This window comes from Myxocyprinus asiaticus, chromosome 27, assembly GCF_019703515.2.
Source record: "Myxocyprinus asiaticus isolate MX2 ecotype Aquarium Trade chromosome 27, UBuf_Myxa_2, whole genome shotgun sequence".
NCBI lineage: Eukaryota > Metazoa > Chordata > Actinopteri > Cypriniformes > Catostomidae > Myxocyprinus > Myxocyprinus asiaticus.
Window position 1 is genome coordinate 7,648,189 of NC_059370.1, and position 72,089 is coordinate 7,720,277.

The 72,089-nt window shown below is 39.3% G+C and overlaps 1 protein-coding gene across 2 annotated transcripts; it reads left to right on the plus strand.

Moving 5' to 3' along the window:
* Positions 1-26,158: 26,158 nt before the first annotated feature.
* Positions 26,159-48,042, plus strand: LOC127418040 (SH2 domain-containing protein 4A-like). 2 transcript variants are annotated; one of them, XM_051658371.1, is made up of 7 exons: positions 26,159-26,289; positions 29,871-30,058; positions 32,720-33,110; positions 40,621-40,768; positions 41,984-42,074; positions 42,442-42,706; positions 47,454-48,042. In XM_051658371.1, the coding sequence occupies exons 3-7, from the start codon at positions 32,930-32,932 to the stop codon at positions 47,612-47,614; spliced, it is 846 nt and encodes a 281-aa protein (XP_051514331.1). In that variant the 5' UTR covers positions 26,159-26,289; positions 29,871-30,058; positions 32,720-32,929; the 3' UTR covers positions 47,615-48,042. The 2 variants fall into 2 exon arrangements, with proteins under 2 accessions (XP_051514331.1, XP_051514332.1); XM_051658372.1 differs by lacking the exon at positions 29,871-30,058 and having other exon boundaries at positions 26,171-26,289.
* The last annotated feature ends 24,047 nt before the right edge of the window (positions 48,043-72,089 follow it).

Here is a 72,089-nt window from a genome sequence, read left to right on the forward strand (position 1 = left end):
CAATTTGCCATTGATGTCATTGACTGTCATTGATGTTTGGAAACACTTGACTGGACACATTTTAGGGATGTGTTGGACAAAATGAGAGAGGTTGGGTCCTTGAGAACCACACTTCTTTGTGAATTATCAAAATAATGGTAAATATGTACAAACAAGTTTGAGGTTTGCATGTAAATGTAGAAACAGTAAGAGGATACAGACATGAACAACAAAACATGAACTATGGATCCACTGAAACTGCATCCTAAAACAAACATACATAGACAGAGAGGGAGGGTGGGATGAGCAAACAGAAGGAGAGATTAATGGGTGAATGTTGACCTTGCCAGCTGGTGGTTGAAGGGGCTACTTACACACACACACGCGCTTACACACGTCCGGATATAGGTCTCTGGAGTGCACGGACTGTCAGGTTGGCACGATGATGTAGTGGAGGAGGGGCTGTATGGGGTGAAGAGTTTATATCTAGCCCTAAACATCCCCTCCATCACCCTAAAATCCAAACACTGCACATGCAGTCCAAAAGGCTAGGATGTACCGCCAACCACCATTGCCTTATCATGAACCATAACAGGCGTAAATCATGACTGATTTCTGACCTCCATATGGTCAGTCTGCACTTTACAACATAACGGCATACTGCATCAACAAACCTGCTACAGCATTTGCTTGATCTTTATCCAGACAGCCATGAAACAATGGAAGAACTCGAAGGTAGTGTACAGATGGTCCACCCCAAATTCTGAACTATGATTGGTCATTTCCCAAGTCGGAAGTGGGCCTTCAATACAACCAGGTAGAACCATGCTGGTTTAAATCGGAGCGGGAAGCAGTGTCAAGAAATGACACTTAATCGAGTGGACTCAGAGGAAACATTGTGTAAAGTCATCCAAAATTAAATATGATTGAACGCACACTGTAGATTGCGCTGCAGGTCACATGATCCGAGAGACCCCGACACTGAAGTGTACACGTGAAGCGGGCTGAGCGATATCAAGTAATGGACCATTTCACTATAAACAGTGGTACCACTTACTGCAAACACCGTACAACAACCAGCACTGTGATCAACCATCGTGTCACCAGTGCTTGAAGTGAACAGGCCAGTAATCTCTTCTATCCCAACTGGGGTAACCAGATGTCCCGATAAAACCGGGACAGTCCCGATTTTTCGAGCAGTGTCCCGTGTCCCGACAGTTTCAGTCGGGAAGGCTTTTGTTCTGATAATGTTTTGTTCTTAGCCTAATGTTTTATGAAACTGGTCATTGCTTTTCTTCGTGCTTTTTCTGTCATGAGAAACTTGCGACGAATAATGAAAGAATCATTCATTCCCGCAGTCTCAGCTGTGCTTTTTCTGCTGTGCAACATTGTGGCGGTGGAGGCGTGGTCGAGCGTTTGTCCGGAGAGAGAGAAAACGGTAAGGGTGCATACATCTCAGCCAGATAATGACTAAAACCTCTTTCCAATTGCAGTAAGCTTGGGGAGTGCGGTATGAAAGGAACCACGCCAGCGGCAAGCAGAGAGAAAAGCTAACTGCCTGAAAAGACTGTGATGTGTTGAGCTAATGTGTGTGAAGCTGAAAAGTGATTTTGAGTTTGTCAATTAAAATGTTACCTTTGAGTGAAAGAATCCAGTTCCCTGTGTCCTCCTTTCCCTCCCCATGTGAAGTTCTTTACATTGGTGCCGAAACCCAGGATAATCAGAGGAAGTACGCCTCATGGAGTTCTCACCATTGGCTGAAGTCCTCAAGTCCCTTACCGGCCTGCACCTCACCCACCAACAGGCCCTGCTTGAACTTCGACAAGACCAAGATCGCCGCTTTCACGAGATCCTCCAAGCTCAAGCAGAGGACCGGCAGGCGATCCGGAGCCTCCTAAGCCAGGAGAAAGCCCCAGCTGTGACCCCAGACACAGCAGCCCCCATGCCCCTGCCCATGCTCATGAAGATGGGGGCGGAAGATGACCCAGAAGCCTTCCTCAACCTCTTTGAGCGAACTGCTGAGATCTGGGGTTGGCTGCGTGATCAACCAAAAGGGTGCGGGTGAAGTGTGTGCATGAGGATATTCACAACTACCCTGTAGTGTGGTAGTGGTGGTTAAGTAGTTAAGGCTCTGATTTACTGACCAGAAGGTCAGGGGCTCAAGCCCCAGCACCACCAAGATGCCACTATTGGGCCCTTGAGCAAGGCCCTTGACCCTATCTGCTCCAGGGGCACCATATCATGGCTGACCCTGCACTCTGACCTGCGGGGGGAAAAAGAATTTCACTTTATATATGCAAAATGTATAATGTGTGACAAAATAAAGGCTTCTTCTTCTTCTTCTAGTGACCCTCATTATCAAATTTCGGGGAAAAAAGTATAGAGTGGAGGAGGCGGTTAGTTCCCACCTCACCCATCCACTAATTCTGGGAACTAATTGGCCAGAGTTTGAAAATGTATTAAAAGGAATATGTGTGGATGGGTCCTGCAAGATGTGAAATGTGCGATGCTTTGGCAGGGGAGGCGGAGCCGTCTTCATCAGCTCCACATCGGGGTGACGTGAGGGAGGAGGAGGCTTCAGCCCCTCCCACCATTCGGGGGTTTCCTGAAAGGGAAGACGAGCGACGAGACCCTTAGGCATGCCCTTGACCAAGTGAAAGTCATTGATGGTCAACGTCTCCAGCCAAATGTCGCACTTTCATATCCTTATTTTGCCATAAAAAACAGTGGTTGTATCGAGTGACACAGGACACTCAAACAAAAGAGGACACAACTCAGCTGTTAATACTGCAGAGCCACCGGGAAATGTTAATCCAGGCGGCTCACTATAATCCAGTGGCGGGTCACTTAGGGGAGAGGAAAACACTAAACCGACTAATGGCCCGTTATTATTGGCCGGGCATTCGCGGAGATGTCCGAAGGTGGTGTGTGGCATGCCGTGAATGTCAGCTGGTGAATCCACCGGCCACCCCAAGAGCGCCATTGTACTCTCTTCCGCTGATCGAGGTCCCCTTCAAAAGAGTTGGCATGGACCTCGTCGGGCCATTAGAGCGGTCAGCACATGGACACCACTTTGTAGTAGTCCTGATGGACTATGCAACACAATACCCGGAAGCAGTGACTCTGCGCAACATCTCAGCACACAGTGTTGCGGAGGCACTCTTCAATATAATCTCCCGGGTGGGGATTCTGAAAGAAATCCTCACTGATCAGGGTACTACATTTATGTCACGGACACTACGCGAGCTTTACGAATTGTTGGGTATTAAGTCGATCCACACTAGCGTTTACCATCCACAAACAGATGGGTTGGTGGAGCGATTTAATAAAACCCTAAAAAATATGATTCGTATATTCGTGCACGAGGATGCTAGAAATTGGGACAAATGGCTCGATCCCCAGTTATTTGCAGTGCGAGAGGTCCCGCAAGCCTCCACAGGGTTTTCCCCATTCGAGCTGCTATACGGGCCACACTTTTGGGCAACACAGGAGAATTTGCTCCAAGCTCAGTAACGTCAAAGCTGACTGTATAACAGGGGAACTCAGCTACAGGAATTTGCACCGGGAGACAAAGTGCTTGTATTACTTCCCACATGGAGCTCCAAATTACTCGCTTGTCAAATATACCACCTCAACCTCCTGAAATTATGGAGGGAGGCGGTCCCTGTGATGTTAGCTACGGTAGTTCCGGAGAGGACGGAGCTCGAACCGGAGGTGATCACAAAACCCAATCATATCGACCTGGTCACTTGCGGTGACCACCTCTCACCATATCAAGTCACAGAGGTGGCCAAGTTACAGGAAGAATTTGCGGACGTGTTTTCTCTGCCGGGTCATACAAACCTCATACAGCACCACATTGAGACCGAGCTGGGGGTAGAGGTATGTGAAGCATCCCTACCGACTTGTTCGTCCAGAGAAAACGGTAAGGGTGCATACACCAGAGCCAGATAATGACTAACACCTGTTTCCAATTGCAGTAAGCTTGGGGAGAGCAGTATAAAATGAACCACGCCAGCGGCAAGCAGAGAGAAGAGCTACCTGTCTGAAAAGACTGTGTTGTGTTGAGCTAATGTGTGTGAAGCTGAAAAGCGATTTTGAGTTTGTCAATTAAAATGTTACCTTTGAGTGGAAGAATCCAGTTCCCTGTGTCCTCCTTTCCCTCCCCACGTGAAGTTCTTTACAAACACTTTTTGTCTTTGCTGTATGTTAGCAGAGTAAAGCACGCCACACTCGCCTCAGTGTTTACCTTTCACGCTGTTCCCAACAGACAGATCTGTTAAGTACACAGTGGAAAATGAAACTAACCATGCCAACTGGCCCGGATCGGCACGGAAAAATATGGTTTTGCAATGAGAACTGTTCAGCCCGATGGTGGAATAGCGGTTAATGTTACGTGATGCGCTGTTCTGAAAGAGACAGTAATTATATTAGCAGTGTCTATAATATTTATGCAGTTTTAAGAGACACTGCATATATAGAAATTATACTGAAAAAAAAACAATGCTATTTAGAGTCTTATACTATGTTTTGCAGTACTTACATTTAATAACAATTAATCAATTATTTCACTAAATAACATTCGACTATTGAAATTCCTGAAAATGTGCATTTTATTATTGTTATTATTAATATTATTATTATTATTATCAACAGGGACGTTGAGTTACGCTTCATGCCACCCTTGAATGTGTCTGTGCCCCACATGGGCCACCCCAGTCAAAAAAGTCTGGACATGCCACTGAAGAACTCTGTAAAAAATGTTTAATCATTATAAAAACATCTTACTTTTTGTGTATCTAGCTTGAATAATCTCAACAATTCATGTTACTTCTACTCAATTTTATGAGCTCCATTTTCTTCATTAGTAAGTACATTCAAAGTGGTCCAACAAAATGGAATGAACTGCAAGTTTTCACTGTAAGTTATAACAACCAGGCACAGCCAAATGCTCACTTTAACACATTGTACTCTTATATTATTCAATATTCTGGTGTTTAGGAATAATAGTATACAGCTTTCTTCTTACCTCAGCATGACTGGGTGGGGCAAGTTTCTGATCACACATAAGGCATTACTGACGTGAGAACGTGGATGGTCATGATGTGTCCATCTGTCTGATGTTAAAAATTTTGTGGAAGTTTAGTTATTTTATTTATTTAGCTCTCCTTGTGATAATTTCAAATGGAATATTTAAATTAATCTTAAGCACTCCAGTTAACAACCCTGCAGGATAAAAAGCAGAGAGAAAGTTTGACAGGAAGTGGCCCCCACAAGAACAGCGTTTATTAAAGCTGAATTCCTGCACCAATTTTTAGACTTTATAGCTTCTTTGATAGATACACACTTGTGACAGATAATTCTGACCACATATTACAGTTTGAAATAATAGATAGTTAATGTCTTACCTGCCTGTGTAAGACTAAAAAATGTGAAGCTTGAAGGTGTGAACATATAGGACGAATTATAGCTCTTGACTGTGAATTCGACGACAGTAGGTCGAAAGTTCTTCAGCTGAAATCAGTCTGTTTACTGGAATTCGAATCACTGCCCCAAGTGGTCTAAGCCGGAAGTGTTGCCGAACATATGAGCATGTGTGAGCTCCAGTTTAGGTGAAATGTCCATAGAGTGGTGCCAAAAGTGAGTTGTTTTTAGTTGTAAATGATGTAATACAGTCAACAAGAATGCATATTTTATTAACCATAAACCCCAAACCTAAACCTAACTGTCAGTGGAGGAAGAGGGAAAATGCAAACACTGAATCATGCTCATCATTGATTATGTAAACGTGATTACTGGTTTCCATGGGACCAGAACCTGTGTCTATGAGGTTGCTTGCACAACACGTTATCAGTAGCACCACCGAAAAAAGTAAATACTACAGCGATTAAAGTCGATTCCTTTTTTTTTTTTTTTTTTTGCATGACTAATCACAAAATGTTTCATAGTTAATCACAGATTTTGCAACATCTGAAATTTGACTCTATATATACTTTTTTCCTGTCATAATGCATTTATTTACATCTTAGTAAAGAAAACAAAATGTACCAGTGATGCTTTATAAACATTTCCCAAACAAAGTCTTCCACAGTATAAAGATAGAAATGCACTAAAATAGCACCAATTCAAGTAACATTAAACATTTCCCAAAGTCTAAATGGGAGGCATGGCTGGATTAATCATATGGGTAATTGGGCACGTGCCCAGGGGCACCATGTCCAGGGGGCACCACTCGATGGCATTTTTATTTTTTTAATTTATTAGGTTAATTAGAATCCATCGCTTATCCTTGATACATCTGAATTGTCCAGTAATCATTAGCTGACACTTGAATTGTCAACAGACCTTACTTCCACAAGAAGCTGTGCAGGCTGTGGATCAGCTCAGCTGTCCCTCATCATTGTGATAGTTAAGACTTAACATGCTTCTGTGGTAACAAACTTACAAAGGACACAAAGTACTTTATTTTTGTCACAAGTCCCATCTGGGTTTGTGTTGTAAGAGGTCCTTTCTCCATCACTTGATCATCGACACAGAATAATTTTTGTGTCTGTTTTTCTGGTGTGTACATCAGTATAATTTCCCCGCCCTATCCCAACCAGTGTTTAGAACCCACACGGAGCTGAATAAAATGTCAGAATCTAAAGTGAAATGCACTGATCCTGACGAACATTTGAAATTAATCACATGCATTAACGTGTTCATTTTGACAGCTTTAGTAAATACATTTGAACTGATGCAAAGATGTCTGATGGGAGATGGCACATGTCAGTAACTTGGCAGAATGAGGTTGATTTCAGGGTACTTGAACATTCGGTAGCAACATGACGATTTCCCAAGTGATCATGTTGCAACATCTGTTGCTAGCAGAGGTCCAGCTGTTTACAAGCTAAGCGATGAACTGTCATTTCATTTACATTCAAAGTCAAGTCTCTTTAGAAGATCAGTGCATGCTCAGATGAAGAAAAGAGATGTGACCATTGAGCAGAGATTTGTGGTAGCCCCACAAGTTCTTATAGAGCAGAGCACACAGGTGCAAAGCAGAAATCTAATCGCATTTGGTCAGACAGCAGTATATCTGATTACAGACAAATGCGTTTATAATTCATGTGCCAAAAAAATAAAAAAATGGTGCCTCCATAGTTAGTTGTAAATGACACATCCTATTGTTGAAAACAAAAGAGAAAATTACTGAATACATTGTGTGGTTTATTTTAGTCTTTTAAAATGACTCAGTATTGTTGCTTATCTTCAAGAGAACATCACAGTTCCTTTCTGTCTCTGGCCCTGTTAACATGGTAAGAAATACTGTACTGGACTACTTACAATCTGAAATCACTTACACCACAAGAGGGCGCTGTTTATTTGTGAATTATACCTCAGATACACAACTACATATTGCCCATACTATAAATTATTAATTAAGTGGCAAATATTGCTTCTAACTATAAAATGTCTTAAATTGCACATGTGTATTTCTAATCTAATTTAGATAATGCTTTTATCCAAAGCAACTTATGACATGGACAATGAAATAGCCATTTGAGCTTGTGTGCTTTGCTTAAGGGTACAATGATGATAGCTCATGTTTTGCCCCTTGTGGGGATTGAACCTACAATCTTTTGGTTGCCAGTCCACATGTCTACCCAGTTAGGCTAACCTATTAAAAACTGAATTTGTTTGGTAGGCTCAAACAAACAAACAAACAAATAAACAAACAAACAAACAAACAGACAGACAGACAGACAGAGAAAGACAGACATAAAGATAGTAGGTAGTAAATTAAGAAAGAAAGAAAGGAAGAAAGATTTTTTCAGATTTTTTCATGTTTTTAGGACAAAGGAATTTTTCATGACAGTCAGGTTGTGTTGTCACTTTTTTAACAGGGCAGGTTGTCACATGTTTTATAAATGTCATACATTTATACAATTTATCGATTACAATATTTTTTGACCAAAACAATGTTTAGATATTTTTATGTGTTACCTTTTCCATTTTTGTTGTTCAGTGAATCATTTTGTGCTTCATAATTGTTTTACTTTTAAAATGTTGCTCAAAAGCCTTTAATAGCCTGTTTAATGCAGGTGTAGATTTATGGAGAGGCATAGCTTTTGTTTTGATGGTGTTGGGGTGTCATGATTTTTTGTGTCACAAATAGTTTTTGCAACATGGGAATTTGAATCTCACAAGAAGTCTGCATTTATTTCCAAGAGTTCCAGTACCCTAGGATCGGCCAAATAATGCCGACTCACCAACAAGCATCATCTCCTTTCACACATTTTTGCATTGACTCCAGCATATTTACATTCCCTTGTGGCATGACTGAAAGTGCTTTGCGTCAGCAGCGTGGAAGACCCGGGTTTAGATTCTGCATTGAAACCAGGAAGTAATCGCGTTTGCATAATGAGTGAGAAGCACAATTGGGAGGTTGCATTTTATCCTCTAACATTTTTTCCTTTACATTATTACTCCACTGATGGTTATATTTAGGTTTGGGTTTGGTGGGTTCAGTTTATTAAATATGCATTCCTCTTCACACTACTTGGGTTGTGGATTGTGGTACTGCAGTGGTTGATTTCATTTTCAAGGAAGGACAACGGAAAAAAAAAAAATTACTTCACGCTGGTAACGATGCCAATCTCTGAACCAGTTACTACCGTGGTCTATTTGCCTGCAAGCAAAGTTATAGGCCTAATAGTTTGACTTATCTGATATGACTAGCAATCATTGTCTAATGTCATCATTGCCTAACTTTTGTAAAGTTAATTATTTTGAAAAAACTGTTTTTAATATGTCAAAACAACAGCTGAGTATATGCTACTTACCTGCTGATAAGAAATGTTTCAGATATCTGTCTTTTTCTTCTTTTCGTTATTTATTTTATTTTTTGAGGGGAGGGGGCGAGTTTTGTTGTTGTTAGTGATATTCGCTCTAAGTTGATCATCTGTATCCATGATTACGCCGGTACTTCTCAAACCAACAGATTTATCCGCACAGGAGAGCAGAGCCAAAGCCTGACTGATGTTATAACCTTAAAAATGTCCTCCGCCAGTTACTTGCAGTTCCATGCTTCAACTGCTACAGGGTCGCTTTAACATAAGCCTACATTTAAATTAGAAGCCTAATTTGTGTGCTTTCCACTTACTCAGTGTCAGTTAGCCTTCTGTTTAATGTAGTCTGGTGTAATAGATTTGAGAGACCACAAGGGGGTGATATTACATTTATATATATACATTTGTATACAACTGTACTTCATACTAAGTTATCATCACCTCTTGGTTGATGAAGCTGGCCAATTTGTTGATGGATCAAAAACAGTGTGTGAAAAATGCAAGGTAGAACTGCCATACTCCGGGAACACAACCAGTCTAATATCCCATATGAACAAATATCAAATGGCAGGAATGTGCAGCGAGGGCAGTAAACAGGTACAACCTACAATTGCGGAAGTTTTGAACCCTAGGAAAAAATTATCAATTGATTCACCACAGGCTAAGAAGCTAATAAATTGTGTAGCTAAGTTTATAGTTGAAGATATGCAGATGCCTAACATGGTGGAGAGTCTCTTCTTGAAACATGCAATAAGAAATGAAGCCAAAGTTTAAAGTTACCCTTCCACTCACACTTGTGTTGAGAAATATGTATGAAGAGACAAAGATTATTGTGCGTACGCAGCTTGAGAAGGGGGTGGACATCACTCTACCAACTCCTGGACCTCAAAAACTACCGACGAATCCTGGTAAGCCTTCCCTTACAAGAGTTCTGCAAACTTGCTGCAAATTCGTCAAACTCTTCATTGCTGCCAAAGGCTTGCGGCAGGTTCACCACCACCGGTGAAGAGCTACAAACATTGGGCAAACATTTGCAGTGAATTGCAAGCTCAATTGAATGTGAAAATAATGAGTGGCGTATGTGCCATGAACTCACACCCAGAAATTTTCTTGTAAGAGTTTGCGGTAGATTAAAGGGTGCAGCGTATCAACGAGTAGTCCTAAATATAAAAATAAAAAAATGCCAACATAGATTGATAATCATTGGGAACATTTTCTGATGTCTGATTGATGCATGAAAAACAAATAGATCACAAGCCAAGTCTGGTTATCTTAGGGTTACTCCATTAGACATGAACAGAATGTGTCTTTCCATAAAAATTTCGAAAGGGCTTTTCTCACTGCGCTTAACCCAGGGTCATCTTCATTCTAAACCCCGCTTTTAAGCCTGGGTAAAGAAACGTTTCCCACTTGTAATTTTGAAAGGGGGTTAGCACCGCTTTTTACCCGGGGTTATAAAATCCTGCTCCGGAGCAGGGTTAGCATCGCATTTGTGGGGTTAGCACCGCATTTGTGGGGTTTACCATGCATTGTGGTGCCAAAGGTATACAGCGTGAAACGATGCAGTGTTAGAATGTTTCAGAAAGTTGTTTAGCAACAGACAACCAATCATATAAAACCTCAGTACCTACCTCATTAAATATTAATGCTCTTTGTGTAGCTGAAACTTTCACGCGCTGTTTACGTTCTCCGTCTGACTGAGGGAAACCGGTAAAGTGTCGAACAGTGGTGGCAAATGTGATAACTGCCGTGATGAAGAGACAGTAGTCTGTGTTTTCAAGGCATATTTCAGAAGACAAACGACAACCAGAGATTATTTGCTTGGCCACATTTCACAGAAGAGCAGAGCAGCTCCACTGCATTCATCCAATCATTGTTATCGACACAGAAAATATGCAAATAAGAACGTTAAACCGGGGTTTACGAATGTACACTGTGAACCATCGGAACATGAACACCCAGGATTAAATATTAATCCAGGGTAAAGTATGAACAGTGTGAAACATGAAACAGGTTAACCCAGGATTCCATTCACCCAGGGTTTAGAATAAACCATTCACCTTCACACACAGTCATGAGGTCTACTTTTTGGTGTGTTTTTTTTTTCCTTACTTGACAACACATTGGCCACCCGTATGCTGGTTACACTACCTGGTTAACAAGTCTCTATCACTCCACACAAAATTTGTCCCATAATGCTGATGTGGGATCTCTTTCTTTCTCTAACACACAAACATAATGTATTTATGTCTCCACTGATATGAACTCTGATAAAGGATTTGACCCAGAAACCAGACTGTGCCACTCTGTAGCATGTTTATATTTATCACTGCATGTCACGTCAAACCCAAACCTAAGTGAGAGAAATTAAGGAGGAAAGAAAAGAAAGCCCTGACATTTCCCATGACAGCGAAAAACACCAGTCAGAGATACACTGATCTCTGTGAAACATCTGAAACTCTCCATATGAACGGAGACAATCTGTGCTTGGGTGCCAACAACAGGACCAGCGAACAAATACTCATGACTTTAATGAGGGCACAGAACCACATACTTTGAATATCAGCCATTCCTGCATTCCTTCAACCCCTGAGACGTGGCCTTTAACTGCTGAGCCAGCACCAAGTTAATCCCACATAAATGTTGTGCCTAAAAGCACATTGCTTTTATTGGATTTTTTTACATTATGTTTAGTTGTTTGACAGCAGTTATTGTTGTACTGAAACAAACAGTGGCAGTTAATAGCATCTTCAGTTGTTTGATTAATGGATTCAGATTAATCTCAGTGTCTGATCATATTTCACCCAAATGTAAAAAAACAATTAGAAATTATATTTTGCATGAAAGAATATTATGTCTATTTTTAGGACAAATTTACATCAAATAATGTTGTTGTAGTAGTGCTTTTAATATACTGTAGCACAGGGTGAATAGAATTTACAAATCACTTCTTTTTGTTTTTATTAGCATTTTTAATACTGTCCCAGCTTTTTCTGAATTTGGGTTGTAAGATGTTTTGCATTGTGACATTTTCCCCCATTTATATATATATATATAAAATGAGAATGCATTTAGTTTAGTACATGAAATACTACCATGATGCTTGCTTACAATTTTGAATCTCACAAGAAGTCTTGTCAAAGTTTTGTCAATTTCTAATAAATTAATATATCAACTTTTTTATTTCTTATTTTTTATGTAATACAGTAATAAAAATCATCCTGTCTCAACAAAATATTTTTTTCAGAATATATTTAGTTTAGTACATTAAATACTACCACGATGCATACTTACAAATATTTATTTCATTATATATATATATATATATATATATATATATCAGTTTAAGTCTTTTAATATATATACATTTTTACTGACAATTTGAGGGGGTGGGTTGATGTGCTTATGTAACTATCATGAAAATAATGTTAATGTCAAAATATTGTAATGGCCCTTAAACTCTTTTCTTTAACCATTTTGGTAATGGCACTTTTTTAATGCAAAACATAACCTGCACCTTTTATTTTTATTTTTATTTTTTTAGGTGAAAACCTACCCAGACATTTCTTGACAGATTTCTTGAGATTCAACCATTAACTCAAAATCAATATATCCATTTGTGTATATTTATGGATTTGTGTGTACACATTCTGTTTTACAGAACAGAGTTTAAAGGTCACTGTTTCAAAGGAAGTTGTGAGACATCTGAAAAAATGACATAACATTTAACAATTACATTATATTGTCTTCAAATGACTGCTATAGGATCACATAGGATTTCATCTGAAATGAGTGAATTTGAACAAAGACGTTACGGAGCGCTATGTCTGTCTGTCATTTCTGGCTAAAATGCCAATATAGCCTTCAATCTTCAAGGATTTTCAAACTTTTAAAAAAACTTTTAGGTAAGGCTTTGACAAGCCAACATGAAAAAATTTGTCTTGACGAACCTTCTTTTGCTACTTTTGAAGTTAATCGCAATCAACAAAGTTCTCTGCAATAACAGTCGGCTCTATGGAAATCTCTTGTGTTCAAACATTCCCAGTTTTGAAAGTCAAATTTGGTGTTTACCGACTGTTGTGTGTGTGTGTGTCTGTGTGTGTGTGTGTGTGTTTGTGTACAAATACTAGTGAACCCTAACCTGAACTGAGCTCTATTGTTGTGTGTGTATACAACAATAAGCCACAGGTATGGAGTGAAAAAAAAAGTCTCGAAACCTCCCATAAATGCACGCAACAGATCCATAGATGCACACAGCAATCAACAAAAGCACGCAACAGATCCACAGACGCACTCAGCAATCCACAAATGCTTGCAACAGATCTACACAAACACACACAGCAATCCACCAATGCACGCAACAGACACACACACACACACACACACACACACACACACAGTGATCCATAAAAGGCATGCAACAGATCCACACACAGTAATCCACAAATGCTTGCAACAGATCCACACACACACACACACACACACACACACACACACACACACACAGTGATCAAAAAATGTACGCAATATATCTACACACAGTAATCCACAAATGCACACAACAGATCCACACACACACAGTGATCCACAAATGCATGCAACAGATCCACACATGCTAACAAATACATGCAACAGAATGCACAAGTATTCTGTTTTCTATAGTCACAACACAATGCACAAAATAAATGCCAAGCCTTTTTCTATTGGTGTTATGCTTCAAGAATGTGAATGTGTGTCCGTGAATGTGCTTTTGCATTTGTGGACCCTTTTGAGACTGTTGTTCCTCGGACTTGATTCACAAATGTGCAAGCCTGGATTCAACACTGAGCATGCTGATGTCCAATATATGAGGATTGTCGTGTGATGACGTGTGATAAAGGTGTAGCCACCTTATTTTGCAACATGTGGTCATATTTTGCGGTCGCCTGCAAAAGTTCCCGTGCAATTGGCTCAAGGTAATAAATAACTATAAGGAGGATGATTTTCTAAAAACTGCATTTATAGTAATTAGATCATTCAATTCCTGCCGTGTTTTATGTGCACAAACTGGTAGGGCTCTATGGGAGATACGAGAGATGATGTATCATCATCATTATGAATATCTCAGCTGTGTAGGTCCATACAAAGCAAGTGAATGGTGGCCAGAACTTGGTAGCTCCAAAAGCACATAAAGGCAGCAAAAAAGCAATCCGTATGACTCCAGTGGTTAAATCCATGTCTTCAGAAGTGATATGATAGGTTTGGATGAGAAACAGATCAATATTTAAGTCCGTTTTCCTATAAATCTCCACTTCCACATCTGTAGGTCACACGTGGTGCCTGTTTAGTTTCACTTTAACATCTGAACGTTAATGTGGAGATTTATAATAAAAAAAGCCAAAGATTTAAATATTGATTTGTCTTTTACCCACAGAGCGGAGATATTATCTTCTAAAAAAAAAATCATAATTTGGCTTCAGCAGAAGAAAGTTATACACATCTGGTATGGCATGAAGGTGAGTAAATGATGAGAGAATTTTCATTTTTAAGTGAACTACCCCATTAACAAACATTCTTTATATATACACACACTGGTGGCCAAAAGTTTGGAATAATGTACAGATTTTGCTCTTATGGAACGAAATTGGTACTATTATTCACCAAAGTGGCATTCAACTGATCACAATGTATGGTCAGGACATTAATTACATGAAAAATTACTATTACAATTTGAAAATAAAATTCAGAACTTCTTAAACTACTTCAAAGAGTTCTCATCACAAAAATCCTCCACGTGCAGCAATGACAGCTTTGCAGATCCTTGACATTCTAGCTGTCAGTTTGTCCAGATACTCAGGTGACATTTCACCCCACACTTCCTGTAGCACTTGTCATAGATGTGGCTGTCTTGTCGGGCACTTCTCACGCACCTTACAGTCTAACTGATCCCACAAAAGCTCAATGGGGTTAAGATCCATAACACTCTTTTCCAATTATCTGTTGTCCAATGTCTGTGTTTCTTTGCCCACTCGAACCTTTTCTTTTTGTTTTTCTGTTTCAAAAGTGGCTTTTTCTTTGCAATTCTTCCCATAAGGCCTGCACCCCTGAGTCTTCTCCTTACTGTTGTACATGAAACTGGTGTTGAGCGGGTAGAATTCAATGAAGCTGTCAGCTGAGGGCATGTGAGGCATCTATTTCTCAAACTAGAGACTCTGATGTACTTATCCTCTTGTTTAGTTGTACATCTGGCCTTCCACATCTCTTTCTGTCCTTGTTAGAGTCAGTTGTCCTTTGTCTTTGAAGACTGTAGTGTACACTTTTGTATGAAATCTTCAATTTTTTTGGCAATTTCAAGCATTGTATAGCCTTCATTCCTCAAAACAATGATTGACTGATGAGTTTCTAGAGAAAGCTGTTTCTTTTTCGCCATTTTTGTCCTAATATTGACCTTAAGACATGCCAGTCTAATGCATACTGTGGTAACTCAAAAACAAACACAAAGACAATGTTAAGCATCATTTAATGATCCAAATAGCTTTCAACTGTGTTTGATATAATGGTAAGTGATTTTCTAGTACCAAATGATCAATTTAGCATGATTACTCAAGGATAAGGTGTTGGAGTGATGGCTGCTGGAAATGGGTCCTGTCTAGATTTGATCAAAAATGACTTTTTTCAAATAGTGATGGTGCTGTTTTTTACATCAGTAATGTCCTGACTATACTTTGTGATCAGTTGAATGCCACTTTGGTGAATTAAACTACTAATTTCCTTCCGAAACAGCAAAATCTGTACATTATTCCAAACTTTTGGCCACCAGTGTACGTGTATATAATCATAAAAATTAAGAGTGCGGCCCTCAAGGGTACAGGAATCCAGCTTTGCGGCCCCTGACCTTTCTGAAGTTGAGTAGCCCTGCTGTAGGCTATTGCATGTCATTGAATACAGTAAATTATACTGTAAGTATTGATCATTTTTTAACATCTTTATTCAAGTGTTAAAAAAAGGACAATGCCAAAAGTATCAATTAACATATCCATGTAGTTCAAAATGAAAGAAAATTACACTGGGGCAGGTGCACCCCATCAGCACTCATCAGCTCTGCAGGTTCCTGCACACCTGAGAATAATGAGAGAGAAAGCGAGAGAAAAAAAGAAGACCCAACACCCATGCAAAGAAAAAACAATAAGGCTGAGAGGGCACTTTAATTTAAAAATAAGAAGACGGTTTTATCATCTTCTCTCGTGTCTCCCATAGAGCCCCGCCAGTTTGTGCACATAAAACACGGCAAGAATTTTATGATCTAATTACTATAAATGCAGTTGTTAGAAAATCATCCTCTATTTAGATGCTTATTAATATATTATTTGGCTGTACATCATGTGCTTATGTGATAGACAATAACCCAACATCACTATATTCTGTGTTATTCTCCTTATAGTTATTTATTACCTTGAGCCAATTGTACGGGAACTTTCGCAGATGACTGCGAAATATGCCGCTTGTTGCAAAATAAGGTGGATAGACCTTTATCACGTCATCACATGACGATCCTCAATTATTGGAGATCAGCTTGCTCAGTGTTGAATCCAGGCTTGCACATTTGTGAATCAAGTCCAAGGAACAACAGTCTCAAAAGGATCCACAAAGGCAAAAGCACATTCACGGACACACATTCACATTCTCGAGGCACAACACCTATAGAAAAAGGCTTGGCATTTATTTTGTGGATTGTGTTGTAACCATAGAAAACAGAATACTTGTGCATTCTGTTTGCGTGTATTTGTGAATTTAGCCCATGTGGATCTGTTGCATGCATTTGTGGATTGGTGTGTATGTGTGTGTGTGTGGCAGGGGTGCCATAATGTGTCAAAGCATTATTGCCAAATTTTAATGCCATGGATATAGTGTTAATACAGTGGACTACATGGTAAAACCGTGTTTTTTTTTTGGTTTGTTTTTGTTTGTTTGTGTGTGTGTGTTTCAATTATGTGTTTATTCACAGAAGCATATTATCACAGCACATATACTGTATGTTAAATGTGTTACTTTACATATACTATACATGTTATTGGCAGAGACAGTCCTTATTAGTCTAGATTCAAGACTTCTAGACTTTTTTTTTTTTTTTGCAAAAACAACACCAAAGAGTTAAATAATGATGACTTTGAGAAAGGCATTTTTATATTTTCTTCAGTATGTGTACTAACATTCATGCAACTATTTACTACAAAGCATTTCTAAAATACTTGTTCATGTGACACAGCACTTGAAGTTTCTCAATGTTACCTCTAAAAAAAGTAGCATTTTGTTTCAACTGATTGTAGACAACTATTCGCTTCATCCAGCACTCTATTTCTTCTCTGTTCTAAATTATCCCAAAACTGTTTTACTGCTTAAGAAATTTTTCTCAACTCTTACTTACTCAAATCAACCCCTTACATTATGATCCTTGTCTTCAGTCACTTGTTTCCCAGCGTAATGCAGTCATGTGCTGACTTGTATATTGTTGTTCTTGGAAAATACCATTAGCAAAAACTTAAACAGGGTAGTTCACACAAAATTCATTCTACTCAACCTCATGTTGTTCCTCAAATAAATTTCTTTCTTTCATTCTGTTAGGCAGAATGTTAGTCTCATCATTCACTTTCACTGCATCTTTTTGTCCAGACAATAAAAGTGAATACCGAGACAAACATTTTGCCTAACATTTCCTTTTGAGTTCCACAAAAGAAAGTCTTGGGTTTGCAAAAACATGAAAAAATGAAGTTATGACAGAATGACAGAAAATGCACTGAAAATGTTAACAAATGAAATAAAAGAGGGGACCATACTGCTAAATAAGTTATGATGTTTATTGAATAATAATATATCTATAAAAAAGATAATATAATTATATTTTGAATATTATGCATGTATAATATTAATATTATAGTATTTATATTATTAATATTAATGCTACATATGACCTACTTTTATATTTAAAACTGACTAATTCAGATGGCAGAGAAATTACCTTATTCATCAGGCGAAAATCTAGAGAGATGGAGAGGAGAGATGTTACAGGTGTTTATCAGTATGATGAAGCTTCTCTTCACCCTGCAGCTGAGTAAATCTATTAGCATTACACAAAAAGCATTTTTACTATTTCTGCCTTTCCTGTCAAAGGTGATATATTATGAGCGAGCAGCATGATTTGAGACAAAACTAAATCTCTTCAATGATGCACGCTTGCACTGACAGCTTCGTTGATTATGAACAGGAATGACAGTTTTATCATATCGCTCATTTGTAGCGATGCAGTATAACAGCATTTTCATATTTAATTTTAAAGTTCAGCGAATACGCAACAACGCACTTCGTTTGCTCACTGTGCACTCACACTAAACACGACAAGTGTCAAATGAGCTACGGAATGCTGCATGAGAGAGAGAGAGAGAGAGAGATGTGTTAGTACCTATTTACCAGAGCAAAAAAATTTTCATGAAGCTGTACGAATGGAGAAAAGTAGTATGACGGTGGCTATTGTGAGTGGATCTGTTGAGTGCATTTGTAAATCGTTGTGTGTGGCTCTGTTGCTTGATTTGTGGATGGCTGTGTGTGGATCTGTTGCATGCATTTGTGGATTGCTGTGTGTGGATCTGTTGCGTGCATTTGTGGATAGCTGTGTGTGGATCAGTTGTGCGCATTTGTGTATCGCTGTGTGTGGATCTGTTATGTGCATTTGTGGATCGCTGTGTGTGGATCTGTTACATGCATTTGTGGATCGCTGTATGTGGATCTGTTAGGTGCATTAGTGGATTGCTATGTGTGTGGATCTGTTGCGTGCCTTTGTGGATTGCTGTGTGTGGATCTGTTGCATGCATTAGTGGATCGCTGTGTGTTGATCTGTTACATGCATTAGTGGATCGTTGTGTCTGTGGATCTGTTGCGTGCATTTGTGGATCGCTGTGTGTGTGGATCTGTTGCGTGCACTTGTGGATTGCTGTGTGTTGATCTGTTACATGCATTAGTGGATCGTTGTGTCTGTGGATCTGTTGCGTGCATTTGTGGATCGCTGTGTGTGGATCTGTTACGTGCATTAGTGGATCGCTGTATGTGGATCTGTTAGGTGCATTAGTGGATTGCTATGTGTGTGGATCTGTCGCATGTCTTTGTGGATTGCTGTGTGTGTGGATCTGTTACGTGCATTTGTGGATTGCTGTGTGTGGATCTGTTGTGTGCATTTGTAGATGACTGTGTGTGGATCTGTTACGTGCATTTGTGGATCGATGTGTGTGTGATGATCTGTTGCGTGCATTTGTGGATTGCCGTGTGCGTGTGTGGATCTGTTGCGTGCATTTTTGGGAGGTGTTGAGACTGTTTTCACTCCATACACAGGTACTCACATGGAGCCGTGCAGGATATTTCAAAAAGAGTGGTGTGAGTCACATGGCCATAGCACATGTCAGTCAGGGAAAAGCAAACATGTCAGTACACATAACCAGACACACACTTCCTGTTTTTCGGCTGGATTTTTGAGCATGCACACACCCATGTTTCTGGAGGGTGTCATTTAAAAGGGAAATTCTGGGGAAAGCAAATTTATGTGGAAGAAAAAGTCATGTGACTTCTAATTAAACCGACATGTGTAAGAAAATAAGTAGGGATGCACTGATACCAATACTGGTAGCGGAATCGGGTCCAATACCACGCTCATGTACTTCTCGTAAAAATGCTCTGATACCAAAAACCGGTACCATCTGACATATGAACGTTATATAAATGTGAGTGCTTGTGAATGTGTGGAGCCGGTGTTGTGCAGGCATAGGGACATAAACTGCTCATATCTTTAGAGATCCTTGGCTCATACACGGAAAACACTATTATGAGCATTGCGTGCTCTGTTTGTAGCAGATGACAGCAGGCAGAGTGCTAACTCACTTTTTAGCACGAGTCATATACAGACTACATATTTATTTATTAAAATAGTAGCCTTTTCTGGTTTAATAATTACTGTAATTTAATAATTCAGGCAGCAACCAGCTTTTCCGGATTGGGAATCTGCCATCAGAACAACACAGAAACACTTAATAAAATAAAAGCTCAATTTAAATATATTTGACAAAAATAATTCCAATGTTGTATTTTGAATTGTGCTGTAAGTTTCTGTATAAAATCACTTCATATGATAAAAATAATAACATTTCATGATGAAAATTAATTGTTATACTTTCATTTGATTAAAGTTGTAATTAATTTATTTATTTAAACACAATTTTGATGATAAAATTGAAATAAACTTCTGGTATTGAGTTCAGAAAAAAAAAAAAGGTACCGGACTCTGTATCGGCAAGTACTAAAAAGAAAGTATCGGTACTGGTACTCGTTCTCAAAAAAATGGTATCGGAACATTCCTAAAAATAAGTTTGTGTTTGTTTCAAGTTACAGTTGACAATAATTTGGACACTGAAGTCACACTTAAATTTTTTTTTTTTTTTTGAATGTCTTTTCATTTTAACAAAATAGCAAACCAAATGACATTTAATTTAGAGAAAGACAGTACCAGATTTGTTTGTGTCTTTTTGGGGCCACTGAGATTTTAAATTTAATACTTCATATACAGTATGTGGTTATCTGAAGTTTGTGGTTAAACAGGTTAATTTCCTTGTTAACAAACCTTGACCTGTGAGGTATGATGGGAAATCATTTAATGTCACAGGACTGGCATCATCATCCATGACATTTGCCACATTGTCACATTTACCACTCATTCATCATGATTTATTCAGTGTTTACTAGATGTTCATGACGATAATGTAAAATGAATTTTTCCTCCAATTCACTTTGTTCCTGTTTCCTTGAATTTTATTCCTCAGTTTCCTCGTTATTTCTGAAATACAAACCTATGATGACACAATAACCATCTGTAGAGAAAGTCCTATTCAGTACTCACTCAGGACATTTACATGCACTTTAAAAAGTTTGATTTCAGTCAGACTAAAACAATATCTCGTCTTTTTAAGATGTAAACATTTTAGTCTGAATGAAATTGTTCCAATCTGGTTTTTAGGAAGTTGGACTAACAGACCTAGATGATGTGATTGTAGCTCGGCTTGTCCTGTATGTATACATTTTAATCGAACTACAACTGGCCTCAGCGTTGTTCGCATGCTTCAAAAAAGAGATTATGCTCAACGTGTATTTAAGCCAGCGTATTTCACATCCTTCCTTCAAATGTGAAATTAGATGAATCAGATGAAGACTGTAGCTCGATTGTTACTGCGCATGTAAACTACTTAGTGAACATACTTTAATTCACATCTTTTCGCCTCTGTTCTGCCCAATAAAACACACAAAACCACCTTCACTTTTACAGCTCTATTCAGGCAGCGCTCTATAGAGATGCTAGTCATTGGGTTTTGTGGTGTGTGGACGGCCCTATTCTCTGATTCATTTATTGCCTCTCTATTGTCTTTGGAATTGAAAACACCATGAGAGAAAGAAAGAGAGGAAGAGGTTATTTTATTTTTAAATTGCGTATATAAATGTGTGTAAAAATATGTATGTATGTTCATGTTACTAATGCTTTGGGCAATGTAAAGCTGTTTAACCATTTTTTATCGTGTACTGTGGTGTGACATATACTCCATTTAGAACCATTTGTAGGGATTTTGCACTATAACTAATTCCTGACACCGCAGGACCATTTAAAATGAAGGCAAAAATAAAACGTAGAAAAAACGTAGAAAAATAATGAACATTTAAAAAAAAAAAAAAAAGGTAACCAGTCACTGCATTTAAAATATACACTTTCCTATATACATTCAGGTAAATTTTAACCTAAAGTCTATCTATCCTAATGTATTATAAGTGTTCCCTCATTATCAGTATTGAATTGTGCCTAGATCTCGCTAAGGAATAAAAAATAAAAAAATGATAAGGTCATTGTGACTTCTCAAAATTCTGACTCGCAATTGCAGCTTTCATATGAAGTCTGATATAAATTTGCAATTGCAAGGTATAAAGTCACAATTGCGAGTTTCAAACTCACAATTGCAAGAAATAAAGTATAAACACATTGGCAACTTATTTCTCACAATTGTGATTTTGCAAATAAAGTTGTGATTGTGAGAAATAAATTCGAAATTGCAAGATATAGGGTTACTAGCATGATATAACATCACAATTGCAAAAACAGTCACAGGAGTTTACAGTATATCACAAAATTGTGACTTTATAACTTTTTTTAAAGTAGAAGTTGCAAGAAATAAATTCAAAATTACAAGAAATAGTAAAAATTGCAAGGTATAAAGTCGTAAGTGTGTGATATAAAGTTGAAGTTATAAGAAATATTTGCAATTGTGAGTTTATATCGCAGAATTGTGACTTTCTGGGCTCTATTTTCATGAGTCTGCTAAGTACAGCGCTATGCGCAATGACTGTGTGCTACGTTTTATCCCATTTTGGTGAGAGCGCTAATTCTAAATGCAATTTTCATGCCAGCACAAAGCGCAAGTGGGCATGAGTTGCAGTGTTTGCGCTATCTGTGGGTGTATGTGCACAAACTGTGGGTTTATTGTATGTAAATGAAGTGGTGCAAAGTGCAATTTGCTATTTTCCTGAGAAATAGGTCATTGCGCTAAGACTTTTTAACAGCAGGTCTGTTTTCAGCACAAAGTCTAAATTCAGTTCCTGCATTTGCAGTTTGGAGATTCCACCGGCAGGTGGTAATAAAGTTCATAAACTCTGAAAATATAATGGAACATCAAATTATGTCCCTGACAATCACTGTTGTAGCATCTCATAAAAATTAATGAGATTTGTGTTAAACTATCTATAGGTTATGGTTTATATTATTATTATTATTATTATTATTATTATTATTATTATTCACAATTGTGTTTATGGTCTAATTATGTTGGCTTGAGAAAGATACTGACCAACATACTGATATTCTATTTAAACGTATTATTATTCTTCCGAGACTAAAATTTCTGACTCTATCTCCTCCTAGAGCTTTTAAGCTACATGAACCAAACTCGGCACAGACCTTCAGACTGGTCTGACTCGGATTGCTGTATCTTTTCTAACTGATCGGACTTCCAGTATTCCCGTATTGGACTTCCAAACAGGACAGATTTTAAATTGACTCCCATTCAAGGTGTGAAAACTTTTTCCTGTAATAACTCCTTTAGAGGATTCAGTCTACTTCCTATCACTTTACCACTCATACTTTCTATCTATCACTCCATCACTTTCTTTTTCTATCTTTACATCACTCTTTTTATTCTTTCTTTCACTCTATCGCTTTAACACCCTAACAACTGCACACAACCTAGCAACCATTTAGTGCACCCTAGCAACCAAAACCCATTGACTGCCATTAAAAATGGCTTAGATGGACATCTCCTGATCAGAATGTCCTACAGACATGAGAGTTGGCTTGTTTGAATTGGGTGAGCAATCAGTCTTCAAGTATCATCATGGAAACTACTTAGCCACACCCTAGCAACCATTTAGAGCAGCCTTGCAACCAAACCCCTTTGACTTCTATTCAAAAAGGCTGAGTGTGATATCTTCAGATCAGAATGTCCTACAGACATGAGAGTTGGCTTGTTTGAATTGGGTGAGCAATCAGTCTTCAAGTATCATCATGGAAACTACTTAGCCATGCCCTAGCAACCATTTAGAGCACCCTAACAACCAAAACCCATTGACTGCCATTCAAAATGGCTTAGATGGATATCTCCTGATCAGAATGTCCTACAGACATGAGAGCTGGCTTGTTTGAATTGGGTGAGCAATCAGTCTTCAAGTATCATTATGGAAACTACTTAGCCATGCCCTAGCAACCATTTAGAGCACCCTAGCAACCAAACCCCATTGACTTCCATTAGAGACTTCATTGTTGGCTTGTATGACTCAGAACAGCAAGCAGCCTTCTTGGTATCACACTGGCAACTGCCTAACAACCACATGGGCTTACCCTAGCAACCAAGTAACAAATCATATATCTCTGCACCAGAACATCGTGGAGACTTCCGGGTTGACTTATTTCACTCAGGATGGCAAGGAGCCATATTAAGTATCACTCTGGTAACTGCATAGCAATCAGATGGGGTTACCCTAGCAGCCAAGTAACAAATCACACATCTCTGCACCAGAACATCGTAGAGATTTCAGGGTTGACTTATTTCACTCAGGATGGCAAGGAGCCTTGATAAGTATCACCCTGGTAACTGCTTAGCAACAAGATAGGGTTACCCTAACAACCAAGTAACAAATCACATATCTCTGCACCAGGACATCGTAGAGACTTCCGGGTTGACTTATTTCACTCAGGATGGCAAGGAGGCTTGATAAGTATCACCTTGGTAACTGCCTAGCAACCATATGGGGTTACCCTAGCAACCAAGTAACAAATCACATATCTCTGCACCAGAACATCGTAGAGACTTCTGGGTTTACTTATTTCACTCAGGATGGCAAGAAGCCTTTTGAGTATCACCTCAGTAACTGCCAAGCAACCAGATGGGGTTACCCTAGCAACCAAGTAACAAATTATATATCTCTGCACCAGAACATCATAGAGACTTCTGGTTTCATTCATTAGACTCAGGGTAGCAAGAAGCCTTTTGAGTAGCACCTTGGTAACTGCCTAGCAACCAGATGAGGTTACCCTAGCAACCAAGTAACAAATTATATATCTCTGCACCAGAATATGGTAGACACTTCTGGTTTCGTACATTTGACTCAGGGTAGCAAGATGCCTTTTGAGTAACACTGTGGTAACTGCATAGCAACAAGATGGAGTTACCCTAGCAACCAAGTAACAAATCACATATCTCTGCACCAGAACAACATAAAGACTTCTGGTTCGTTCATTGGACTCTGGGTAGCAAGGAGCCTTTTGAGTATCATCTTGCTAACTGCCTAGAAACCAAATGAGCTATCTATCTATCTATCTATCTGATAGACTGAATGGTCTTATAATCTTTAAACTTTGAACTTTTAAAATTACTACTTAAACTTGTTACTACTTCAAACTTAAAACCTTCAAACTTCAAGCTTTTACAACTACTTCAAACTTTCAGGCTAAGCTTTCTCAAGCCAACATCAAAGTTTGTCTGAACGAACTTTTTTATCTAGTTTGTATTGGTATTTTTCCACCTGTTGTCATAAGAGTGATTGTTAAGTTACTGCAAAAGGTGCCGGTGAAAGAGGGTTAAATGTTTGGATTTGGTATGATTTTTTTGGCCACAGTCATTTTGATTATATTTTCATTTCATTTGAAGTGTAATTTTAATTTATAAATATTTTTGGTTTAATTTTTTCATATTTCAATAAATTAATTTAATTGTTCAGAATCAAAATCGACCAGTAGAAGTGAAGTGCGTGTCAGTACTATCACTGTTAATACTAGCCATGATTTGTGTCAGTAGATGAAGATAATTAATAACACTTACATTCTCTATAATTCAACAGAGCGTACATCCAAATCCTGACGAGAATCACATATTCCATAAATAAATATAAAAGGAGATTGTCACTGTCATAGAAATATTTCTGTTCTTCTAATTCATTGCAGTTCATTTACACAACCAACTTCTTATGAATGCGGTGTAATGGACTATATAATAGGACACAGATGGTGGAATAACCGGAGAAGAACCTCAAAATTTAATTACACTTAGCGCGTTGCGTGCGAAATTTCACCAAACCCATTTGTGCCTAGTCTTAGCACATGCTTGCACAAAAATACCAGAACTTCATGGTCATGCCCATTGACTCTGTGCTTATGACTTAAAGTATAGCACTGCGCTTCGTGCTAGCTCTCTTAAAATAAGGCCATCTACATATCTTTATAAAGTCGAAATGGCAAGAAATACATTCAAAATTGCGAGAAATAGTAATAATTGCAAGGGATAAAGTCGCTAGTACTATAAAATTGCAATTGCAAGAAATATCACAGAATTGTGACTTTCAATCTTCATAAAGTCGAAATTGCAAGAAACAAATTCAAAATTGTGAGATATAAACTTGCAAGTGAGAGAAACAAAGTCAAAATGGCAAGATATAAAATCACATTTACATTATATAAATTCGTAATTGCATGAGATTATAAAATCAGATTGACCTTTTTTAAAAAAAAAAAAAAAGAAAATTGGATGACAGGATCCTGCTTCCATAGTTATGCACTATTTGTCTCTGTTATATATGTGTTATTTTTCCCCACCTATCTGAACAGTCCAACCTGCTGCTGATTTGGCAATTCAAAAGTAGCAGTATTTGTTATGCCAATAGAGCACACTAAAACCGCGAGAGAGAGAAAGAGAGGGAGGAGACAAGGAAGGGGAGTTTGAGTATTGAGTGGGGAAGTCAGAGAGAAGGAGGGACAGGAGAAAGAATGCTATGATGTCACAGCAGCCCACACAAATACAAAAGCCGCCGAGAGAAAGACACACATGCTCTGTGTTTCACTAAATCAACTTTACAGCGCACTTCTCCAGCTCTGAATGTAAGTACTGCTTTACTCTTTACTTCATCTTTCTCATTCCAAGCACACACACACACACTTCATCAGCGCTCTGCAGTCTCTTTATTCTCGTTTTAAAAGCTTTTTTCTTTCTCTCTGTTTCTCTCGATCTCTCCGTCACAGTTTTCTGTCTCGCATCTCTCTCTACTATAGGACAATGTGCTTGTTTTGGCTGAGTTTGCCGACTTCCAGTGTCTTTTGTTTTGAGTCTTTGTGTGAATGTTTCAGTCTGGGCTGTGTCTATTGTTCATCCATAACGTATCTTAATGTTGGCAGGGTGACAAAATTCAAAGTCATCTCGGAGCGCATCATCACGGTGTTGTTTCAGTGACTAGTTTCTGTAGTTCACGCTCAAAGTGTTGTTTTTGATGAGTAAACCAGGGCTGTAACCACCCTAGACATTTGAGGGGGACACGTTCCCCCAATATTCAGATTATTGGTCGATCAGTATGGGTTTTTAAATGAAAGATCCTTAAACTTTTACCTTTGGTCCACCTAGACTTAATGTTAAATATTAGGTTACATCCCTTAAGTAAACTAGTGCAAGTTCACACTTGCATCGGGCGTTTTTAAACCTTCTCACTTTAATTAAGAAGCACAGTTATTTATTAATTTATTGCATGTTATTTAGTTTTGAATGGCTTTGTTAATTGTTTGGGGAGTAAACATGTTTGAGAAGGTGAATGATTAGTTTTGAGTACAGAACAGCTCATTGTTTGAGATATGGCAGCAACAACACTGTAGTAGGATTAATTGGCATTGGCAAAGGACTGAAAAAGCTGCAAAAATCTGCACAAACAGCAACAGAACAGAGAAGCCTGTGGAGGGATGGGGTGATTGAATGAGGGGCGACTATATAAAGTGAATGAGTGAGAAAATAGAGGCACTCATTTAGTTTAAGTCTACAGGGGCAGCACAGAGACAGGAAGATCACACACAGACTCTACACACACAGAGCTCTGGTATTAAACAGAACGCTATTGTCAACACAGAGGACTAATGAAGGAGTCATATGAACATCAGGCCGGCTCACAAACCCCTGAAACAGCAAAGCTCACAGCTGTTCAGAGGAAACAGTACCGGCAATCTCCTTTAAACCCCACAGCCAAGAAAGAACAAATGAGGTCTCTGCAATATCTCAGTTTTTTTGTCCTGACAGCAATGAGGTTAAATGGAGAAAAAGTACATACTGTAACTACGAGCTTTTGCTTAAGAATTTTGCATGACACTTGAGCCAAAAGTGTCATAGAAGCACCACAGAAGCAGCAATTGCTTTTCATCTCACAGTTGCTTTTTATGACACTTTCGGTTAGGTTTAGGTTGAAGGTTTGGGGTAGGAAGGTACATGGTGTTTGTTTAAAACTTGATAGAGCATTAACCTTAACCTCATCTGTTTGGGAGAAAATGTAACTCTCTTTTAGCGCCACTCAGTGGACATTTCACATCAGAACCAAGCCTGGCCACCCCATTAGCCACCCCATTCACAACTGGCATTTTGTAAATTTTTTTTATCTTGGGCACAATTTAGTTTTTTAGAGTTTGAGCCATCTCTGTACAACCGCAACACACAGGAGACTTAACGTGTGCGCACACCAAGGTCGCTACATCTCTCCGTCCCGGGTGTCACTGTATCCACTCCCCTCCGTTTTGTATCCACGCGCCTCCGCTTTCTACACCAACAACCATTATACCCCCACCTCTCGTCCGACAATATGAAAATGCTGCCCGAAAATTTCTGTGCCACCACAGACTGATCCCCTGTGAAAAACTGCTGGCTCCGCCCCTAGTGTAAGGAACCACGTAATAGTAAGTTTCATCCCCATAAATTCTATGGCATACTTTGGCCAAAACAAGCACACCAATACACTGACTACTCTCAAAAATCAGCTTATTTAAAAAATCTAATCAGCTATACAAGTTCAGGGGAAACTTTCAACGGTGGAAAACCAGACTTTTAAATATTACATTTTGTAAATGCAATGACTGGAATTGTTCGGTTGAAGGGGGTACCAAACTGCGAATCCTGAACAAAACAGTTTGGTGAATAGATGTTTACACATTAGCTTCCACTCAGCTGACAAGGTGTGAAAGTAGCTACGTGATTAGCTAGTTAGCTATAAGCTCATTGTCACGGAGAGTAAAAGATGGATGTTATTTATTTACTTTCCAGCATTGCGTAGTAACAACATAGCATGAAATCAACACTCAACAGACAGAATCCACCACCTCAATCTGCTACATTACTGACTGTACTGACAAACTATAGCTGGCTAACATTACAAACAGATGTGATAAACATGAGTGACATGGTTGTCAAGGACAGGGTTAACGTTATATTAGTTATATTGAAAAGGGAAAATGATTGGGTCATTGTTCATTAACTTTCCAGTATGTATTTCACAAACTAGTTAGCAACTTTTCTGTGAAGACACCGCTTAACTCCGCACTGTCTGCAGAACCACTGTCAGCTCAGCTCTGTTAACAATGGAGTTGGAGCACGCTCTGCTGGACAAACTTATGACACCAATTCTAAATCACCCCAAGCATTGTTTTCTGTATTATATGTTCTGAAAAAAGTTTTCATATCTGCGCATATCGGAAAACATATACGCCGATACAATATATCCGTGAAAGGCTCATATCGGTCGATAATATCGGATAAATCGGTTGGGCACTACTTACTAAGGTATTTACATGCAACATGAAATTGGCATAATGGGCAAAAATCTACCCATATTGATCGGCAGGGGCGGATTTAGTGAACTGGGGGCCCTAGGCAAAGTACAGGAATGGGTCCCTCTTCAACTGCACACATTTACCTTTTTTTCCTCCATCCACATTTCCTCCAACTATTTACAAACAGACTAAAACTTGACTCGCATGTCTTCAGTGGCCCCTTGTTGTGTCCACTGTCTAAATAGGAGTGATAATAATAATTAACAACATGTTACATTAAAACACATTCTGGCAACCATAAACTACAATACAATATCTTTCCTGTCTCTTTCTCCCTCTTTCTTTAATGCACTTTTCCTCCATCAACTTGAACTTGAATTAACTATTTACAGGGAACTAAAGAGACTAAAACTTGACTCTGCGTGCCTTGGCTTCAGCAAATCTTATTAAATACTCCATGTCTATTGTTTCTGATTTCACACTCAGTGGAGCGAATTGATAGGGCAGACAGTCTGACTTGTGACATTGTTGACCTCAGGTAAGTTTTCAGATGCATCAAAGAAGAGAACCTTCTCTCACTCGATTCCACTGTCACAGGAAGTGTGAGGATAAGTCTGAAAGCTATACTCAAATTAAGATACAGATCAAGGATATTCTCCTTGTATAGTACAGCATCTCAGATGGTGATATGTTGGGTGGGAAAGTCCTGACTGCACCTTTCACCTCCATCTTCAGATCCTCTGCATCCACATCATGCATTGTTCGCTCCAATCTCTTGCAGCATTCATCCAGTTTACCTTCTTATCTGTGAATCTCATCAAATCAAGAGAGTAGATAAATCCATGAAGTTCAAATAACTTTTCCATATTTGAACATCTCTCCTGCAGGGTGAGGAGACCTGTATCTATCAGGGGCAGGAAAAACTCCCTTTTGAAGCGCTCCTCTGCTGTTGACTCAGTTTGCTCTCTTCCCTCATAAAAAAAACTGCCTAGCTGCTCTTCGCTGACGCACTTCTGGCCAGCTCATCTCCACATCAAGTTTCTCTGCTACCTCCCTGGCATCTGCTTTGACAGAGGTGAGGCCACTCTCACGATATTCTTGCAAGTACTCTGTCACTCCCTTGATTTCATGTCTCAGTATCTCAACTGAAATGTTTTGGCTCTGCAGAATCTTACTAACTTTGTTTATCTGGAACAATACATCATACCACAATATGGTACTTATCATAAAAGGCCAAGTCTTTTTCTTTTTTTTTTTTTCTTTTTTTTTTTTTTACTACTTCAGGGCAGTCAAAGTCTTAACCATCTCAGGGATTTGATAGTGCACAGCTTTAACACTGTCAACCCTACATTCCCATCTTTGACAGCAGGGCTTTCACTGTAAGGTTCTTGACATGTGAAGTATGAATGGCCCAGCAACGTACTGAGGAGCAAAACAGGGTGTAGAGTCTCTGTAACAGCCCAAAAAAACTTATGGATGTCACAGATGACTTGGCTGCATCATTGACAACAAGGTTAAGTGTATAATTTCCACAGGGCATACACAATGCCTTATTGTTCAGTTCCAGTACTCTCTTTTGAACACCTTGCTTCTTGCCAAGCATATTACTACCATTGTCATATGATTGACCACATCATTTGGAAATATCCAAACCAAGAGTATCCAAGTGACGTAAAGTTTCCTGTTATGTCAAGCACATTAAGAAAGCCAATTAAGTGCTCATAGTTGGAGATGAATTTTTAAGTTTCACAATCAACAACTTTCAGCACCACTGAGAGCTGTTTCTGGTGACTCGCATCTGGAGTGCAATCCATTATCACAGAGTAATATTTGGCTCTCTTTGCTCTCTGTGTGATGGCATCAGTTGTACTCTTTGCTGTTAGGCAAATTATTTCATTTTGAATGTTCTTGCTGAGGTAGGTGTCACTTATTTCTTCTGCTTTAATCCTCCTCAGATGTTCTTGTATCACTGAGTCAAACTGGGCCATTAATTCAACTTGCCCGAAGAATTTCCATGTTCAAACAACTTGTCTGAGTGGCCATGGAAGGCCAGGTTTCATTCTGACAAAAAGCTTATAATTGCAATTAATCTTTTCAGAACCTCTTTCCAATGGTTTACTTCAAGAGCAAGAAGATTTTGGTTTACCTGATCAATAGCTGCATTTGTCCTTCGTCTTTCTAACAGGTTGTGCCAATGATCCATGTTTGTAATGTGCTCAGTTGATCTTTCGTGCTGTTTTAAGTGGGCCGATACATTTTCCCATTATTGGACCCATCTGCACTTAATGTTGTTTTTTTCAGAACACCCAAATATGCAACAGTAAAAACACACAACACAATCTTGCGTGTCACTGTAAAGTAGGCATGACCTGCCTATCTTTTCTCCATTTTTCATATGCATGTAATAATGGCTCTCATTAAATCTATGACCCTCATTATTTTGGCAGAAGATTTTGTCTTATTTGTGATGGCCCTCTTTTATTTGTGCTTGATCGGTTTATTCTTACACCGTTTATGACCTTCAATAATGGAACGCCGTTTAATTCTTTTACATGACCACAATGTAGTGTTTTACTAGGCATAATCGGTGTAAGAACATGCATGTAAATGCACTCTAAAATACATTTTCGTTTGAAAATGCATTTATTTTGCTATGTTTACGCCTCTCCTCCACACTAGAACGGTGTTTTCCTCCACCAAAAAATGAAATCTGTGTCCCAAATGACGCACTATACACAATGCACAATAGTCCCGAATGGAATACTAAAAAAAATTACTGCACAGAAGCATTCGCAGTTTAACGAATAACGTAAATGACATTTCAAATGCTTGCAATGTGTTGCCGCTAGCTTTAGCGCATTAGCCAAACTAAGTTTAACACTTAGATCTCAAATAATGTACATTTTTACACAGCATGGGGTGATAAAGCATTCAACTCACATTTGTAAGGTGCGGTCTTCAGAGAAGCTTCGCTAGTTGTTAAATTCACCATTAATTACAATTGTTTTGTCAGGCCAGCATCGCGACCAATAACTCTGCCTCATCCACTATGTAGGGCAAGTCGTGACCATTGAGTATGAGATGTAGTGTCCATCATTCCACACTCTGGCCATGTTCGGACTGGCATAATACAACACTACTCTTACTATTTCTGCCATAGACATATATGCTAGTAGTAGTAAGAGTAGTATGGGTAGTATGCCATTCCAAACTCAGCATCTGTTATTTCATGTGTAACACTCGTAGTACACTTATTTTTGTTGCATTCTCAGTGTGAACATACTACTCACACTTTTAAAACTACAAATTAGCACAGAATACCGCTAGACAGTGCGGACGCGTTTGATGGCAACAACGTGCAAAGACACGGATTGTCCAGGTGTCTAGAGAAACTAGGCAGCACGTGGACAGTCTACGCATACTGTACCGATGACAAAATGTGCATCACCAGCACTATGCGCGAGACGTACCGGCATGCTAAAAACCAAAGTATTCTTTGGCCTGAAGTCTCCTGAGATATGACAGCGCAACCTCTGAGCAATAACAGTCCTCTGCCATGACCAGAATTAAGAAATTCAAGAGGGAAGCTTTTGTTTTTTTACGAGTGAAATCAAGATTAATTAGGCTAATACAATGATTTTAATGAGTCGCCCATAAAGAGCTGCTGAACAAAATGGCAACATGCTGTAATGGATCTTTCTTTTTTCACCTCCTACCATCTCTCTCTTTCTTTCAGACTGGAATCATATGGCCAGAATGTGGGACAAGAGCAAACGTCTCAACAAAATAATCTAAAATGCCAATCTCTGGAATATAGAGGAAGCTTTTGTTTGAGGAGAGGCCAATAAGAACTCCAAAAAAAGAGCTGGACTCTTCAGTGTTTTGTGTCTCAGCACCCAAAGGTCTCGTACACTTGCGCACAAACACAAACACACAAATCATCAACATGTTGCAGCAAATACTGGCTGACATGTACATCGACCCAGATGTACTTGAGGCCCTGAACGAGGAACAGAAAAAAATTCTCTTCTTCAAAATGAGAGAGGAACAAGTCAGGCGCTGGAAAGAGCGGGAAGAGAAGGAGGGCGAGGAAGGAATAAAGAAAGAAAGGCCCCAGAAAAAGAAAGGTATGAATTCACACCCTTTCTAAAAAAAAACTGCCACGTCTGTCATTTTATGGCCATCAGCAGCAGACAATGACTATTTACAGAACAGCAAAAGTGTGCTTTTGTGTTCCTATGACAGGATTGTGTGTGATTCAGAGCAAGGTGTTTGTTTTTAATTCCACATGCTTTTTGTTTGTGACGTCATTATTGAAGTGTGTTCATTCTGAAATGTGTCTCGTTAATGATGTGAACAGAACTCTTGTTTCTGTGGATGCATTTCATTGTAACCTCTGCCATTTGGCTTTCAATGGTTTTGTTGAATCGTGTTCAGATTTGGCAAGGCTTTTGAATTCAGATTCTAGTTCAACAGCAGAATATGGTTATCAGTTGTGTTTTAGAGTGCTAAATATAGTTCTGTTCATACACTGTTCAGCTGTGAAAGAGGTTAACTGCATACTATAACCAAACTGAAATTTTCAGGGGTCACAATCGAATTTCGAGAACGAGTTCAGTTGATGTGTGCTGTTTGGACGGAACTGTAGTCGACAACTAGTTGTCAGTCATACTACTGACATTTGTAAGTGCACTCTCCATGGGTTATTCCTTGGCTTTAATCAATAATATTAGGGCTTTCAACCTTTCTAAAATTTCAAAGATTCTGAGATTGCCAGAAAAAAGCGGTATGCGGTCAGAGACCAAACTCCTGTTAAGTGTCTGGGTGAGAAAACATAAAAAAATGGAATTGGAAAAAAAACAGAACTGGAGAGTTTTTAACCACATATCAGTGGTTGAAAGCTGCGAGTGTTGCCCAAAAGGTCAGCCCATTTTTAAAAAAAAAATGAAATCCTTAAAGACGCACTACAAAGTCTTTATACTTATCATCGGCAACTGTTACTGTTCACACGCATTGCTCAAGGCTACCACAAGTTAGAGAGAGCCATTATGGACATTCAGTTTTCTCCTGTCTGCTGTTTTATGTATAGGAAATTTTAAAGGAATATTTACCCAAAAATGATCATTCTTTCACCATTTATTCACCTTTATGTCGTCTCAAACTCGTATGAAATTCTTTCTTCCGCTGAACACAAACGAAGATTTTTTTAATGGAGATATGATGTCTGATAGTCCATACATTGCAAGTGAATGGGGACCAAAATTTCAAGCTTCAAAAAGTGTTAGAGCTTGAAATCATGATCTACAAGGAGACAGCTGATGTCAGATTGATTCAGACATGTTAAATAATATGTTTGACTTCAAATCAAACCAGTTAATTTATATGTTACCACATGAAGCAGTTTTACTGTAGCTTTATTTATTTGCACATGCTGTCTGCATTGTTTAGCACCCAGTTAACAAATGGGGTTATGCATTTACATAGGAAGGAGATGTGTTTGCTCTGAAAAGATTGTCATTGACTTTGCCTAATTTTAATATGAATGGTGCAGCGGTCTCAGAACAGATAGCACCTCAGTAAACCAGACTTCGGGTGACTAGTGAACAAGATGCAGGTTTTTGTGCTGAAATACAGTGTGATGCAATTTTTGAATTTGCCCCTGAGTGTGTGAATGAGGCAAGTTGTAGTTTGATAAAGAATATTATTTTGATCAAATCTCTGCTCTCCTTGTTTGCGATATTCCAAACAATATAAAAGCAGCAAGTTATGGAAATAAGAAACTCAAATAAGTCTTTTAACACAGGTTGACCCACCCTCGGTGATGTAAGAGGAAATCACTACCTTTAAGCAAGATATAACATCAAATTCATCAAATTTATGTTGGCACATAGTTTTGTGGCCAAAGGAAATTAAGTGACCTGAAAGAGGAAAAGAGTCACATAACATCCCCGCAAAGACATCCTACAGCTGCGGGGCTAAAGCTGCAGCCAAATTCCAGCCATTCAACACTAACCTTGGCTTGCAGCATAAAACAATGCAAGCTAAACAATGTCACACTATATTCGGATGCAAATCACTAAGCAGATCGCCACATAGCATCTGAGGTTATCTGTTGTTGAATCTTGTTTGGCTGGACACCATCACTCTCTACAACATAACGCTGGAGGTACCCAGCTGCTGAAAATTCCTGTAAAGATTATTTCAGGGCTTTATTAAGCTTCAGTGCCAGAGTATGTGCTTTACTGGGCAGAGATTCAGGCATGGAATGTTCCCGGGATGTTCTAAAGCAGAACAGATGCAAAAATAGAGCAAACTGGAAGAGAGAGAAAAACTAAAACAAAGTGGTTTCGAAGTAATAAAAATGACAGCACGAGGAAAAGATTGAGAGAACGTTTGTGTAACAGTGCAAAGTGGAAAAAGTAACACTTTACAATAAGGTTGTACGTGTTTGCATTAGTTGAGGCAGTAGGTAACAGGAACTAACAATAATACATTTACTGCATTGATTAATCTTTGTTAAACAGTATCAGTTGACAAAAAATAAATACATAAATAAAATAAAAAAATCGCAGCAACAGTAAGGCACTTACAATAGAATTGAATGGGGCCAGTCTAGAAACTCTAAAATACACAACATTTTAAAAGTATAGCCACTACACGTAAACATTAGTGTGGAAAACAAATTGCTTGTTAACCTGATCTGTATAAAGTTACAGTATATGCAATATAACAACTTTGTAATCCAAAATAAGTTGAAAATTCTAATAAATTGACTTTACTCAATTGATTGAGTAAACACATCCTCAATTGAATTGAGTAATAGCGTCTCCAAAACTTGTGTAATTAAATTCACTTAACTTGGTGTTCATATAGAATGGACTTAATTATTTGTTAAGGTAACTAGATGTACTGTAAGCAGAATTAACTCGGATTTGCTATTTAAATATTGTTGTTTCTACTTAATAACTTTAGTTGAACTGACTCAATTTTAAATCATACAATAAGTTGAAAACCCTAATAAGTTCACATTACAAAACTGACTGAGTAAACTCGTTCCCTCAGCTGAATTGAATAATGTCGTCTCCAAAACTTGTGTAATTAAGTTCACTTAACTTGGTGTTCATATAGAATTAATTTAACTATTTAAGTTAAGTAACTAGATGAAAGTAGTCTTAACTCAGATTTGCTAATTAAATATTGTTGTTTCTACTTAATAATTTTAGCTGAATTGACTCAAATTTAGTTCATACAATAAGTCCGTTCAAATAAAGGATATTACAACTGATTCTAGGTCAGTCATTAAATAAACTTAATTCTCCACTGAAATGCATATATAGCTGTACTTCAGTTGCACACACACAAGGAGAACTGTGAGTTAACGGGGTTCAACTTGACCAAAGGAGACACAGATCACCCTAATGGTGACATCACGCAAAACAACTATTTGCAACAAAACAGTATAAATAATACTACAAAATATCTAAAACCTCTATACATTTTAATAACAACTATTTAAATGCCCCATTGAGTTCATAATTAAATAATTCAAGTGCAAGGGATTATGGGTAATCCCCATAACCTCAATGTTGTACTCAATCAGTTGAGTTATTAACACTTACTATTTTAAGTCTATAGATTTTTAAGATGAATAAGTTCAAAGAAGCTAGATATTTGAGATATGTGCCCCAAACTTAACAAATTAAGACAACTTGATTTTTCCAGTAATTGTTTGTTATAACTTTATTTTTATAACTTTGTCACATATAAGGTTAGTAAGTGATTTTGTCACACTAAGATCACGTAAACACGTGTGATGATTAAGTCTTGTGGCTATACTTTTGAAAAAGTGAGTACTTTATGGACTGGCTCCCATTGACTTTCATTGTAAGTGATATATAATAATAAATGATAAAAAAGGGGCAGGCCGAACTTTTTTTTTTTTTTTTTTGCTGGTAAAAAAAATTATGCCACGAATATTAGGTTATGTTAGAACCTGGAACGTTCCTTTTAATATTAATTTCATATACTAATATATATATATTTTTTTTTACATAAAACTTTTAATGTTAACATAAGTTAATACAACAAAAAGGAACAACAGTATATTTATAAATTCCAATTAACCAAGATTATTAAATGCTGTAGAATATTATTGTTCACTGTTAGATGTTTAATGTTAACATAAAGAACAACATGTTCATAACATCTGTGAGAAACTGAACTCAGTTCCCAGGCCGGTTAAAAACATTTCACATGTAAATGATGGAATCCGACCAGACAACATTTCCATCTTCATGGCAGCATTTGCTCTGGGATGTAAATGTTCTTTTTAAAGTTCCTATCAATAGCATCACACATGTCACTGGGCCTTTTGTGATTTTGAAAATGTGTTTAACTATTGCAAAACTGGCTGCAAAAGAGGCGCGTCATGTCATAGTCATACAGTGTAATTCTCATTAGTTTAGCCTTGATTGACATGCACACAATCAGGTCTCTTTCTTTACCTGCAGACATACAACCCACAAAGTTCACAGTTCACGTCAATGGCTGCATTATGGGGCCAGATTCAGTTGTCTCAGCTGATGTGCCAGTTCTGCGTCACTGTTAGGTGAACATTAGTGTCAGGGGAAGTCTAGATAAATACTGCTGAAGTTTTTATTGGCAGTGGTCAATTTGGTACACAGACACACAAAACTAAGAAACAGTACTAGAACTTTGTATCCGATACTCTTTTGTTGTCCAATGAAAACAAAACACGCAATAGATTTATTTAGCCTAGACAGCAATGAGATTAAATTAAAGGCAAATGGAGACTTTACACCAAACTTTTTAAGCATGCAGAATTATTTGATTTGAGATTATTTCCACAACAGATATGAGCAACAGGATATGATGTCACACACCAGGGCTTTTATTTTGAATAAGTAATACGTTATACCTAATAAATAAGGTTAAAATATACCATCTGCTCCAGTTTAACATAACACTGCAAAGCATACAGTACAGCTTTCCTCCTTATTAAAAGGTGGTAAACTTCAATTCTTTTTAAAAGAAGAAAAGTTAAAGTTTTGATGCAACACTGCCAAAAAGAAAGTTTCTGGCTTCTCCGCCAAGAGATCAGGAGTGATTCTCACAAAACCTGCCAAGAAAACGTCCTGGTCCTATTTAATTAAAAGTTTTACAATTTCACGTAAAGAAAATGAAGCCTACATTTAAGACCATTCTGATTTGTTTTTGCATTGTGACTGTAATTAAGTTCAAGGAATGCATGGGGAGGAGGAAGCTGGGACCGGCTTGACAAACACGTAAACATTTATTATACAACTTAAAAGACAAAACCAAACGCACAGCTTCCCCACAGTCACGTTGCACACACATGGGTCCATGCGTCTCTCCCCGTCTGCTGCTGTCTCTTCTCCTTAAATACTCTCACTGGAACGCAAGACCGGTGTGGCACACAGGTGGAACTCATTCACCACTTATCTTCCAGGCCTCGATTTGCCCAGATGCCGCTTGGCCCTGCCCTGCTCCCCACATACTCCCATCGCTAAACTCAGGCTGGGGAATTCTCCGAGCAGTGACCTATCCCCCCCTTTTCTAGGGAGGGAGCGTCGGCATCCGCAAGGGGGCGGAGGAGCGGCTGAGGACCAGTCGACTGTGCATCCTTCCTTCCTGGGTTTCGGCACCAGTGTAACAATTCAAGGATGGTAAAGGAGGAAGCTGGGACCGGCTTGACATGTAGTCATTTATTGTACAACACTATACACTTCAGTGTTACATATCACACACTGCTTTTCAGCAGTTGCTTCACACTAACATGTCGACAGACATACAGCTTCAGGCGTCTCTCTCTCTCTCTCCCAACTGCCGCTGTCTCCCCTCCTTAAATACTCCCACTGCCCCTCACTGGATCGCGAGACTGGTGTGGCACACAGGTGGAACTCATTCACCACTTATCTTCCCGGCCTCGCTCTGCCCAGACGCTGCTCGGCCCCGCCCTGCTCGCCACAGTGACATTATTTTCAGGACATTTAAGCACATTTTATTACTCTTTGTACTCCCATGATGACCATAAAAAACTAGTAGTACTACGATTTAAAATATTTTACAATTTAAATAATGTATCATATTTTTCATGTTGCGGCAATAATAATATCACAAAGGCCTTTTTTTTTTTTTGCTGTAATTACAATTGTGGGATAAAATGTGCACAACTGTCATGAAAATAATGTCACAATGTAAAAAAAAAAAAATCTTAATGGACCTAAAAATAGGCTTCATTTTTTTTATATATGGAAAAATACTATTTCTTATTTGTTTCTTTTGAATTTTCTTGACGGGTTTCGTGAGAATTTTTGAGAATTGTTTTTAAGTGTATCTGGTAACTGGTCGTTGATGGGGGTGCAGCTCTAATTTCTCCAGGCTGATTGTTTGACAAAAGCTCTGGATGGTCTGTTCTGAACCACTTAAGTCCACTCAAGTGGGGCCATAGTGTTCTGAGAAACACACAAGTCAAGAAATGACATAAATCATGCCCTTACATCACCTTTCAAATAGACACTCAAGTACATAGGCGTGTGTGTCGAGTGTCATTTGTTGGTGAACCTGGTGACATAAGCAAAAAGTGGTACACAAACACACAGATCTCCCCACTAGCGTGACAAAACACTGCTTTACGTGCACTAGTTTTATATCATGTAATATCTATTTTTAAAAACAATATATATGGAATATTTCTGGGCTTTTCAACAGAAACCATCTCTAATTTCCTTGTGCCAAGCCACCTGATCTGCCTCGCTCTTAGATGAAGAGTGGCTTGCCCTGCTGACCTGGAGAACCAGTTCTTTACGTAACACTTTCTACCTGATAGGTGTTGGGTTTTCCCTTACGTGCATGCAAGAAAAGAAAAACAGATCTTCCCTTGCTTATGTTCCATTTCACACTTATTCAGAAATTCTTTACATTTTTATATTCTGGGTATTATGATGTTCTTTTACATTGTTTATCTGTAATGAACTCCAGTCCCTCTGCAATTCACAAGGATCCTTTTTGTGTGTCTCTTACATAAACACATCAGTTGATCGCACTTCATTTCATATGCCTTCAAAGGTTTTATGTAATTTGAGAAGGCTAAATCACACTGAAATAATGATGAGGATGAATGAGTCAGTTTTATGTGTTCGTGTGTGTGTGTGTGTGTGTGTGTGTGTGTGTGTGTGTGTGTGTGTGTGTGTGTGTGTGTGTGTGTGAGAGAGCCTGATTAATGCTGGCATTGACATTTATACACTGGATGACACTAACCACTTTTACATTTGACTGAGAAAAGGAAAAAGAGCCTTTGCAGGATCAATTTCACTCGATGTCACAGCTCCATCTGTTGGTAGAGAAAACACACTACAACGTCTAAAGTTATTGAGTTCAGATCATTTCAGAACAAATTTTTGCTTTGCATGTAATTAACTGTAAACAAAATATCCCACTATTAATAACCAAAACTATGTAAAATAATAATAATAATAATAATAATTATTATTATTATAAAAGCATAGGGGTCAAGAGTACTTTGTTTGTCTTTGTTTCTTTTTTGCTTGTTTTATTGCTTTTGACTTCATGCTTAGCCTACCTGTTTTACCTCAGGTCCTTGTAAAAGTGTGAGCTGGTTGTTGGGAAGAGATGGCGACGTGCACGTGTGTATTATCGGAGAATCAGACGAGCTCAAATCTTCAAAACTTATCCTGTCAGAGCTGAGGGACCAAACAGTGTCCAATGCTAACAATATCAACAGGTATAAAACACATCATATCTCATATATAATGTCTACAAGTAAACCAAACCTACCAGCTCTGAGGTGAATCAAGATTACAAACTTTGATTTGAAGGAAAAATGTTTAAAAAATTTGACCAAAACCACAGGTACTAAAGTGAGTAGTACTCTCCGTATTTAATAAGGGAATGGACTACAATCCCATGAAGAATTGCAGATGACGTAGTCGAATTAAAACGACGGAACATGTACCATTTTTTTATTTAAAGTTGTTAATTATAAGTATAGAAACAATATTTGTTTTATTTTATTGCAAAATATCCAGATATTTACCAATATATAAGTAGTTTGAGAGTGTAGGAAGACCGACTCGATTGTGTCAATTCTCTGATTGGTGGATCTCTCTTCGGGATCATGGGTAGTGTAGTTGTTCACCAGAAACTCCGCTGTTAAAACACGATGTTTTTAATTTTTTTTTTATTTAGTTGAAATAACATGGACTAATGGCTTCAACAGAAGCATATAGCATCAATTATTGACATTTGGAGCTCATGGTATGTCTGTCTTAAATGGTGTATAAGTTATCGTTAACAATTAATTCGCCTATGGAAACATTTAATGGGATTTTTACTTCCGGAACTTGACTGATGCACTTTATTGCACTGTAATCACTATTTGGATCGACCAAATTGCGAATTCATTATCACAGTTACATCATCATTACTTCTATCAGATGACTTTGCTGGTTACTCTAAGGGGAGAGTAATCGCATCACTAATTACCTTACTTTTGAAGTTACTTTATAAAACTATTTAGAAAGAAAGGTTTTGGGTTTATCTGCTTAACCAAATTCTAAATAATGTCTATATTTCCAACTTGTTTGTTGTCACAGAAACACAGACATACATATGAACATATAAATTCATATTTTTAAATGTATTCTACATAAATAGTATTATTTTAGAAATATGTGTAACCCAGTAATTAACTTGATTAAAAGTCAGTAACTGTAATCTGATTACAAGAATTTAATTTGTAATACGTTACACTACCTTTGGACTAAAAATGTCATTAGATTGCAGTATATAATTACTTTGTAATCAGATTACATCCAACGCTGAATATGAGCAGGTTAAATACACTTTACGTCAAACATCATTCAAATCAGTAGACAGAACTCAATTTAGCAATCTTATTAAAACCACAGAAAGCTAATTGTGTTCTTTTTCTTCCTAGAGCAAAACCAGAAACTGTAAAGAGCAATCTGACCAAACCCAATAGAGCACAAACAACCAGCACAGAACCAGGGATCCAGCTACTGCTCAAGGTGTGTGTGTGTGTGTGTGTGTGTGTGTGTGTGTGTGTGTGTGTGTGTGTGTGTGTTTCACACATGCATTCATATCAATGTATGTAGATGTGAGAATATACGTGTTTGTATGTGTGTTTGACATTAATAACAGTAGCTATAATATGAATGGGTATGTGTAGTTGGACTGGTCTGGCTCCCCTGAGCAGATGGTTTAGAGCCTGGGCAGAGAATTAAACGGTATCAGATGGCATCAGTGCCACAATGTTAAACACATACACGCACACAAATGCTCAATAACACATTTTCTCTTACATTCTTTTCAGTCTCTGAGTTTTGATCAGAATTTGTAAATGTTTACAAATGAGTTTTATCCAATCTGCCACAGAAACCAGAGGAGCGCAGTGATTCCGGAACCGTCTCAAACAAGTCCAAGGACAGCGGTTCTGATCAGTCTGCTGACGACACCAGGTGCCAAACAGATGATTATGACTCGGGCAGCGTTGAGGAGGACACAGGCTTGTACAGATCACATCTGAGCAACAGAGATACAACAATAGCAGACAGACTGAAAGAGCTGGCATTACACAGAGCAATGAAAGAGCAGCTGTCAGTTGATGACAAGACACACCCACTGGACACACCAGACAAAGGTAAGACTGTAGATATGGAAACTGAAGAAATCGAATCAGGGATATTCTTTCAATTACACAGAAAAGGCTAAAGTGAGCAGTGAAAAAGAAAACATAAAATTAACAATTTTTATCAAATATAATAAAAACATCATGAATTTCATTTATAGAGCACTTTTTATACTGTGCTTTTCAAATAATATAATTTATTAAATAAAAAAAAATAAAAAAAATTTCAACAGGTTTATAAAACTAAAATTAGAGGGACGTCTAATGACGTTCTTGTTTTTGTAAACGTAGATTAACAGCAAGCGCCATCTGCTGGACTTCTAGTGTAATTAACACAAACGACACAGGGCAGATAAATGCTGTGTGCGCCTCCTACAGGACACAACAAACACTGCACCACTGATTCCTTTGTTTACCATCCATGACAAACTCAATACTGTACTATTCAAATACAGGAAACTTTGCACTGGTTTGTTTTTGTAACTAAAATGCTGAATTGCACACAGACGAACACAAATAATTATAACCAAACTTTTTTAGGAATAAAAAACAGAAGAGCTTGTAGGATTGAAACATTAAACGTACCTAAGTGGACTGTATCGTGTTTGTGGAAGGTATTGTTTTTGTCGTCACCTCATATAGGTTCTGCATATACATGTTTATTTATTTATGTTGAAGTAGATACATGTTGTTTTTAGTATGGGTCATATATACTGTATGTGTGTAAGTGTGTGCGTGCATGTGTGCGCTGGAACGGGAATTTGCACTCAAAGCTGATCCCACGTTTCCATGGCGACAGCATAACGCAGTCAGGGGGTCACGGCAGCTGGGAACGGCCAGAGAAACATCAACAGGAACTGCAGCTGAACTACTGAGACAGAAAGAGAGAGAGAGAGAGAGAGAGAAACCCCGTCAATACTGAGAGCGAGCGACGTGACAAAACTAGATTCCTCCCATTACAATCAACTAAGCTGTCGAGAATGGATTGGAAATGGAATTATCTATATTTGTGGCGTCACACCGCTGGCACTCTGTCCTAACCAGGCACGAAGTTTTCCCCTCTGGATTTCCTATGGGTTTTTTAAATGTCAGGTTTAGATTGATTAGTAAAATAAGGCTTGTGCACATAATTACATGAAGAGACTTTCATGATTTGTTCTAGAACATAAATTACACAGTCATCCCTCAAACGTGGATTTAGAAGCAGTTGTGTCTTTATAAAAATGCATGTTGCTAACACGTTGCTAAGTAAGGACTACAACTGTCATCCATTTTGTAATGCCCGTAGCTCACATACTCATGGTAGTTGTAGTCCTTAATTAGCATTGTGTTTGCAACATGCATTTTTTAAAAGCACTGCAGCTTTGAGGTATGACTGTGTGTAATTTATGTTGTAGGACAAAACGTGAAAGTCTCTTAAAGTAATTTTTACCACAGATCTTACTTTACCCATAATTTGAAAATCCCAATTCCAAAAGACCCATAGGAAATTCCTGAGGGAACCCATGGTGAATTAGCTTTCTGGATTTGGTTGCTATAGAGTGCAACAGTGATGGCCCACATTTCCAGCCGTCTTGGTTCCAGAAGTATTTTTCCCATTGAGATTTCATATAATCCTGCATAACTGAGTTCTAAGTCATGAACCAAACCAACCAGTTCTGAGGTGAATCACAAAATTACAAACTTTTTGAAGCAAAAATGTATTTGAAAATCAGACAAAAGGACAAATATAGAAGACTGTGTAGTTAACGTCTTCCATGAGGGAATGAACTACAATCCCATGAAGCACTGCGAATGTTAAAAACGACAGAAAAAATGATATCCATTTAAAGTTGATTATAAGTATACAGATAATTCATTTTAAGTCGTTTGAGACCGTAGGGAGACAGACTCGACTCTGGCAGTCATTGCTGATCTTGTTTGGAGTGCTTAGTTTGCTGCATTCTCTGATTGGTGGATCTTTCTCTGCAGGCTCATCACAAATTCCACTATAAACGTGATTTAAAAAAAAAAAAATAACACAGACTGATGGCTTCAACAGAATCATATAACATCGATTAACAAACTCAGAGCTCACGGTAGGTCTGTCTTAAAATGTTTTTAAGTTATCGATAAAAAATAAGTAGCCGATGAAGAAAATGAATGGGATTTTTTTACTTCCGGAACCAGACTGTTGCCCTCTATATCAAACTGTATCAATAGGCGGATCATGTGATTTGCATAGAGTTAAACTCAACTTTGTCACATGACCTGTGGTCGCTGTCGCTCATGTCGCCTCAAATCACCAATTCGCATTGTAAATGAATGACTTTCAGTCGCTTTGTTGTTGCAAACCCCTGTAAGTGTGAACGGCCAATTAGACTGCAAAAGATAGGATTTATCGCATCTCACTTTTGCATAGTGTCTGATTAGACACAGTGAGCACAAGTCTACGCTGCATTGATTGTAATGGGTGATATAGCTTTTTTGTATCGCTCGCTTGCAGTGTAGATGCTTTGAGAGAGGTTTGAGTTAGGTGAATATGTGGAAAAATACTGCGAGCAGAGTGCACAGTGAAGACCACAGTGTCACTGTGGAAGAAGAAAAAGAGACGGCAGAGAGTCGGTCTCACAGGAAAAGAGTGAAAGAGGGGGTTTGGGTTTTTACCCCTCAGGGAGAGTCTAAAAATACAGTTCTTCCCTGGCCTGTCCTCTGAGTTTCCACAGCATCTGTCTCTGAAGTCAACCATGGTCCCCACAACCGTCCTCCCTCTCTCTCTCTCTCTCTTTTCTGCCCCCCTTCTACCTCAACCACCCCTTCACATATTCCCTGGCCACCTGTCTCACCCCGTTTAACACATTCAAATTGAGTCATCGCTCCCATAGCCTTTACCCTCTACCTCACTCTCATGTTATTTGTACTCTCTCCGTCCTTTACTTTCTTCCTCTCACTTTTTTTCTTCTGCCGGCTGTCGCTCTCCTTGCCTCTCCCTGCTGTGACCTCTGGACCTGCCTTGAGTGGGTGGAAGGGAGGATGGAGAGAGAGAGAGAGAGAGAGATGGTGGGGGAAGACAGCTGTGGATGTATTATAATCCCCGATGGGCTTCTGTCAGGGGTCTAACAGCTTTTTAAAGTCAGCAGTGATTTACAGACAGTCAATGTCTCGTAATCACAAAATTCTGCTTGATTATTTCCTAAGTCCTGAGCTTCGTGAGATCATAATTGCTCCGTTCCAAAACCTAGTGAACTGCCTATGTAGGCAGTATTTAAAAGTATCATATGCACGCTTCGGACTTGAAGGTGTTTCCAAAAGGTAGGCAACATGGTAAATGTTGCCTTCTAAAGGCCAAAGTACTGTATACTTGTCGTCCGCGTTGCTGGTATGCACGCATGGTATGCGTGACACAAATTTTGTTCTCAGTACAGTCTGCGCGCGGCCCAGGTTTTCTTAACACGCAGACAGTCCTTGTTTGTACTTTAAGAGTATCACAAAGCATTCTTAGTGCGCGTGTCGCACGTGTTTGTATTCACTCATGGTCAAACCATTATACTTTGAAAGGCCATGTGCGAAAAGACTCGCAGTGCAGAAAAACGTATACACGGGCCTTAAGTTACCTTGGTCACGCCCCCAAAAATCTAATTTGGCGCACACGCGGGAATGTCTTTGTTTACATAAACGCAGCATAGTGAGCATACCGACACCATACAATGAGAAGTTGGGCACAGAAGAAAGAAATTGCATATAAACATCATTGGTTCTTGAGTGTGTTGTCACCACGGCAAATTTAAATATGTGAAAGTGAACGAGATTTGGAGGTCGCACCCCTCACTTTGAGAATCACTGGCACATTGCGACAAATTCGGTGAGAAATCCATGATGCAAATTTATTTTTTTATATTATAAATTTACATATAATTTTTTAAATACTGAAAATGATTGAAGTATAATTCAATCTAATTATGGTGGACTATTCCTAATGAAATTACTATTTTACCAAATATTTGAATGTACTGTGTATTTTAATGCTTACTAGATTCACATTGTTAGCTTGGCTACATGCTAACTTTCCAAATCGGGGGCGTGTTGATTTAAGAATCATGGTGGAAGCAAATTGTTCTTGGTAATAATTCAGTTTTTCTTGTGAATTTTGACTGCACAGTTCAGTTTGTATGCATTTTTGTATTATTAATAAAGAATAACGATAAAGTTTGTCCAAAAATGAGTGTCATTTAGCTGGTTTATGAAGCGACAGGCTTGTGCAACAAAACTACATTTCCCATCATTATATGTGGATGTACCACGAGAATTATAAAATAGATACTGGATATAAAGTATCAGTTACACGTAATGCATGGCGTTGATCTTCATTTTGTTGCATGGGTGCTAAAAAAGCTTTGCCAATAAGTGAAAAAGAGAGGAAGAAATATGAAATTGCAAAACGGGTCCATTCTTTCCAGCTTAAATCACTTGAATGCACATACATTGTATTTATGATCTCCAACCTCGCAAGTATGAACTTCCCAGGAGGATTTGAAAGCACCGTCACTTCAAACTCTTTTGAAATCAGTTGTGAGTTGAGGATCGATACTTGTATGACAAAGTTGCTGCCTGTGAAGAACATTCCAAAGCAGTCACTAATAAAAATCTGTTTTATGTAGTATGTTGCCTTTATAAGGTAGTTGCCTGTGTAAACAGCAAAGCTGCTCGCAAGGTTTTGGAAAAGAGTGTATGTTTTGTTTCTAAGTCTAATGATACCCTCTCTCTCTCTCTGTCTCTAAAGGAGTGGAGAAAGACAAGGATAACAGTCTGACATATGGCAGTCGTGTGGCTAATCTCAGGAAGACCTTCAACACCACAAATGCCAAAGGATCTTCTCCATGTATCAAACCACCAATCCCCAGCAAGCCTGCTCATCTACTGACCTCCCCTTCGGTCAGATAAACATGCACACAGTCTACCACTCCATACACCTGATATATAGACTCCTAAACATCCATTTGTATCCAAAAAACAGCAAAATGGACTGAAAAATCAGAAAACACTTGAACGTATGAACACATCCAGGTGTGGATCCAGCTGGAGATGAGCACTGAATGGAATTCGAACACCCTTTATGACCCAGCTCAGATCAGCATTTGTCCATTTTTACACTGTTTACAGAGGAGCATGGTCTCCAAAGAACTAAGATTTGATCTGTTGCCTTTTCATTTTATTGTTTGTATTAAGACTAATATACTGTGTTTCCTTAAGGGGAGAAAGACCAAAGGTATTGTCTACTGTTTTTAAGAGTTAATGGCTCATCTTTTTTTGTTGTTGTTGTAAATAACGTTGTCATATTGTATATAATAAAGTGGTTGGTTTTGACTGGACTTTGGAACTGGATACTGGGATATTAATCACATTGCAAATACTGATGATGTGGTCCTATGATGAGGGGGGCATTCAGTGTCCTCCAGTTTGATGATAAACATTATTTTAAGTTAATAACTCAAAGGAATAGTACCCAGGCCTTGTGAATTGAAGTGATGGACAACTCATAATAATTCAAACGAGATGGCGAGATCTTAAGACTTGGCTTGTACGAAAAGGTAAAATTTGTATTCAAATAGAGACCAACCGATCAACAAATGGAATTTCAAATCGATACAATACAGGCATCACATTTCAGATCCTCCTATCCAACACTTTAACGGGATAGTTCATCCAAAAATTTACTCAACCTCATGCCATCCCAGATGTGTATGACTTTCTTCATCAGAACACAATTGAAGATTTACAATGAATGGTGATAAGACCTTTGTAGCTCCAAAAATCACATAAAGGAAACAGAAGTAATCCATACGACTCCAGTGGTTAAATCCATATCTTCAGAAGCAATATAAGTGTGGGTGAGAAACAGATCAATATATAAGTCTTTTTTTACTCTAAATCTCCACTTTCACTTTTACATCTGAAAGTCACATGCGGTGCCTATTTAGTTTACTTTCACATCTGAAAGTGAAAGTTAAAGTGGAGATTTAGAGTAAAAAAGACTTATATTGTTCTGTTTCTCACTCACACTTATCAAAATCACTTCTGAAGACATGGATTTAACCACTAGAGTCTTATGATTACTTTTATGTTTCCTTTATGTCGTCAATCAGCCTTCAGAATGTATTTCCATATTGTCGCCACATGTTTGGCAGCGCAATGGCATCTGGTTTCTGATGGAGACAGTCAGTCATTCCACACTGTGAAACAGCAGCTGGGATAGTTATTATAGCTGTGTCCGACCGGTTGAGACACATGGCAGCGCCAGGCCATCATACTGACCCTCCCATCTCAAATGAGTTCATGCAGAAGAGTTACTGACCTCTCCCTTACCTCCCTCCAGTCCTTCCTTCCTCTGAAGAATCACGGGTGGGTAAAGAGAGAGATGAACGTGTACAGAAATCGAGGGAGAACAGATAGAGAGGAAAAGAATGGAAGTAAGGATAGAGGAAGATGGAGAAGAGGTAAAGAGGAGGATCCTCACACAATGCTATCATATGACATTTAAACACTTTTACTATAGCGGAGGTATAAGGTTATAAGGTGAAATGTTTTAAGGTTTGAATTATATAACCAACTACATTTACAAGCTTGTTTGAGAGCAATTAAATTGTACGGTATCTCAACTGATAGAGCGTTGCAATAGCACTACAAAGGACCAGGATACGAGTCCTGAAGAGCACACTAGTCGACATGTAAGCCAAAAGCACAACAAAATGACGTGATTACTTCAGCAAGTGTGTTTTTCATCTCACATTTGCTTTTTATGACACTATTGGTTAAGATTATTTTTTAGGTTTAGGGTAGGGAGGTACATTTTGATGATTTAAAAACCTTGATAGAGTATTAACGTAACAAACCTCATCTGTTTAGAGAACACTTAAATCGCTTTTAGCGCAACTCAGTGGACATTTCACCTCGAAATTATCACGATACATGTCATGAACCACGTAATACCATTTTGCAAAAATGTCACCACAGTCACTTAATTTTTATGAGATCAGGCTGGCAAAAAGGGCATTGACAATTTTTTAAAATAAGATATCTGTATTTTTTTAAGTCAACACGAAATCATTAACCCTATTTATTGTCTTCTGGGTGTATGTTCCTGGGATTATTGTGCATAATTCATCAGTGCACGTCATTCTAAAGAAAAATGTTGTCTTCGTAATTTCGTACTATTATTATAACTTGTCTTGAGACCGGGTTGGTTTTACCTGTTTGTTGTCTTTGTAATCTCACATTAAAATTGGAAAAATTTTCGCCTAGGCTAAGGTGAGTATAGTCTTCCACAATCGACTCGAGGTAGACCGATATATCGGTTTTACCGATTAATCAGTGATGATAGTTGCTTTTTGGAACTATTGTTATTGGCAAAAATCTATGGCGATAGTTGCCGATAGTTTTTCCATAATTTTGTCATTTCAAACTAAGAGTTTGAATTTACTTGAAAGTCCCGCATTATACACCAAACCTTCAAATACGCCAATCTCATTTTTTCTGGTTATTTTTAGTATTTTGGTTGAACAATAAACTGCATCTGGGATTTTATTAATTGAGGACTCTGTCTGTGCCAGTCATAGTAAAGAAAGAATACGATTTTTTGTTTTATTTATTTATTTTTTTACATTCTATAAATCAATTGTAAAAACTATTGGCCGATTAATCGTTATCAGCATTTCACACCACCTTAGTTATCGGTATCTGCAAAATCCACTATCGTTCGACCTCTACAATAGACTACAAACTTGCATTCAGGTCTGGCTCAATTCTGGTATGCAACACCCACATTTCACAATCCAATCAATTCCAGATGGATAAAATCAATCAGTTTCACTCAGAAATGCATCACATTATGGAAGTAAAATGGGTTGCAAATACCATTTAATGTTGACTTTATCTTCATTCTGATGGAGCCTGTGCGGACATAACACAAAAATGGATGGATGGGGAAATATAGAGTGATTCTGGTTGAGATGCTGGATTTGTTGCTAATAATCTGAATGATCTGCAAAGATGATAAGTAATAATCAGATAGTTCATTAATTTTTTCAGTCTGAGATGGCTTTATTTTCAAGTCATTCTTAAAGGTGCACTCAGTATTTTTTTCCCATGAAAACATTTTTACATTTTACATTTAAACATATGTATAAAATAATGACCACTCACATGAGACGAGGACTCTAGTCATATCAGTAACCTTATAAAGGCTGTTTCATTCTACATGGACAGGGTCCCCTCATAGGGGCTGCCATTTTAGAATCACATGACCAGCTGAATACTACTCGCTTAATCTCAGTAACCATCTTGTTATTAGACACTTTCACTCTTGGATTAAATTAATCATGACTGATTGTGAATAGTGAATTTCTACAATGGCACCTGTAACTGAAAACTATTGATTTTTAATCATGCTGCATCCACACCACTAGGTGTCACTGTAAGTCCAAGATGACACAAAGAAAAGGTTACTGAGAGCACCTTTAAAGTTTTCAGCTACAGATGCCATTGTAATATCATAAAGGAAACATAAAAGTAATCCACAAGACTCCAGTGGTTAAATCCATGTCTTCATAAACTAAATGATTGGTGTTAGTGAGAAACAGAACAACATTATGTCCTTTTTTTACTCTAAATCTCCACTTTAACTTTCAGATGTTAACATAAAGTAAACAGGCACCACATGTGACTTTAAGACGTAGAAGTGAAAGTGGAAATTTAGAGTAAAAAATGACTTAACTTTTGATCTATTTCACTTAAGAAGATATGGATTTATCCACTGGAGTCATATGGATTACTTTTATGTTTCCATTATGTGATTTTTCGAGCTACAAAGTTCTGATCACCATTCACTTGCATTGTAAGGACCTACAGAGCAGAAATATTCTTCTAAAAATCTTTGTGTTCTGCTGAAGAAATTCATACACATCTGGGATGACATGAGGGTGAGTAAATGGCAAAATGAAGAGAATTTTCATTTTTGGGTGAACCATCACTTTAACATGTATAATGTTTACATATTGTGACTATACATTTGAAACTGTATTTGAACGTTTACTGACTGGCCCCATTCACTTCCATTGATTTTTTTTTAAACAAATGAAGGACAACTTGAAATTATATTCTGTGATATACAATATTATGTGACAAAAGTGCTGTTGATTAAACGTAACTTGTATTAAACCCAGAATTCCTATAAACTAATGATGGCTCCCTGCCTTAAAAATACCACTGCTGCACGGTCGGTGAGAGATTTATTAATATTTCATAAACAGTATCGCTGTATGCATGGTGCTGCAGAGTTTTGGGAAGCTGCTCTTTAACTTGCCGTTTCAGTCGATACTTTGTGTCTGTCCCCTCAGTAGTGACCAAACCAGTCTAGAATTTTTACATGAGAGGAGAATTGATATTCTCTCTCTCTTTCTCTCTCTCTGTCTCTTTCTCTTTTAAGCTTCTACAAAGACCACGACTGTTGTGCTGTTACACTCAGATGCTCTGAAGAAGCTTCCGGGGGGGGGGGGGTTTGAGGCATACAGGGGTACTCAGGCATCGTAAACCTTTTAAACACACGCACACACATGCTCACACACACGTAATTCCCTGCTGCAGCGGGATTCTCTGAAGGGAGATAAAAAAGACTCGTTGCGTGCAGGAAGTGAGACCCCCCCCCCCCCCCCCACCCCCCACCACCACCACCACCACCACCACCACAACTGTCACCCAGAGAGAAAAAAGCAGGAGTGAAAAAAAAGGAGGGTGACGGTCTGGCAGTGTAGGCTGAACCTCGGCTCCAGTGACCCCTGGCGAGAGAGAGCAGCATGAGTGTGTGTTTGAGGGAAAGTAGGTGTGTAGAACTGTGTGTTTGTGAGTTGCTGCAACATGTGACAGGGCTATGGTGTGAGCTAGTCCTTTCCACACACACACACAGAGCCCCCCCTCAGCCTCACCCCCTCAGGCAAGAGCGAAGCGTTCTGCAGTGTGAAAGCCAATGTGTGTGTGTGTGTGACTGAATTCGTTCAGGGAAAACAATCCCTTCTGTGTGCGTTAGTGTGTATATGTGTACGGCTTTGTGTGAATGTGTATCTGTGGGACTGCGTATGCATGCGTTGCGTGCATGTGTGTGTGTGTGTGTGTGCGTGCGTGTCTTGCAGTGTATGGTCTACTGCGTATTTTCCTCCATGATTAATCAAAGTGAGGGCAGGAGGCCGAGGGCCGAAGGGACTATGACAGCTCCAACGCTCTTAACCCTTTGCTTCCCACATTACACATGTACACACCCAATTACCCATAATCCCATAAATGTCTAATAGAGCCACGCTAAAACTCAACTTGCAATATCACATACTCTCAAATTATAAATAATGCCAAACAAATCATCTGCTAACACTATAGCTGCATCTTCTGCCATTCTATGCCATTTTGTAGTGTAAGTCGTGGGTTCACATTGAGAAATGCAACGAAATGTAGAGAACTACGAGTACTCTGGATGATGTACTTCTTCAACTGAAATAACGGAGAGTGGAATGTTGGACACTTCCTGAACTCAGCTGTCGACTTCACCGACTAAGGAAACTGCTGTGAAGATAACACCTTTTAAATGTGTTGAGATTGGATAACACAATTCAGTCTCATGACATATTGTAATTATTGCATGAGTTTGCGAAATTGTAAGAAATCGGACGAGTTGGCTCATACAAAAACATATGACTTTTACTCCCATATCCTTAAAAAATCGAGACTTCATGGCAAATTTGTCGCCAACTTGCCACAAATTCAGCACTGACAATTTTCACATGCAAATGAGCTTTGCAACAAACTTGCGGCATATTGTCCATTGTTGCCAAATGTTTGTCGGAGGTTCACCACTAGCGGTGAAGAGCTGCAAACTTCTGGCAAACATTTGCGGTGAATCACATGCTCATTTGTATGTAAAAATAATAAACGGCAAATTTGCGGCAAGTTAGCAGCTAGTTTAGATACAGAGAAAAATAAACGAACCAATGAATGAAGTTATGATGATTTTTCCTGAGTTTAACCCCTAACCCAAACATAAACCTAACCATAAAGTCTAAACCCCTTGCCCAAACCCTAAACCTAACCATGATTTTGATAGGAAAATAAACATCGGAATGAGAGAAGCATATTACAGGTTATTGACATACATTAGTCATTTGTATTGCATAAATAAATATGGAATGAGTAACCAAATTCTTAACATCCATTTCCTTTCTTAAAAGAATGTGTTGATTAAGAGACTACCCTCACAAAAAATCTAAAGTTCTGACAAACTTGCCGCAAATTTGCCGCAACCTTGCCGCATATTTCCCTCTCATTATTTTCACATGCAAATGAGCTTGTGATTCATCACAAATGTTTGCCAGAAGCTCTTCACCGGTAGTGGGGAATCTGTAGCAAACCTTTGGAGACAATGAAGAGTTTGCCGCCAAGCTCATTTGCATGTGAAAATAATGAGCGGCAAATTTGTAGCAATTTTACCAGAACTCTCGATTTTAGTAAGGGTAAATTTCATGCCTGTATTGTATCGATTTGAATGTCTGTTTGCTGATTGGTCAGCCAAGTCGGACGATATCATATGATTTTACCATCTCGTACAAATTATTGCAAGTTGTCATGAGACTATGTTGACTAAAGTGCTACAGTTAGCGGCAACATATCACACACACTTGAAGCATCACTTCCATCAGCTAAAAAAGGGGAAAGCTTCAGTGTAGTAAAAAAAAAAACATTAGTGCTCCATCTGAAAAGATCCTACACCTTGAAAATTCATACGCTAGATGACAGAGTGCAAAGTGTAAGTACGCAGTGAATAGTGCATCATTTGAGACACAGCTCCTGGTCATACCACAAACACTATTAGTGAGTATGAGTGTGGCTGTAATCAGCTGTGATCTTTTACAGCAGTAAGGATAAAAAATAAATTTAAAAAACTTCAATAAAGAGTTCCAGGCCATAAACCAAACCAACCAGAGCTGCATTTCCCAAAAGCATTGCAAGCTTAAGTTGATCTTAGAGACCACTGGCATCAATGGCTTCTACGATCTACTTAGGCTTACGATGATTTTGGGAAATGCAGGTCAGCTCGGCTATGAGACATTACAAACTTTAATCCAAGGCAAAAATGTATATGAAAATAAAAAAAATGGCAAAGGTACAAGACGGTCGACTTAATTCTTGTGAGTGCAAATGACATAATCGAGTCAAATTATTGCAAAATATTCACATATATACAAGTAGTTTGAGAGAGTGGGGTAAGATTATTTACATATGTTCTTTTGTAGACTCAAAGTTCTGGTCACCATTCACTTGCATTGTATGGACTTACAGAGCTGAAATATTCTTCTAAAAATCTCTGTTTGTGTTCTGCTGAAGAAAGTAAGTCATACACATCTGGGATGGCATGAGGGTGAGAAAATGATGAGAGAATTAAAATGTTTGGGTGAACTATCCCTTTTAAAAGATCACATTTATAAACATTCTAAATTATAAAAATCTCCTAGACATCTGCAAGACATACAGGTGCATCTCAATAAATTAGAATGTCATGGAAAAGTTCATTTATTTCAGTAATTCAACTCAAATTGTGAAACTCGTGTATTAAATAAATTCAATGCACACAGACTGAAGTAGTTTAAGTCTTTGGTTCTTTTAATTGTGATGATTTTGCTCACATTTAACAAAAACCCACCAATTCACTATCTCAAAAAATTAGAATACATCATAAGACCAATAAAAAAAACATTTTTAGTGAATTGTTGGCCTTCTGGAAAGTATGTTCATTTACTGTATATGTACTCAATACTTGGTAGGGGCTCCTTTTGCTTTAATTACTGCCTCAATTCAGCGTGGCATGGAGGTGATCAGTTTGTGGCACTGCTGAGGTGGTATGGAAGCCCAGGTTTCTTTGACAGTGGCCTTCAGCTCATCTGAATTTTTTGGTCTCTTGTTTCTCATTTTCCTCTTGACAATACCCCATAGATTCTCTATGGGGTTCAGGTCTGGTGAGTTTGCTGGCCAATCAAGCACACCAACACCATGGTCATTTAACCAGCTTTTGGTGCTTTTGGCAGTGTGGGCAGGTGCCAAATCCTGCTGGAAAATGAAATCAGCATCTTTAAAAAGCTGGTCAGCAGAAGGAAGCATGAAGTGCTCCAAAATTTCTTGGTAAACGGGTGCAGTGACTTTGGTTTTCAAAAAACACAATGGACCAACACCAGCAGATGACATTGCACCCCAAATCATCACAGACTGTGGAAACTTAACACTGGACTTCAAGCAACTTGGGCTATGAGCTTCTCCACCTTTCCTCCAGACTCTAGGACCTTGGTTTCCAAATGAAATACAAAACTTGCTCTCATCTGAAAAGAGGACTTTGGAACACTGGACAACAGTCCGGTTCTTCTTCTCCTTAGCCCAGGTAAGACGCCTCTGATGTTGTCTGTGGTTCAGGAGTGGCTTAACAAGAGGAATACGACAACTGTAGCCAAATTCCTTGACATGTCTGTGTGTGGTTGATGCCTTGACCCCAGCCTCAGTCCATTCCTTGTGAAGTTCACCCAAATTCTAGAATCGATTTTGCTTGACAATCCTCATAAGGCTGTGGTTCTCTCGGTTGGTTGTGCATCTTTTTCTTCCACACTTTTTCCTTCCACTCAACTTTCTGTTTACATGCTTGGATACAGCACTCTGTGAACAGCCAGCTTCTTTGGCAATGAATGTTTGTGGCTTACCCTCCTTGTGAAGGGTGTCAATGATTGTCTTCTGGACAACTGTCAGATCGGCAGTCTTCCCCATGATTGTATAGCCTAGTGAACCAAACTGAGAGACCATTCTGAAGGCTCAGAAAACCTTTGCAGGTGTTTTGAGTTGATTAGCTGATTGGCATGTCACCATATTCTAATTTTTTGAGATAGTGAATTGGTGGGTTTTTGTTAAATGTGAGCCAAAATCATCACAATTAAAAGAACCAAAGACTTAAACTACTTCAGTCTGTGTGCATTGAATTTATTTAATACACGAGTTTCACAATTTGAGTTGAATTACTGAAATAAATGAACTTTTCCATGACATTCTAATTTATTGAGATGCACCTGTATGTCTTGCAGATGAGCAAACAACATAAAAAATGTACATCTTTCAGATGTAAAAATACAAATCAAATAGATGTCTGGGTGATGAACATGTGCTATCAGGACAGAGTAGCAAACGGTGAATTTTTTAATTTTTTCTAAATTGTCCATAAAGCCAATCTTACAGAAATTGTTGCATTCACGTGAAAATGTATTTAAGAATGGTTTTACAAACAAGTATCATGTTCATATAGGCGAGCAACACACAAATGCTTTGTGAATCGCTTCGACCGAATCATAAAAAAATAATTTTAAAAAAACACAGTAAAATAACAATTCATTTACACATCACTGATCTAGAGATAGCACAGCATTTTGTTAAAATACATCTTGATGGCATAATGAAGAGGTATTTTGCTCTTTATACAGTTGTCAAACACCATTCGGGCACAGGGTCACTATATGAAACCTGGTGGTAAAACAGGTAAAGTGCTAGATTAAAGCATAAATATTATGGTGAATTCAGAGAAAAGAGTTTTGGTAAAACTGAATTTAAATATTTATTATAACTTATGGCCTTCAGTCTTAGGTGAGAGGATCCCTGCAAAGATGAGAAAGAGTTATTGTTTTGAAAATAAAAATTATAAAAACATTTTGCTATTTAAATCCCAAGTTTGTGTCAAAATGTCTTAATTTATGGCAGTCCGGTCAAAAAATGAGTATAGACATGATACACGTGACTGAAGCTGCGACCTGTAACCCACAGAGCATGTTTGTTGATGTGTGTGTGTGTGTTTTTGCAGTGGGTTAATTAGAAAAAAACTAAAGTTGAAGTGTTGAACAGAGTGACTGTTAAGATGCCACTTCTTTCTTGCTCAACAACTTCAGAACAATGACCTCGATACATGAGCCAGTATTCAGTATGCAGACACACATAAAACACACACACACGATTACGTTGATTTTAACGTCATTCCCCATGATGACCGATTTTCATTCAGAGACACAATAGTGTGTCATATCCATTGTGTCTCACATTCACACACACACTCACACACATACACACACTCTCTGTCAAACGGCGTCATTATGAGAACCTCTATGTGTGGCCTCTATAAACTAAATAAAATACAAGAAGTGCTATGGCACACATATGCAAAAATAAATGCAGCCCTATCTCACTGTGAATTCAGCAACAGTAGGTTGAAATTTCTGCTGCTGAAATCAGTCTGTGCTTACCCAAATTCAAACCACTGCCCCCTTGTGGCTAAAACTGGAAGTGTTGTTGACCAGTTTCCAGGTGTAATGTCCACAGTGTGGCACCAAAAGCAAACTGTAGTTTTAATTATAAATGATGTTGATGTATTAAAGTCAACATGAATACTTATTTTATTACAGTAACTCTACTCAACCCAAACCCCAACTCTAGACCTAACCATCAGTGGAGTAAAAATATAATTTTAGAGCAAAAATACAACCTCTGAATCATGCTTATATTTGCTTATGTGATTTCCATGGGACTCGCACCCGTGTCTTGTAGAAAATGAAAATTCTTCCTGGTGTCCATAGGACCAGAACCCATGTTTCAAAGATTGCTTTCGCCACATGGAAAGGTAACACTTATAAATTGATGTAAAAATGTCTGATGGGAGTTGGTGCTTGTCAGTGATTCGGCAGAATAGGTCGATTTCAAGGTACATGAACATGCGGAAGCAGCATGTTGATTTTCCTGTGTGATCATGTTGGGATAAAGACAAAGGGGCGAATTCAACAAACAGCTGAGCCACTTTTGCACATGGCGGCGGAGGCGAGGGACGTTTTGCGGCGTTAGCCGCTCTAAGAAAATTACCATAATGAAATTGCAGTGAGTGATTCTTTTGTTACTCTACTAGTTTCTCATGTAATAAAAAGCACAAAACAGTAATGCCAATTTAAAATGCTTATTTAAAGCAATCAAACTAGCTAAGACTAACTATCAGGACACAGGCATCCCGACTTTAAGTCCATCGGGATGAGGTACACTGCTTGTATAATAGGGACTGTCCCGGTTTTATCAGAACATCTGGCCACCCTAAACTGCGAATACCATACACAACTGCAGCCGATTCTCCAGTGCAGCATGGACTAGCCAGCAGTGCCCAGAACTGACAAGCTGCGCTGTGTTAAAGCTGCACTTGTACATTTATAGAACAGTTTTTGTGGCACGAGGAATGAAAACTGTAAGAAGACATTTGGCATAAAGTGCAAGGGACTAATTTATAAACATCTAAAAAAATAACAAATATATATAGGTCTATATAGAGCATAAATATTCATCTCTCTCTGTATTATCACTCGCATCCCAATGATTGTCCCAATTCTGAGTCGCATGCTTGAGCTCGCTGGCATGAAGACAAAGCCCCTTCATCAGTGACTGAATTCAGTGAACATTTGTGTTTAGAGAGGTAGCACCAGTGCAAAAACATTGTGCATTTTGGAGAATATATGATAAAGAATTTAATATTAATTGAGAAGAATTCATCTGAACAATTTAACAGCTGTGAACTGTTTTGAAAGTGAAGCTGTTTTGTCTCATGGCCTTGAGGAGGAACAGATGATGCTGCAGGTTGATCAGTCAGAACAAAGTGGCGTTTCAGGGCCACCCACATGTTTGAATTCATTTTTGACCTCTTTTAGTTTCTTTTTAGATGGAAAATTAATGATCAAAATGAACAGTGTCCCATGGCCATTTTTCCAATTTCTTATTTTTAACTTTAAAATCGAAAGTCGTTATTTGTTTTTTTTAATATTGGTTTTAATATTGATTAATGAAATAACAAGCCGTTTTTCTGATTTTGAATTCTTAATTTGAATATGAAAAGAATGAATGATACACGGATTGGCCAGTCCTCACATGTATGTGTAAAACGTGGTCAGACTCCACACATACATCCCAAAGAATTCTCAAACGATGAACAAAACCGGGAGCTCTCTTGCTCAACGTATGTTCTCACGTCTCTAACACGAGAGAGTGCCGGACAGCAAGTGTTGCAAAACTCCGGTCTTAAAGGGGTCATGTCCAGTTTATGACTAGAGTTAAATGACATAAAATTTCTCCACTTGGTTAAATTCTCCCCTGCTAAAAGTCATTGTCCCCAATTACTTAATACATATTTTTCGCTTTTTTAACAGCTTCTCTAAAGAAAACACTACCCAGGCTTGTTAATACCTGAGAGAAGACTTCAGGACTGAGTGAAACAGTATTGCATGCTGATTTTGGCTCATTAAATGGGTGTAAGTGTATGACAGCATTAGTTCTTTTAGGTCTTTTTGGTGTTGGTACAGGCTTTTTCATCTCTGGTTCAGACACTCTAGGAGCCGTGCCAGTGTCAGGCTCAACGCTCTCTGGACCAGACACTCTAGGAGGTGAATCCTTGCTAGAATCAATTCTCTCTGGTACAGAACCTTGTTGTTCAATGTTTTCTGAAATCAGTACAGGTTCAACAATAAGTGTCATGGCTCTAGCGTTTGCCGGGTCATTCTGTTGTTTGTTTTCTTCTCTCTCTTATGTGTCACAGGTGGAGTCGGTGAGCGTAATCGGAGTTCCCACGGGAACACTGATCGCTCCCGGGGAAATGCTGATTACGATAATGGTTTTCTCACATGCTCCACCTGTCCTCCTCTTATTTCTCTCCCTATTTCATCCCTTGTGTTTTCCCTGTACATTTGCTGGTTTATTGCTTGCTGTACCTTAACGTTGTTCTCTTGTTTAGTGTGAAGTTCAGTTCTGTTGGTTGCTTTGCCTGGTGTGTGCCCATCAGATCGCCGTTGCCCTGGTGATCACGCACGAGGAGGATTCCTTGGATTCTGCTTGCGTGTCGGGAGTTTTGCTTGTCTGAGCTCTGCTCCGCACCACACCTTCCTGCTATGGTTTATTCTGGACCTCCACAGCAATACTCACTGACGAATACACTATCCTTGCCTCTGTGGCTTCCCTATTAAGCTCGACGGTGCTGGCACAGGAGCGTTTTTGTGTGTAATTAATAATAAAGAATTTTTGATCAATCCCCTCTGCTCTTGGGCCCTTTGTCCCCATGAAACGCCTGACAATAAGGGCTTCAGCGGCTGACACTTGTCAGCTGACAGCTCTCTGTCTTTTGCAGACTAGGATATGTGATGTCTTCTAACACAACAAAATCAGGATCAGAATGCAGAACCTCAGCCTGCTCAGAAAAAGATTCTCCCCTCGATTGTGGTGTTGTGGGTGAATGGGGTTCAGTCATCTCTGGCTAAGGAACAGAGTTAACACAAGGGAACAAGTCAACTCTATGGACTCTCTTTATGGGACCACCCTCAAGGGGCACAGTAGTGTGTGCGTTCCCCTGCACATCTATGACCCTGTATACAGTAGAACCCCATGAATCCTGTATTTTGTTCCTACCCAAAAGTCTGTAACACAAGTATACCTGCTGACCCACATCAATCACAGGGAAATGGACTTTGTCATTTAAAGGGGCAAGTCTCTCAGCAGCCTTGTGTTCGGCATATTCCCTGGCTTTTTCATAAGCTTCTTTCAATTTGTCTTGGTGAACCACTAACCAGTCATGATTTCTGTCCACAGTTTGCTCTTGACCTAGCATTGCATCTACTGGACTTGACTCCAAACAGCATGTAATGTAGTGAGTATCCAGTGGTTGTATGTGGTGTTATATTATAAGCATAAATAAAAAGCATAAATCTCAGGAAGATGTTTTGGCCAATGCTTTTTCTTTTCAGGGGGAAGTGTACATAATAGATCATGGAGCATTTTGTTAAAGCACTCGCACTGAGCATTACCCTGAGGCAGATAGGGTGTGGTGCGGGTTTTCTTTACACCATACATTTTACAAAGCTCAGCAATCGTTTCAAAATTTCTACCCTGATCAGAATGTAATCGTTCATGCACACCACATTTCATGAATCACTCTTTCAGAAGGATCTTGGTAGTGGTATCCTTGGTTGGAAACACCTGTGTGAACTTTGTGAAAACATCAGTTACAATTAACATGTTCTCACAGCCATCAGAGGCAGGTTCAAGCACAGTAAAATCTACTGCCACTACTTCAAGGGGCCTTGAAGCCAGAAAAGGCTTCATAGGAGGATGTATCCTTGACTGTGGCATCTTGGTTAAAATGCACTTTTGACACTTTTTGATCCACTGCTCCACATCATTATACATGTTTAAGGGATGGCACAGAGAGTTGTTATCTGTAATGATCACAAACTTGGAACCCAACAAATAACCTCTGAATTTTTCAGAGAAGCTCACGCTTCATGCTACTGTAATTTCTGTCATTCGTTTCTGCTTTATGAAGTCTCCTACTGGCATAAGCTATGACTCTCCTACACTCACCCTGCTGCTGGTATAAGACAGCACCCAGGCCTTCAAAGCTTGCATCAATCTCCAATGTGAAAGGAAGTTTGAAATCTGCATACCCTAACACAGGAGCAAAAGTAAGCTTCTCCTTCATCAGCTCAAATGCTGATTGGCACTCTGATGACCACAAAGCACTAAACTCTCTCTTTGTGGCGCCAAACTGCTTGACACAGGTTCACTAAATCATGGAGGGGGCCAGCAATTCTCAATTAACTTTCTGTAGTAACTACAGAACCCTAAGAACAAGCATAATTCCTTAACTGTACTGGGAATTTTCCATTGCTTGACCGCTTCAGCATTACCTGGATTAGTTCCAATAACTCAAGCTGAGATCTGAGGACCTAAGAAAGTTACTTCTTGCTTCAAGTAATAACACTTTTCAGGCTTAACTCTGAGACCGGTTTATTTTAGTCTGTTAACTGTTTACAGTCTCTGCAAGTGCTCAGGGAAAGTGGCAAGTACACTAGTATGTCATCAAGGTACATTAGCATGATATGAAATATTATATCACCCATGGAAGCCTGCATAAGACATTGAAACATTGAAGGTCAATTGCAAACCCCAAAGGGCATCCGAGAATAATCAAAGATCCCAAATGGAGTGGTAAATACAGTCTTATGCCTGTCTCACCCATGGACAGCAACCTAATGATATCCACTAGCTAAATCAATGAAAGAAAATAACTTTACTCCTTGCAGTGCATAAAAGCTTTCGTCTATCCTAGGCAGAGGAAACGCATTTCGCTTGGTCTTTAAGTTCAGCTGCCTGTAATCGACACAAAGCCTGAGACTGCCATCAGTTTTCCTAACTAGCATGATAGGTGAAGCATAAGCACTAGTGCTTTCTTGGATCACTCCTTTCTTAAGGAGTTTGGTGATATGTTCTCTGACTTCCCTATACTGAGTAGGTGGGATACGCCTATAAGGCTGGGCCACTGATACATCATCCATCACGTGAATCTCATGTTGCAATTTGTCGGTAAAACTGAGGTCTTCATCCTCGAGAGCAAAAACATTAAGTACTTCATCAACAATTTGCTCAGCTCTGCCTGCTGCTCAGGATTACCACCAATGTGTAGCTTGTTGAGAAACTCTTTGGAGCTGTCCTCCAATAACTGATTGTCTTTTGTGTTTACACTGATCTCTTCGATATCAGCTGAAATTCTCTGAAATCTCACCTTACTCTTCTAACTGGACTTCACAATCTTGACACGAGATAGAGTACCAAGTCTGGTTCTGGCCTGTAACTAGATGGAGAGATTCACAATCTGTAAAGGAAACAACAGTTCCTCTATAGACACAAGAGAGGGAACAACAATCAGACCACCAGGTAAGGGTGTGTTCACTGGCTCTAACAGGAAGTCACATGAGCCATCATGTAACATATTCTTTGCTCCCTTGACCATTACCGTTGTAATTGATGAAGCAGGTATGTGTACCATGTGCCAGCTACTCAGACTACACTTTGCTTCTCTAGACTGCTTGCACTCTGCATCTGCTGAAATGCCTCCATCCAATCAGACTGCAACTCTCCACCTAGGGTAGTATCATCTCCGCATGAACCAGTGTCTACATCTGCTAATGATGTTCATGCCAATGAGGGCAGGTACAGCAGAAGAGTTTTGTGAGTTTCTGACTACTAAAAAAACACACTCAGGTAGGGTAATACCCATGGTTTCAACCTCCAAGTCAAGATAACCTTGGTAAGGTATATCTAAACCGTTGGCAGCTGTAATCTTCAGACAACCTGCTGTGAACAGCATATCTTCATCCTCCCTAGACAATTGTTCTCTGTAGAAACTCTCAGAAATAGTACTGACTTGGCTTCCTGTGTCAAGTAAACAAGAGGCTATTACTCCACTAATCTTTAGATATGTGACAGGACATTTTCCCACAGCACACTGGAGTAGTCGGTCACGATAAGTATCAATATATACTTGGCTGAGCCTATGGACTGCCCTCGCACTGCCTGGTTCACAGCAAGTGAGGGTGCAATTTCCCTGCTGCACTGACGATTTAGCATTTTCTGTGACAGTCTGTTTGTTTTTCTTTACACACCTCTTAGCTATGTGTCCTACACCATTACACCAGAAACATATTGGCTGACCATCATCTTTAAACCTTGGTTGCATCTTGGGTTTACAATGAGCCACAGGTTCTGACTTTGTGCACTGCAAAGTGAGTTTCTCGACAGCTTGTATTAGCTCTCCTATAGCTTTTCCTTGTTCTGCTACAATTTTTAAAACTTCTTCAAGAGTAGCAAGGTTTTTCTCAGGTGTACCAACAGCAGCACACTGAGATTCTTCTGTCTCAGACACAACACATTTGTTGATGACTATTTTTGTGACAAGATTTAGGATCATCTAGAGACCACATAAGGGCTTCATTTCACACTTTAATAAGTGTTGACTGTGGCTTGTCTCTCACAAGCTTATGAAGCTGCCATCTAAGGCCTGCATCCCCAATCCCCTCAATGAATTGATCTTGGATTGCCAAATTCTCTTGATATAGCATTTGATGACTGCTTCAGGATAGAACTCAGAATTTGGGACAAAGCATGAGAGTAAGTACGAACATCCTCGCCTTACATTTGTTTACGGCTATAGAATGTTTTCAATAACTGAGACACACTGCGCTTTTCTTTAAAAACTTCTCTCTGGTACACAAAAAGGTCACATGGTCATTTTGTTTAATTTCCCATCCGTAATCTGACTTCTTCTAAGGCTGCACCCTTTAGGAAGGAGAGTACGAGGTCTAATTAGTCCTCTGTGGTCTAATTTCAAGCATGTAGTACCCTGTCTACTTCTTTAATAAACTCATCAACATATCTCCCATCTTTGCTGAAATGACCACTAAATGGTTGGATGTGACGCTCTCTTAGCACATAAGACCTGGTTGGCTCTCTACTCAAATTACTGATAGCTGCCATGGTCTCGTCATGCTTTCTGTTGAGTTCTTGAATCTGTCCTGGAATATCATGCATACTACTACCTGCACCATGTTCATCATCAGTGTTTTGTAGTACTGACTATCATCATCAGATTGTGACATTTTGAAATGTTCAAATTATCTCAGTTCAACACACAAAAGTGAAATGCGAAAATGAAATACGTGTTTACATGTGTGTAAAACGTGGTTGTAACAGGACTGGTCATTGTGGGAATGAGGAAGCATGGTTCAGGTATCTTCAAACTCTTTATTCACCAAAATAAACACTCAGTGGTTTAAGCCCTGTAATGTGTTGCACTGCTGTGTTGCACTCTCTCTCTCCCTGGACTCTGGTGTGGGCTTCTCTTATCGCTCTCCCTGGATTACTGCAACAAGAAACAGCTGTTTCAATTCTCACCCAGGGAATGAATCCTTACCGCTTCCCTCTCTCCCTGGACGGACGCTCAACCATGCCCTCGCCACACATCCCCACCGCCCGACTCAGGCCAGGGAGCCATCCGGCTTGCCCACCACTCCTGCCTTGGGAGTGTAACTTGGCAACCTCTGAGTTGAGACGGCGAGAAGTGATCTCCACCGGGATGAGATGATTTCAAGTTCACCTCCGGCCCGAGCTCCACCCTCTCCAGAACCACCATTTCAAACATCACAGGAACCACCTCCCTCCATAATTTCAAGAGGTTGAGATGGTATATTTGACATGCATCACCTCTATCTGATCTCATTATCGAGATCTCCCACTCATCGTGTGATCTCAAAGGGTCCTGGCCACTTGGCGAGTAATTTGGAGCTCGATGTTGGGAGTAATACAAACACTTTGTCTCCCGGTGCAAATTCGAGTGCCCCTATCATAAAGCCGGCTTTGACGTTTTTGAGCTTTGAGCAAATTCTCCTGTGTTAGTCGACCCAAAGTGTGAAGTTTTTCTCTAAGATCAAGAATGTACTGAATTTCGTTTTTACGGTTTGAAGGTCCCTCCTCCTAAGCTTCCCACATGACGTTGAGCACACTGCACGGCCAACGTACATACAGCAGCTTGAATGGGGAAAACCCTGTGGAGGCTTGGGGGACCTCTCAAACTGCGAATAATAGGGGTTCAAGCCACTTATCCCAATTCCTAGCATCCTCGTGCATGAACTTATGAATCATATTTTTCATGGTTTTATGAAATCGTTCCACCAACCCATCTGTTTGTGGGTGATAAACACTGGTGCGAATCAATTTAATACCCAATAATTCATACAGTTTGCATAGTGTGCGTGACATGAAAGTACAGCTTACCGCTTCCCCTCTCCCCGGACGGACGCTCAACCATGCCCTCGCCACAGTGGTCAAACTCCACACATGCAATCCATATGCATCCCAAAGAATTCTCAAATTATGAACAAAACTGGGAGCTCTCTTGCTCAACGTATGTTCTCACATCTCTAACACGAGAGAGTGCCGGACAGCAGGTGTCGCAAAACTCCAGTCTTAAAGGAGCCAAGTCCAATTTATGACTAGAGTTAAATTCTCTACTTGGCTACAAAATGATGGAGAATATCTAGAAGGAATGGGAGTCACAAGGAATTGTATTATTTTGGTTTTGTTTCCAGTTTGTCTTAACGATTCTGGTTCCTTAATGATTCCATTACCAAATATTTTAGTAAGTTTGAGGGGGAAATATATAGAAATAAAAAATGTAATCTTTTTGAATTTTCTGCCCTCAGCTATCTGCCACCTAACAATGAGATCATTTCAGATCTTAATAGAATAGATTCTTGCAAATTGCATTTACACAGACTTTTCTTTAAGATATTTTATTAATTCATTTATACAAAATCCATGAATTACAAAACTCATAGGGGCAGATTCACTAAACAATTGTTGCACTTTTGCACGTGGTATTTCAACACAAAAATCTGCATCTTATTCACTAATCACCCGCAATCTATTTTAGCAGGCGCAATCAGGACTGAAATTGCCCTGCGTCTTGAGTATTTAAATGACGTTACTGTTATTTCTTTCTGTGCAAACATGCCTCATTTCTATGTAAATTAGGCTCATTGTAGATTGTGCTTCATTCACAAAAATTGCCTACCGCATTACCACCAAATGAAAGTAAGTGGTAAAATTAATCTTATTTAAAAGAGACGTTTGTGAACATTTTCAACTGATCATATCAGCAGTAATTAATCAATTAATCATCAAATGGTGGAGAAGAGCGTTATAACCTGGCATATATCCAGATGCGCAGTGTCGTCAAGCACATGCTCTGCATGTTTAAGAGATGATTCACGTGTCTGGATCAAAGTGATGCTGTACAGTCCTGGCAGGGTGTGTCAATTTCGGTAGTCTGCGGCACCCTCCATTATATTGCGCTCAGAATTGGACAGCAAGATCATAATTGCTTGTGCAAATTGTGTTCAGCAGTGATTTTGTGGGCACATTTGCAACGTTGCTGTCATGTGTATTTTGTTGATTTATGTCTTTTATTTTGAAATGTTTAGTTCCTGTTTCCCTTGTCATGTGATTCCTGTTTTCCCTCCATGTTCATGTGTCATGTTTGTTCATTGGTTTATGTTCTCCCATGTCTTGTATTTAAGCCCTCATGTTTGCATTGTCTAATTGTCAAGTATTTAATGTGAATGTATGTGGATGTGTTTTGTTCCAGCCAAGTCAAGCCATGTTATGTTTATGTTATGTTTCACGTTTATAGTTAGGGTTTTGTATTACTGCACTTTGTAAATAAACTGCACTTGGGTTCTTCATCTTCACGTCATCGTCATCATCATTGCCAGCAACCAGCCAACGTTACAGAATACTTGACCGAACTATGAACCCAGCAGTTCAACTCATATGGCTACGCCAGGGGAATCGTCCCCTGGAGGAGTACGTAGAGGACTTCTGCGATTTGGCCAGCCAAGTAAACTTTAATGAGGTCGCCCTCAAAGACATTTTTTGCTTTGGTCTGAGTGAGCCAATCTCCTCCTTGATGCCTGTCAGTCGCAGTTCCCTCAGCCTGGCTCAGTATATCGACCTTGTCCTACAGATCATTGGTTCCACGTTCACTGTGGGGGAGGCGGATGCCGAGCCAGAGTTCCACAACATGGCCACCACTGAGCCAGAGTTCCACGACATGACCGCCACCGAGCCAGAGTTCCACGACATGGCCGCCACTGAGCCAGAGTTCCACGTCATGGCCGCCAAGCCAGAGTTCCTCATCATGGTCTCTGAGCTAGCGCCATCTTTTGCTTCATGCCACGTCACAGCAATGCCTCAGCCTGTTCCATGCCACATCACAGCAACGCCTCAGCCTGCTCCATGCCACGTCACAGCAATGCCTCAGCCTGCTCAATGCCACGCCACAGCAACGCCTCAGCCTGCTCCATGCCACGTCACAGCACAGCCTCACCTGAGCAGTTGGACCTGGAGATGGTTCCTACCATTATACCCACCCTTAGTTCTCCTGAGCAGGCAAGGGGAACTTTCGGCCCTCCGACCCCACCTGGACCCTCCGAGCCCTGGATTTGGCCATGGCCTGTTGGTCCCTCGACATTGCCTCAGCTCTGCATTCCTTCGGCTCCACTGCGGTCCTTCAGCCTGTTGGCTTTGCCGGGGTCCCTCGTCCCTCCAGCTCCTCCCTGGTCTGTCGGTCACCTGGCTCCACCTTGGCTCTCCTATCCTCTGGCTGCGCCTTGTCCCTCCGATCTGTCAGCTCCACCGGGGACCTCCTTCCCTTCGGCTCCACCTTGGTCCTCAGTCCCACCGGCTCCACCTCAGTCTTCCAATCCCCCAGCTCCGCCTTGCTCCTCCGAGCCTCCAGCACCGCCTTGGTCCTCCCTGCCATCGGCTCCACCCTGACACATCGAGTCTTTGGCTACTCTCCGGGCACCAAGTTCCATGGCTCTGCCCCTCGAGCCTCACACAGCTCCGCCTTCCCTGGCTCCGCCCCTCGAGCCTCTCATGGCTCCACCCCCCACGGACTCTGCCCTGGTCACATGCCCCATGCCTCAAGACACACCCCCCCCAGCTCCCTACAGAACTTTGAATTTATATCATGTTTTACGTGTTTTGTTTATGTGTTGGGCCGTCGGGAGCTGCCCCTTAGTGGGGGGGATATGTCATATGTGAATCTGCCCCATAATGTTCAAATTTAAGGACACATTGTCATATCAACAATCATCCAGTAATTACTCTGAATTCATTTTTCATTTTAAGTCGGAAGTGACAAATGATTTGCGTTTAGTACATTTATGATTCACTAATAAGAGCTGGCTGATAAAAGCAAAATTTTTCATTAGGAAGCGATGTATTTTTTATGTTGTATATTCAAAAGAACCGATTCATAAGAATCACTCATTCGGCAGACGGGACCACTCTGGTTGTGCTGCATCTTTCGTGGTATAGATTCAAAAGAACTGGCTCATAAGAGACATTTATTCGGAAATCGGACTACACACTGTTGTCAGAGTATATTAGCATGGTGTTGCTTTCGCCTGCATCAGCAGAAGAATGCACATTGAAAAAGTGTTAGCGTAACTGGAAGTCATGAAAATCATTCAGTTACGGTATTTTTTATAAAATGTTGAATAAGAACCAATTCATCAATTCTGAATAAAAACAGTTTCTCTGTTCCCAGCCCCATTATATGGCCAGATATCAAGACGTGTGGTGCAGTCAAGCACACTTTCTGCATTTTAAAGTACCGATTCAGGTGTCTGGATCTCCTGCATCCTCCTAATCCTATACCTGATTTGCATAATTAATTTAATGAATGAGGTGTTAAAACAACACAGAAAGTTTGTGCAAATAAACCATGCTTTCAGCAGTTATTTTTTAGCAAATTCTCCCCTCTCTGTGTCTCAGTTGTCTTGATCTAAATATCCTTTCCAGAAGGGAAGGACATCCACTTTAAAGACAGCAAGAACAACACTGGGCAGACTCTGAGGAAGTCAAATAGAGGGACATCTACGTGCAAGCGGATGGATAAAATGTTGGGCGGGGGGGGGGTTGTTGGGGTCTATAGCACCAGCAAGCCCCTAAAGCTCTGCCAAACCGCTAGAAGAAAAAACCTGTTTTATTTATAGTGCGGTGTATCCATGGAAACCCGATAGGTCACTGCAAGCTAGACCTGTATTTCACCCTTGCTCAGGGGAGTTGGATTTCACGGCGAGGCGCTTAGATGTGTGTGCATTTGTGTGTGTGCGTGTGTGTTTGCGCTCAACGCAGAACCGTGACTGATGGTGGTCACGCAGTCCCTAGAGCAGGCAGACAGGCCCAGTGCATGCCGGGATGCGTGCACAGGAGGTGAGAGAAGCACAGGCACAGAAATCACATCTTTTTCCAGTGCCATCAGACACTTTTTTGTCAAATCACAAGCATTACTCAAGGTTGCGCTCAAGGTATCAGATGATACATGCAAGATTTCACCAAACACTTTTAATTCTAGATGACACTAGTGGCACAGTTTACGTTTTCAGTCCCTGTGTTGCATCAGCTCCAAGTTTAATCTGATAAAAAATAACTTCCCTAACGAGGACACAATTGCCTTAAAATTGGCATCTACCTGCAAATCATTAAAATAACTACCACATTTTCTGGATGAAAACCCACAGTTTTCTGAATCTGAAGGCCAGTTGTGAAAATAAGGACTAAAGCAGATTTCAAATGCTGAAATAAAGCAAATGCATAAATTAGGAAAAAGGTACAGCATCAAACAATATCCAACAGTTTGGATGTCCTAGTGTGTGTTGTTGTTCAATTATTAGTCAGTAGATGTTACATCAAACAACCCAGTCACTGTCTAGCAAATGGTGTCCGCTTAGTGGTAGCCTTAGAGGGCACAACCACAGATCAACCACAGTCTGTACACTTACCGTGTGATACATATTTCACATAAAAATAGGTTCTAATCTAATTTTCTGCTTTTGAGCAACGTCTGTGAATTAAGGCACAAAGGTTTTTCTATCAGTCCGCTTGGAAACAAAGTCATGTTTAGAATGTAACAGGTAAGAACAACAAGCTTTTGGGGATGAAATAATCACTGGATTTGTCAGATTAGTGATAAAATATCTTTGAAAGATATGTATCCTTTTGTTTGAGGTACTTAGGCCATGTCCACACTAATTAGCTCCTTGTGTATGCTGTCCTGTACTGGATTGTTTCGTTTGCTCCTGTCGTCGTGTGGTCGTGTTTGCTGTCTGCCTTCCCTGTCTGTTCAGTACTTCTTGTATTTATTCTAGTTTGTTTTCTTTTTCTCCATCGTGAGAGTTTTTGTTATGTATGGTTTCTGTTTATTTAATAAAAGCTCATTTTGCCTATCTGTGCTTGGGTCCTTCTCTCAAACCATGATGCAAACTGATTGATTGCATTACAAGTCAGTCTGACAGCTTGTCCTGTCTAAGTGGCCAGTTTTTGGCCAGAATAAACTGCAGTATGACCATTTACCACCAAAGGTCTGGCTTCCCCCAAAGTCTTTGTGCGAATAAGAAAGAGACATGAAGAGAAACCAATGAGAAGCCAACGACTGCTTTGATGGAGCTACAGAGTTCAGTAGCTGAGTATGTAGTGAAGGTGCACCAGTCAAGCATATCAAATGTATGGGAGGGTGCCACTAAGCTATTGCTCAAAAGATCCATGTGAAGCAAGTCTGGAGATTGCCAAGCTTAATAGCAACCCAGTTAAAATGTGGGAAGTGATTTTGTGGTCAGAGGTGATGAGAAGAAGATATGGAACGTTTAGCCAAAATTCAAAGCAATTTATGTGGTGTGAATGTAACCTCACCTAAAAAAAACAACAACAAAAAACATACCTGAGTGAAAAATATGGGTGGTTGCAACATACTGTAGAGCTGCTTCTTATCATCAGGGACTGGGAATCTTGTTAAAATAGAAGGAAGAGTTGATGATGCAAAATATTAAGAAATAATGGTGTGAAAGCAGTAAGTCATACACTCCAGAATCTTGGTTCTGTAGTAGCA

What these genes read in the sequence shown, in the direction of transcription:
- LOC127418040 (XM_051658371.1), top strand. Translation starts at nt 32,930, where the DNA reads ATGTTGCAGCAAATACTGGCTGACATGTACATCGACCCAGATGTACTT. An exon ending in AATGCTAACAATATCAACAG is followed by an intron (nt 40,769 to 41,983) that starts GTATAAAACACA and finishes TTTTCTTCCTAG; the next exon opens with AGCAAAACCAGAAACTGTAA. An exon ending in GGATCCAGCTACTGCTCAAG is followed by an intron (nt 42,075 to 42,441) that starts GTGTGTGTGTGT and finishes AATCTGCCACAG; the next exon opens with AAACCAGAGGAGCGCAGTGA.